This window comes from Micropterus dolomieu, linkage group LG07 (genome assembly GCF_021292245.1).
Source record: "Micropterus dolomieu isolate WLL.071019.BEF.003 ecotype Adirondacks linkage group LG07, ASM2129224v1, whole genome shotgun sequence".
In the NCBI taxonomy this organism is placed as follows: domain Eukaryota; kingdom Metazoa; phylum Chordata; class Actinopteri; order Centrarchiformes; family Centrarchidae; genus Micropterus; species Micropterus dolomieu.
Window position 1 is genome coordinate 25,967,693 of NC_060156.1, and position 72,089 is coordinate 26,039,781.

Sequence of the window (72,089 nt, forward strand, 5' to 3'; positions counted from 1 at the left end):
TGCCATTGTTAATGTATGCGTGTGTGTGTGTGTGTTTGTGTGTGTGTGTGTGTGTTGCTTCTGTAAAATACGTGATAAGATCTGAATGATGATGAAAACACATGCAATGTAGAAACTGCATGTTCATCATGATTTTAGTTAATTAGCACAAACACACACACACACAGCTACAATATTGCACATTCTGTGCTCATTACTTATTTTCACAGTAGTAAATATTTGAATGATACCTGTTTACCTTTGTTTTGAATGAATAGCTTGAGACCAGAGGTGGAAGGACTCTGACGTTCTGCAAATCTACAGAATGATCATTTGGATGTATTAAGATAAACAGACAGAGAGAATAAGTGACAGACTTCCATTGAACCAGGACATGCGGCTCAATAGGCTACTGATGCGGTTAATGCCTAATGAGAATTCACCACCACTGACTGCAAATGCTGAAACGAATAGTTACTGACTGACAGCATACTGCTGCCCGTCATGTTCATAAAGACATGAAATTATAAGGACAGGTATGAGACGTCTATGAGGCTTTGCAATCTGGAACATCAAGTCCTGAGTTTTTCCTACTGTGTCAAGTCAAAATGTCTGCTGGGTATCCTGTTAAACTAAATGACAGAGGTTTGTAACAGTGGCATTAATGATATTTTTTGCCACATTTTAAGTCAACTGGAAATCTCATACAGTACAGTGACACATGCATCCCCTTGCCCTCGGGTGTTTTGTTTTATTTTAATCAATTTATTGAATACGTTATTGTAATGTCATGTATTGGTTTAATACAGTAAATGAGTTTATCTGGATAATCCTTTTCTTGTTTTGTGTAATTTATTTATTGGTTTTTAAGTACAGAAAAGGGTGGGACAGAATGAAGAAAAGGTTTTTGGGGAGGGGGACAGACAGTGAAACTATAAAAAAAAAACATTTATAAATAAACAATGTAGCATAGATCAATTGATTTTCTGTTTACCAAAATAGCTACTACTTTGAAAAAAGTCTTAAAGGTGCATGATTTGATGTTTTTGGCCTCTTAGGAACAGCATGAACAAGCTGTTAACACAACATTGATAAACCGTCACTTTTTAAGTCGATTTGGCAAACTTGTTAGCAAACAATTGTTTTTAAACATCCAGCAGATATGGAACAACATTAGAATGTATTTGAAGTCGTGTTTTTGTCCATTTGACCAATCTAAGTCTCCTTTTGTTTTTCTCTCCACCAACTACTGAGGAAAATATCTAGATCTTTAGCTGCTAAATGTTCACCAGCTACTTGTTAACTTTGTCTGTCATGGGGTGAAGGTAGTGTGCAGAGCTGTTTCTCTAAAAACAGTTGTTGCTGCTGTGTTGGAATCAACCCTTTATAAGATAAAAATCACAAGCTGAAAGACTCTGAAACGCTCTGTAGAGCTGAGGGACCTGCAGAATCTGCTGATAATTATACAATATTGATTTTAGCGGCTGTAACTCAATAATTACTTATTGACTGCAACCACATGTAGTTGTCATCTGCAGGGTGGGAGTTGGACCTTGTGTTAAGCTTATTTTTCATTTAGTTCCCAATATAAAGAAGGAACTTTTACAGCATTGCTATTCTATCAAAAAAAAAGGGAACTGACTTGACTTTGACTGAGGTTTGCTCATTAGCAACAGTCTCGGCTCACCAGGTCTGCTTTGCTATTCTCAACGCTGCCTCATTCCAGCAGTTGTTCCATCTTCTCTGTCAGGAAGCATCAGTGCTGGGCAAGGCGGAGGCCGGCACCAAGGGATGGCCCCAGGCTGCGCTGTCCAACACATACCGGCCTCTACTCACCCAGCGCTTCAGACCTCCAACCCACCCACCATCACAGCCTGAGGGAGACCGAGCTGAGCCCGGGGGAGAGAGGAAGGCTGATCTTTATGGCCACTTGATGTTACGTCCCATCAGCTCCTCTGATGGACTCTGAAACTGCCACATGTTTTATCTCCTACAAATGAAGCAGGCACACCAAAGCTGATGAGCAACAAGATGCATTGTTTGTTTCATCAAAATCAGACTGGTGGAACAGCCATTATGAACTTTTAATGGTGGGTTTTTGGTGGATTTCTTTTTTACACTTTAACTAAATCATCCTCATTAGGGCAGAACAGGAACTCCATGCTTCATTTGATGAACACATTAGCTGTTGTGTCTCTTTCAGGTTCTTTTATATGAAAATGTTTGGGAAACCATGATGTCGGAGAAAATTGCCACTTTTGATTTAAAATATGAATATATGCAGTTTAGCTTCCTCCATAATACAGCCAAATGTAAAATCTGGTAAAGACCACAGACACAGTTGAGTGACTATTTCCCCAGGTGACTATTTAAACTAATATTATCTCCATCACTGCTTGGACATTGCTCTGGTGGAACAATCCTCTCTCTCAGTTTATATCCAAGACTTTGGTTTAAAGTGTTTAAGTAAATCCTTTGATGGATGAAATCATTACATTTGCCCTCATGTATATTTCATGTCCCAGTCCAGATTAGTTATTCCAGGGTTTAGAGAAATGCTGAGTGCGATTTATTTTTAATCACAGCAGCTGTTTGCCATCTTGTATTGAAGATCTCGCCTGACAAAGACCCAGATTGAATGAGACAAATCTGACCCCGTGCAACCCATGCCATTTTTAATTCACACAACGTTTTACAGATGAAACAGCCATGTTTCAGTTTTCAGCAGACTCAGTTTGTGCTTCATTCCAAATTAATTCACTCACCCATGTCCAATCAAACTAACCCAACTGCGGTTTTCAGTCGTACTTGCTCCATGTCCCAAAGCAACATCTGAAAGTATTCTGATCAACTTGAAATGTCACAAACCATACTCGCAGAGGATCCGATGAAAGGCTTAGTCCTGACAAGCCGTTGTTAATCTCACTGTAACATTTGGCTAATTGAATGTCTGCTGTTGTTTACTGCTTTTTTCCATGTTGCCCCTCGAGTGACTACCACCACTGCCTTCTGTTTCTTTAGTGCATTAACGTTGACGTACAGTGTTGCCATGCCACGAGCCCACCAGCTGCCCCGCTGTTCTGCGGCTACATGGCGACGCTCCCATGGGAGATTGCTATTTAAAAAGTCATGTTTCTCCCCTTTACTTTTCTCACATCTGCACCTCCTTGTGTGTCTCTATGTGAACTCTGATATTGATTAAAACCATGGTGACATTATGTTTAATGGGGAAAATGTGCAGAAATCAGAAAGGAAATTCTTGTCTGTGGTCTGTCATGTGTGTATACTTGCCTTGGTTATGCTTAGATATCATGTAATATGTATGTTCCTGAACCACACAGATGATCTGAGAGTATATCCACACGTTTCTCCTTAACACAGCAGGAGGCCACAGGTGTATGAGCCCACGCCGCAGAGATCCTCGGCTCTGATGCTGCATTGTCCGTAATAATAGTTAGCCGCAACAGCTGTGCCCCTTCTACCCCCCTTCACCTCTAATGTGTTGTGATGTTCTCTAATCATCCCTCTATATATCCTAATACCCTGCAGTGGTGCCCTCACAGCTGTCTGAGGTTCCCTGGGTATTGAGACACCTGTCAATCTTCCTGTCCCTCACACACACACAAACACACACAAACAAACCGAAGCATAGGCCAGAACAAATGACCATTTGAAACATATAACTTTCACGTGTTTGACATCAAGTTGATACCAGTTGAGAATATCATCCCAAGAAAAACATTAGCATCAGTCAAATGCTGACATGTTTATGATCAAGTAACAAAGACCTCCAGCAGGTCTAGGAATAGTTTCTGTTCATCAGGAGCAAAGAAGGAAATAATGTTGTCAGAGAGCCACAAAGCAGGGGAAGAAACAAAAACATCCGACATTGCAGTTAGCTTCATATTTCCTACCGACAGTCAGTCAGTGTTCTCCAACACAAACCATGGATGTATGAAGGAAAACTGGATTACACGTTCAAAGATGACACCCCATTCATTGCAATGAAAGTTCCTAACTATTGCTGACCGCACAGTAGAGTATAATTAGGCTGATTTTGGGTCTGATTCGCCTGTTACAACAATCGCGGGGATGTTCCCGAGCCGAGGCTGGTAGGGACCGATTATTGACCATGCTGATTCCCTCTTCTCAACCATGAGTTCATCCACAGTTTTATCCTCCTTATTTGTTTTTCTGTGCAAAACATAGCACACGCAAGTGCAGCTAGCTAACAACGACAGTCTATCTCCATGTTTGTTTATGTCTGAAGTCACGTTTGACTTCATGATTTTCTGTGAGATCCCAAGTCTCCGGGATCTGCGACTCAGAAGTGTGTGGTCCTACGTCTTGTACTGAATCGTCTGGTGTGTGTGTGTTCTTAAGATTAAAATATAAAAAGAAAAGATTTGAAATCCCCTAGTGTGCACCAAGCATTAGTGCATTCATAGACAAGCTCTCTGTCAGCCGTAGAGCATGTGCACTATAGTCCTGCTCCATCTGAGTTGAAAGCTGCACGTCGAAGACTTCACCGGCCAAGCCGGCTGGCTTCTTGTTTTGTCTCTCTGCACACATGGACGGCATGAAATAATTTAATCAGACAGTTCTTTACTATCCTTTTTAAATTTCATTAGACAATATATACAGCTGCTCCTTTTTTTCAGTGATTATGTACAGGAAAATGTTTTTTGTGCCAGCGTGCATCACGTTATGCTGCCGGAAGTTGCATTACAGAATGTAATCGTCATGCATTCCAGAACTGAAGAAGTCTCTTAGATGAGGGACGAAATGTCTTCTAGTATCTTCAACCAAGTCCATTTGCCCTTGACTTTAACCTTCTTTGGATAACTATGACCTGGATGACTGAGAATCTTCACAGACAATCGTCATGCTAAAATAGCCTCACAGCCCAGCACCGTTCTTGGTTCCTTGACTTTAACCAAGTAATTGTTATTTTAATCATTGCGTCAAAGAAACCCTATCCTTAATCTTATTTTAACCCAATCCATGATGTTTTTTCCTGACTCCCCTAATCAAGTCATTTTTGTGCAATAATTTAATCAAACTTTAAACCTGCAATAGCTGATTTTCAAATACAGCACTGGCATATTATCACTTTTTAAATGGACATGGCGGGCTTGTTAGGAAACAGTTGCCTATTTACACACATGGAGCATCGTTATCATTAATCTGGAGTCTTGTTTCAGGCCACCTTGTGAATGTAAATCCAATATTCACCCTGCTTTTACAGCTGTGAGGAAAATATCTGCCTCTTTGACTGCTAAAAGCTCCGAAGAGCTGAGGGGAACTGCAGAGTCGGGTGATGTTTCTCTATGTGGTCATCACTACAAGTGACCACTTTTACCTAACACATAGGCTACTGTCATCTTCTGATTCATTGTTGCTATAAAAATATTATGTGTCAGAACAGAAAACGCTTACATGTGTTGTTCTGGGCAGTGACAAATTACTTTGTTGTTTAATTTGGATGACTTGTTGAACCAGTTATTGCAACAATCACTATGGTTTTACTTCATCAGGATTTATCCCAGTCAGTCCCAAAAATAGTAAATTATTTCAGTAAACTATTTCACAAATAGAAATAAGGTATGGTTTAAATTCTGCTGCATTTTTTGTGATCTACATGAATCACAATGGTCAATGTTATCAAATTTACCTTCAAATAATTTTATTTTTTTTTTTAAAGTGAGGTCAAATTAGCGGCTGGTTTCCCCAGAAACTTCCCAGAAGCCATCACCCCAGACGGATGCTCAGTTTGCATCAGCCAAGCGCACACAGACTGCATCTAGCATCTCCGAGAACCACAGACCTCTGGGTGGTCTTGCCGCGTCTAACCAAGTAGACCTGACTCCCATCCAACTTCTGACGGACCCGCTGTTTAACACTGGGAGGCTGATATGTATTTAACTGCAGCGACACCCTGCAGGCTCTTCGGGATCTTTACGACACTGCATGTGTGTGTGTGAGAGTTTGGGCCTGCTACCCCCTGCTCCGCTCCGTCACAAATGCTGTCTGCTAATGACTACCAGCTCTTTAGGACCCGAGGCAGGAGGGGTTAAAGCCCACCAATTGAGCGAATAATGAGTTGAATTAGGAGATTTAGGGATGAGGTGGAAGGAGAAGGGGACGGGTGGTACTGAATGAAAACCAGAGGTGCTTACCGCAAGGCTGCAGAGCAGAGAGGCTGTGTGGTATAATGCAATGGGGGTGGGGGCGGGGGTGAAAACCTTGCTGATTCAAATCACTTCGTTCAGTTCAGTTTAAAAGATTCATAGTCACTGACTTTGTAGTTCGCTTTTTTACCACTAAGCTAAGCGGTTGCAGTAAAACATCCATGACAACAGTAAGCAGCTAAAAATAAGCAATAGACCCACATTGCCAGTAGACAGGTTTGCCTTTTCTGTGTTGCGTTCAACATCACGACTGTGCTGGAAAACAGCAGAAAGCAGCATGTGGGTTAGTGACAATGGTACAGTGATGGCTGTGTGTAGCCCATGAACTGTGTAAAAATAAGGTGTCGCCACAGTGTTTCTGGTTAACAGCAAAGTCGTCACAGCATGGATATAATGGTGCATTCCATTTACCTCGGAAGTCAGAGCTGGGAATGACATCACACCCGAGTTGACGACGTTCCAGCTACAATGGCCAGCCGTTGTTTACAACTAGCGGTTAATAAAAAAAACGCACTGTGCAGTATTTACGCATGCTAAACACTGTGGCAACATGTCCACAGACAGCAGTTGGACAGCACTTTATGTACAAAAATTTCACACAGAAGTGCTAATAAACAGTATAAACTACAGCTTTCACTAACTGTTGATACTCAGAGCAGCCATCTTGGACACACAAAGTCGGGGTAGTGCGGTTCTCCCAGAAGTCAGAAATCTGACTTAAGGTTGAAATTTCTGACTTAGAACTCGGAAATTCCGACTTCCCATGTTGAATGGAATGCACCATAAAGTCACAACTCATTTACTTTTAGCCTAGCATGCTAATACAACATAAACATATGGATGAAACGTTTATAGATATTCATAGGTAGAAACAGATGAAAAAGTTGCGCTGAAAAAGGGGCGAAAATTTGTGTGTTATGTTTATATCATTGCAAATCAGAGCTGAAGCCAATTAATACCCGCTACTGCTGCAGCGTTTGACCCAGGGGCTGGGAATGAATGCCGATTATACCCTTTCACACTGAAGGCAAAACCCAGATATAACTGGGTGAGAAGCAGTCCAAAGAAAAAGAAGCAGCGACAAGCCCGCAAATATTATTACAGGAACAAATTTCATCACTGTGAGGAAATAACTTCTTAATCAGAACATTGAGTTCTGTTTGCTGGCAAAAGATTACTTGGGTGAGAATAGTATTTCCATTTAGATTAAGTTGTTGCCCCTTTAAAAGTCTTATTTTACATAATATTTGTTGGTGGGTTTTAGACTGATGAGTTTGGACCATTAAAAGGAAAATGTGCGTCTCAGTGTTTATCAGTTTTGTGGAGGCCAGGCGACAGTTTGATGAGGTTTATTTTTTTAATTTCCCTGAACATCTGCAGAGGCCTCCTTTAGTAACGCAATTTTCAGTACAGTTTGCTTGCAGAAGGATTGGCAGATTTGAATAACATTTCCATTCAGAGTGAGTTGTTGGCCACTTATTAGCTTTATCTTGCATAATATTCTCCTTTACTTAGTTTGAGGCTGATTAGTTTAGGGCTGTTTAACTGAAATCCCAGCAGATTGACTGTTGTGAGTTGGCCAGGCAATGCCTTGTCAATTTTTTTTTTTATTTCCTGGAACATCAATAGCACCAGTCTTAATAGCGCATTTAAAAGTGTTCCTTTACTGTATAAACACAGGAAGCTGCATTGTCATCCATAATTTCCAGTAAATTCCACCCAAAACTGCCTCTTGGGTCGTATTTTTTTCCATTCCTGGTTTTCTTTGATTGCATACATGTACAAATGAAGCAATATTTGGTTCCTGTGGCCACGTAGTTGACTCGGCCCAGTCTGTATCCCCCCGCCCCCCACCCCCCTTCCCTTACCCCCCTTCCCTCAAGCCAAGCCCTATTTAAGTTTATACACAATGCACAACATTGTTCAAAAGACAAGGCATTCTGAAATAGTCTGCAAGCCTTTGAACATCATGAAACAAGTCATTCCAACGTTGACTTGGACAGCTAAACATAAACTCTCAGAGAAGAGTGATTCATGCTGACAGGAAGAAGTAGATGATGGAGGTTTCTATTTGCTGGATAATGGAAATATCAGCTGTACCAATGAAATTAGTGGCGAAGAGAATAGCTGCATCATCTGAAGAAGCTCCAGTAAAAAAAAATTCATTTTTTCCTATCTTCTTCTTTCTTTTTGTAGCTTGGTCATCTCAGTTCTAGCCTCATTAGCCTCCAGCAGGGAGACGGGCAGACAGTTATTTTGGGGGAAGGCATGAAGAGACATCAGGTATAATTATCCCACCGTGGCTGAGTCACAGCGTGAGCTGATTGTCTTCAGTCAGAGAAGACAAGCTGAGTGGAAAACGCTTCTGCAGGTAGACCATGACCCTCCAGCTCATCACCAACACTTAGGCTCTATTGTTTACTGAATGAGTCCAGCAGGCTCACACACACACACACACACACACACACACACACACACACACACACACACACACACACACACACACACACACACACACTCAAATGGTTGACCCAGCCCCTAGTGGCAGGTTAAACACCAAGATTGTTCTGCCCTGCTACACCTCATCAGAGTTGAAACTATTTAGAGAGGTAATTGAAGTCGGTGTGTGTGTGTGTGTGTTTGCTGCTTGAGTAGCTGATTGTTCTGAGGTGGCCTGTCAGATGAGCTATTTTATTTTACTTGTTTACTTAAGTTGATTTTAGGGATGCCACATGGTTCCTGATTGATGAGTCTGTCTTGTTTAAAATTTAAGACACATCCCATCTTGATGCAGTTGTGTCTTGGTAGTTTCTTAAAGTCACCAATTAAAAGAAAAAACTTTTTCACTGGACAGTTAGAACCGATAAGACACAGACACCTCTGGAGCCAAAGATGTAAAGTGGTCTGATGAGTAAGAGGGGATTCAGGCCGGAGGGAGCTGCAATAGTGGGGGTCTGTTAAGTTTAAGGCACTGGTGATACATGAAATATATCCAGGAAGTCCAGATTTGAGCAACAGATTAATGTGGTTAAATGTGGTTATCTGATGCCAAAACAATGCACAATGTTTTAAAATCCTCAGACAGGATTTTAGAACACTGGAAAGTTATCACAGCGGGCACTATTTTATCTTTTGTTGTGAACATAGTGAGGTAAACAGTAGACTAACAGTGTTCATGTTATAAAGGAGGTAAAGTTACCATGAGAACCATGTGTGCTTGCATGTATTTGATAGGCCAGCTGCAGCCAGGCTCAACTTTTTTGCTGGATGATCCTGTGTTTTGCCAGAGCCCCCCCTGTCTGTCCCCCCCCCCCCCCACTGCGTCAACAGACTGGCCCCATTAAAATGAATATTGAGGGCTGCATTTATTTTTCATGCAGGACTGTCTGAACACACAGTCACAGGTTTGCTCCTTAATATGAGCTAGACAGGGTCATAACAATATACTGGCTTTGGATTGGATTCCTGAAATGACTGTAATCCTAGAGTTTCTCTAAACTAAGAATTCATGTAATTGAATTAATGATGACAAAATACACTACATGAGACTGTTGTTAGACTAGACACCATGTTCCCCAGGCCATCTCTGAACTGTGTGTCATTAATCAGTGACTAAATAGCAATGAGAAGACAGAGTTGCTACTGGATTTGAAGAACCATTTGAATTTTCTTGTCTTCTAAAACTTCACTCACTCACGGAATGAGTTTGGAACGGAGTTTGTTTAAACTGTTTAGCTTTTTTTTAGCTTAGCTTGTTAATACCGTATCTCCATTGGCCATGTTTTTTAACTTTAACAATGTAATGATCCTACTAACAAGTGTTAGTTGTCTGTGAAGCCAAAGCCTGATATATTTTATTCCTCTGTGCCACACACCTCCATTGTTGTCCAGAAGCTATTTAAATCACATAAATGAGTCACACCTTTTCAATGGGTGACATGTTCCTTCACTATGATGAACGTGGACAGTGTTGTCTATTTTAAATCGATTCCGCACTGTGCTGCGGCTGTAAACACTCACTGACCACCAAATCTGTGGCTGAAAAATAGTCCCCAGAAAATGCAGTATTTCCTCCTGTTTGAGTAAACTTTTCTAAAAACTACAGTGCCCAGCTATTTTATTATTATTTAGACTTAAAAAAGCCGCACTTTATTACCATGAACATCGACACTGTAAGTCAAATGAGTTGATTCCACTCACACGGTCTTGCTCACCACCGCACCAAATCTGCGGCTGAAAGAAGTCCCCCACAGTTTATTCTTCTTTGGGAAACATTTGCCAAATACTACAGTCTCCAGTTGTTTTAGGAAATTATTCTGCCTTTTATTAAAACCAAACCACATATCCGTGACCCATTGTTAAAAATTGGGCTGAGAGCCACAGACAGGGTGGCAGAAGTCGGAAAGTAGAGAGACGCACTAAGGCATTGTTGATTTTGGCCTTTTCATGGGATTTGTTGACAATAACAAAAATATAGAATTTCACCAGCCTCAAAAAGTCTTTGCTCAAAATACACCAGCTATGTGCAACCAATGACATCTATCTGAAGTCTGTATAATTCCACTGCTCATTAAGGCAATTTTCTACTTTTATGTATTACTGTTGAAGAAATTTTAACAACAGTGGGATTTATTCTCGGGACAGGCTCATTGTTTTTGATGTCGGCTGGGTGAAGTGGAACTTTGCAACTTCTAGTTGGTCTAATCTTGTGGGACACGAGAGAGAGACAGAGAGAGGGACACTCTGAGAGCACTGGCTGAATTCCTGTGTGAATTGCTATCACTCCCCGCACTCTTATTAGAAACCCCAGCACCTGTGACTTTCCATTGACTTTTAACTGATAGGGCACAATATATGTCTTTCTGCATGAGCCATAAAAAGTGTATGCTATTGAAATAAAAACAGACAATTTTTGAATTCACAAATTTTTATTCACTGGATGATTTCAATGGAACGGCCATTTAAATCTTACCCTGATTCCTGTCATACAGGAAAGCACAATATTAACATATGGAGTGATCGGAGTCGACGTAATAACTAAAAGGCAGGTCATCTGTTTGGGTGTAGCAGCCGATCAGGATAGTCAAACAAGACGCTATCCATTCTCAGATATTGTTTTGAAACATACCGTATACACAACTGCACCAGACATCAAACAAAACAGTCAGAATTCTTTTTAAATACTCTTGTAATGGAAATTTGCCTGGCACACACTGAAATTAATTGATTTCACTGAGCTGTCCAAAGGAGAAAAAAAAACAAACTGGTACTCCAAACTGGCTCAAACACTTAAAGTCACTCATCAAAATAAAATATAAAAGCATATCAATAACAAATTATCCAATGTTTGGTATTTACAGGCATCAAAAGTGAAGAACTGAGTCAAACCTGCCACCTTTATTTAATGGCTCAAAAAAGTAGATTGTCATCAACTGCAGCAAAATAGCACAGTTTCGCTAATTTTCAACAAGTCTCATCTACTATTTTTGAGAAACATGACAATAAAAAATATGACTTTCAGGACAGGACTTTCTTTTTTTTTTAACCCAACAACACTCAGTAACTGCTTCTTTTTATTTTCTTTCACTCTCTACTCCTTTTCTTCCTCTTATTTTAGGGCAGAGCACTCTTAATGTCTCTTGTTACCCAAACAACCGCCCAGTTCTGACAAACCAATATTTAAAACCATGGAAATAAAAACTAAAAATAACACGCAATGACAGCAATTCTAACCATAATAACAACAATAATAACAATAATGATAATAATAATAATCATGGATAAAGATAGCAATAAATAGGGTCGGTGAAGTTTAAGTGCGGGTAGGTGTGGTGAAACACAAGACTGTGGGCACCAATTAGAGAGATTTAAAGGGGGAGAGAGTGAGATGGAGAGAGGAGAGGAAGAGTGGAAGGGGTGGACTACCGCACATAAAGTGACTGATTGTTTGGTTGCTGAATCTCCGCTCTGTCCTTCCTTTTTTGACATTTTTCTCGCCACACATACATGGGTGGTGCCAGGAAGGGTTCAGAGTCGTGGGTACCGAGTGTCCCTCCACGCCACATCCTCTTGATGTTGTCCACTGTCCTCCTGCCAAACTGTCCACTGTCATTTTTAAACCTCACAGTGTTTGTGAGCCTTGGAAGGAGAGACGGAGGAGGGAGGGACGGAGGGAGGGTGGCAAGAGTACATCACATCCACAAAATGTCAGTGTCTTTGTGAAAAGTTAAGTGCTAGATAGGACTGGTAGTGATTGTGGAGTGTGATGGTGAGGCGAGGGCAGGATGGGGGGTGGTAATTTCCTTTTTCCACAGTGAATTGAAGCAGAGTAGAAGAAGAGCGAATGCCAACTATCCACGCTCTCAGGCAGGCAACAGCATTAGCAACATCAGTGTGTGTCCTGAGGATATATAGGATTGTAGAGGTCTCGGAAGGCCCCGGGATCCAGTCTATAAACGTCACTCAGCGGGGCAAATTCAGCCCAGCATGTAGAGAGTATGTCTTATGTGACTGCACTCAAACTTCAGAGATAAAGAATGAGAGATATTTCTGGCCCAATCCGCGTGTCTTTTCTGCCAAGTGTCTTGATTAGGAGAAAGTTCTGTGATGATTTCGGCTGTTGACAAGTGGAGATTTAGTTTTGTGTTTGTGTCTGTCTGTCGGTTGGAGGCATGAGCAGCAATAGCTTTACCAGTTAATGAAAGATAGCGAGTGAATTATTTAAATGTTTTTGGGAAAAAAAAACTTTCTTTCACAGTTACACAACCACTGCTGTGTCACAGCACTCTGTGAACCTGCTCTCTTTTGCTGAGGTAATATCACTCCACAACTCGATGTCTGTCTTAGACTGTCACTATAAAGAATCTGTCTGGTCGTTTCAGTGATGTACAGTATTTCATCCCAGTTTCTTTGCAGCTGCCCTCCATCAATTCATGAACAGTTCCTCGCTTCATTATCATAGACCATTTCTTTATCTTGTTTTCTCTCCCTCTCTCATTTTCTCGGTCCTCCTCCTCGTCTCTGTTTGTGAGTCTCTACCTCTGGTAGTCAGCCTGCTCTCTAGGACTGGATGAGGAGCTCCCGGGGGCCAAAGAGCCACCAGGCCGGCCATGCCCCTTGTCCTTGCCTTCTTCCTGAGCAGCGTTGGTCCCTGACTGGCTGGAGTTGGAGCTGGAGGAGGCTGGAAGCTGGTTCAGCCCCCCTGTACTCCCTCCATTCCCCTCTGTAGACTGGTAGATGTCCTCAGCTCCGTCCTCACTAGACTCTGGGTCCTCTGAGCCCGAAAGCAGCTCCTCTTCTCTGTATTCGCTGACATCCACACCTCCGCTGGCAGCGGCCCCCTCACCCAGCTCTTTGAGGCGGCCGTGATGTTTTACGTGGTAGCGCTGGTTCTGGAAGAACTTGATGATGGTGTGTTTGGGCAGGTCAAGTTGTGCTGACAAGGTGTGAATGGCCTCCTGGTCTGGGTACAGGCCAACATCCTGGATGAAGCTTTGCAGGATACCCAAGGCCTCCAGGGAAATCTAGAATGCACAGGGAGGATACATAGAGAAAATGAATTAAAAGCAGCTGACCCATATGCCAAAATGATGGTCCTAAAGGAGAAAGTATAATAAAATACTGTACCTTAGTGCGTGATCGTGGCTTCTTGTTGCTCCCAGTATTGCCAACAGTGCCAGGTGGACATCCGCCTGCAGCTCCTGCTCCCACATTCTGTGACCCCTCCTCGTTCACCGGGGCAGATGACTGCTCCTCGCGCATTGGAGACAGGCGGTGCTCCTTCATCGGCGGTGGAGGTGGCCTGTGGAGTGCCTGGCGAGAAAGACAAAAGAGCTGATTAATGGGGCACAGTGACCCCTGATCTAGACTGCTGGCAGGAATACATTTAAAGCAACATACTGAAATTACAACCATATTACCTAATTGATTTCCCAACAAGTACGTCAGCATTTATGTATTCTATTTGATCTGAATCCTGTATAATTTCACCATGCATTTGTGTACTTCTTTAAATTAATCAGAAATTAAATATTATGTTCTAAATATTAAAACCAACAGTAACCATGTATGACGCAACACATCTTATAAAACAACCAGTAACCTGTCCCCCCCCTCCAGCTCACAGTAGCCAGGGCTGCAGGGTGAACAGAGGGTGAGAACAAGTGTTTCACAGCTCACAGGGTGTCACGGTCTATTAACCAGCTCGAAGGCGGGCTTTTAAACTGGTTTGTGTCCAGTATACCTTTGACCTAATGTGTGTAAGATTAGCTCTAGTAAAACGCCAACCACCTGTCTGCCAGAAGTCTCTTATTGACAAAGTTATTACACCCCATCACTATTTAACTAGCCCATTCAAAACCTCAGAGGGTCAGAGTGTAGAGGCTCCCTCTACACTGTGAGAGAGGACAAAGTAATTATCATTTTGGATTAGTACTTGGATTCGATCAGTAACAACTGCTGTGGTTCTAGCTTTGATAGAAGAAAATGCAAACTATGGAGAAAAAGTTGAGTGAATGAAACTGTTTCTGTGAATCTATAAAATCAACACTGTTGCTAGAGTGTGTGTAAAAACCTCTATAAGGCAATGGAAATTAGAAATATAATAAAATAGAGTTAATCAAAATAATTAAACAATAACACCAAATTTAATAGAAAGCTGCGGGATATTCTGCATATTACAAATTTGTGCTAATGGGAACATGTAGAGTTTGAATAGAAAATGCTCAAGAATCAATCCTTAGGGATCTTCACTAATTATTTTTGTTTATTGTTGCTGTCATTACATGTCTGATCAATTATTCTCTTTCTTGTAACAATAGAAACTGGATTTGAGTCAATTAGGAACTCTAGTCTATCTTACTTTGTTTGATCGTTATTCAGCGTATTATATATATACAATATATTTTGGTCTTAAATTGTTAGTTCCTAATTCTGCTAGATAGATGTCTATAGATGCAGCGTTGGGGAAATAATGTTTCTATGCAAATTTGGTGGGAAAAACAAATGATTAAAATACCTAAATCAAATACTATTATCGACCAACTAGGAATTGTTTTATCAAGAGCACTGTCTTTTTCCTTTACTGACTTCAATTTCAATTTCAATTTCAATTTATTGATGGATAGCCCCTTGAGATGCAGCATCTCATTTTCAAGAGGGTCCAAATACACATATACATAATACAACAGGAAAAACAAAAACAAACAAAGAAAAAAAAAAAAAAAAACAAATGCTCAAAACATCATAGCTCAGACATGTTATAGCAAGCTAGTACATCCCATTTACCTCATTACACAATTGGAAACCATAATACATAAGAGATTCAATGCGAAAAGGTATCACATAAGAAAAACAGAGGTTGAATCCACAGGAGGTAAATCCATTAAACAATTACGTGAAGCAAAATACTATTACAAGCAATATTGTTTAGCCCAGCATCAATAACATGTACACACATTGTTAAGATATTGAAATATAGATAACCTAAATCTCCAAAAAGATGAGATGGATCTCAAGGACAGAGGGAGATTGTTCCAATCAGAAGTAGCTTTATAATGAAAAGCTTTACATCCAGCAGCTGAAAAGATTCCTGGTACAGTAAAGACGAGATATTGCATATCTCTAAGTGGATACATAGAACTAGAAGGAACAAAGAGTTCTTTCAGATATGGAGGACAATCGAAGTAGGCACATTTGAAAATAAATAGGAACCAATGGAAGTCTCTCCTTGAATTAAGCTGAAGCCAATTTGGTGATGCATATATTACACAATGATGAGTATTAAACACCTCAGAACAAATCTACACAGAGAGTTAAAGACAACATTAAGTGGCTTAAGAACAGAGTCACTAGTGTTCATGTAGATGACTTCAGCGTAGTCAATAAAGGGCAATATCAACTGAGAAATTAAGGTTTAAAGGTAAGCTCAGAATCAATTCACAGTCCAAGGTACTTAAATTTTTCCAATTTCACCATGGAAGACTCATCTTCGAAATAAAGTTGCAAGTTAAGAGTACAAGGCCGTCTGTGCCTCGTCCTAAACAACATAAAACAGGACTTTTCCATGTTCAACAAAAATTTGTTATTGTGAAGCCATTTTTGAGTCATAATAAAGTCAGCTTGTAACCTGTTCTGGATACAGTGAATATCAGTCAGCAGTGTAAATTACGGTATCATCAGCATAAAGATGAACCTTACAGATGGAGCAAATGTGCGATAAATCATTAATGAAAATCGTCCTAGAGTGGAACCTTGAGGAACCCCCTTATCAACCAATAAATAATCAGACAGTGAACCTTGAAAAGCAACACACTGCGGTCTGTTATGAAGATAAGAATTAAACCATAACATAGCACTTTGATTCAAACCTATTGCATAAATCTTGTCAAGGAGAATGTAATGATCCACCATATCAAAAGCTTTGGAAAGGTCGTTAAAAATAGCACCAGTTAGCTGTCCCTTATGGAAGACGGAGAAAACGTCATTGGTGAACTTCAATAAAGCTGTGGTGGTGGAAAAATTAGGTCTAAAGCCAGATTGATATGGGGATAAGATGTTATTCTGAATAATGAATTTTGATAATTGATTAAAAATAATTTTCTCAAATATTTTGGCAGTGGTGCAGATAATAGAAATAGGGCTATAATTATTCATATTAGAAGCTTAGAAGCTTATAGTAGCAATTGTTGATTTTCATTCTCATTTTATTTTTAGATGTATTTTATACACTGTCACCTGGAAAACAACAATTATAGCTTTCTTATAAATGCTTGCCAGTGAAACAAACTGCCTGGTTATTGATTTGATCTGTTTGATTTATCTCTGAGCAAAGATGGAATGAGTTGTATGCAGTCTGAGTGAAACACAGCCTGAGAAACCAAACTCAGGGCTAAAAATGTTTAGTCTTACCACTGCTGGTGAGGCAGATGACAAATTTACACTGGAACAGGATGTATTTCAGATGAGTGTATCTTGATTTTTATGAACTCAGATTTTCCGATAATCCAGGTTATGACAGTTTGGCACAAAGAGCTCAATGTTCAGCAGCAAAAAACTACACATGAGAATGGCTAGGAAAGTGATAAAGAAAAAAATAGGGATTATAAATAGAGACAATGAGAGAAGGTGTAGATATGTGTTTGTTAATTTGATGGGTGGAGCTCTCAGAGAGGGATCCTCTGGCTGTCAGGACCAGAGGGAGGGGTATTTGACAGCAGTGAGGAGGGCAGAATGAAGTGTTGGGAGGGAAAGTGAGGACTTTGGTTGTTTGTCAGAAGGTAGTGGCTGTTGTGAGAGCGTTGCGGTCGTGTCCCGCCCGCTTGCTTTAAGAGCAGGGAGGGGCCTCCCCACTGGAATGCCCAGCTATAAATCTGTGGCACATTAAAATTAAAGGACCCACATAAAGATAATAGTCATTCACTTTTCTCTCCCTCTCTTCAATAATAACAGGGTATTACTTAAATAATATTGAGGGCAGGCCAGACCATGAAATTGCTCCAATTTCATTGGCAGGGGCTTTATTTTCAGGGAGGGGGGTGGGGTGACCAATTTACAGGAATTCAGTAGGTTTTTTCCTTTTTCTTTCACGCAAAGTGACAGTGTTTGATATTAAGAAAAGACTGTAAGAATGCTGGAAAACCAATAACAGAGAGAGTGAGACCAGACCAGAGAAAAAGATATTTACCCCTGCCTTAATGAGGACCACACAGCCACAAACATCCCCCATACAAGTTTACTGAGACACTTAATAACTAAATTGAGGGTAAATCATGGAGGGAATTGCGAAACCTACTGCTTCCGACCTGCACCAACAACCCTAACCACCCCAAACCCCCCCACTATTCACAGACCTTCACTATTTCTATGCTTATTTGGGCTGACAGCAAGAACTCCTGGATCAATCGCCGCACACACACACACACGCATGCATGCACCAATGGCGGGGCCTGGTCTTCCTCATGCACTAATGATGATGTTAGAGAGCAGAGCCAAACGCACAGTTAGCTCCTCCAGCGAAGACTCCTCGTTTCTCTCATCCTTCAAGTAGTCATACTATTTCTTCTGTGCTTCTTTCATACCTTACGTTTTTCTCCCTTTGCTGCTGCTTTTTTGCTTCCCTTCTTCTATTCTACTACACTTTCTCTTTCCACCGCCTCCCTCTCCCCCTCAAGTCTAATGCATCAGGACACTAATGAAGTGGGCCTCTGCCAAGCCAACATGAGTCCACATCCAAATCAGCCCTGAACTGGTAGATGTCAGGAGCCCCCACCCCCACCTCCCAATGTCCTCCAACTCCATCCCACTCCTTCTCACTGCTGTTCTCCCCACATTTCACACCTTTAGTCCCAGCTAAGTAAGGCTCCTTTCACTTCCTGTGTCTATTTGGCTTGTGCTGTTCGACCTCTACCGTCTGTCTGTCAGTAGTCAGTAGATATTGTCTGTTGCAGTCTTGGGTATTTCTTCAAAAGATGCATTAGGTGAGAAATTCCTCTAAATCAGATTTTAAGGAAATAAGTAATTCACAAGTCTGAATTCGTGCACATAAAGCTGCAGTAAATGGGTGCAAAAATAATGGTGCAAAAATGTGGAACCTGGTGCATAATTAGCTATTCATTTTTTGTGCTTATTTTCCATTTTGCAAAATGACTAGTGGTAATCAGTCTTCTTACAGAAGGCAACGCGACCTTTGGGTGTGTGGGAGCATAAAATCCTGGTGATAATCATTAAACAGACCTGCTCCTTTCAGTATGTATGATTTAAAACTGAAAAGTAATATGTCATGGAGAGTAGACTTACACCCCAGGGACAATTATTTAGAAATGTAGCCAAAGGGTGACTCGCAGCCCCTGCCATTCGTCTAAACTAAATGAGAAAAAAGGGTTGTTTGTCAGTCCAAAATGACCCATATGTCCATTTCCTGATCCGGCACCCCTATCAGCACGACATTGTTTTTCACTTCATTCCGAAATAGCTGACTATCACAAAATTATTCTTATGGCTGTTTTCTGATCTGCCACCTCCATGGTTAAGGTTTGGTTTAGGGATAATAACTGCTTCGGTAAAGCTAGGGAAATATGGTGGTTTGGTTTAAACAACCACTTGTTTAAGGGAAAGATCGTGGTCCCGGCTAAAATAAGACCTACAGTGTTAGTTAAGGTTCGGGAAATATCTTGGTCACGGCTAAAAGAAGACCTGCATTGTTAGTTAAGGTTAGGGAAAGATCATGATCACAGCTAAAGAAGACCTACAGCGTTAGTTAAGGTTCGGAAAAGATTGTGGTCAAGGCTAATAAAGAGGTTAGTTTCCTACTTTTACCTTTTTAACCCAACTACATTTACTACATGTACTTGTAGGACTCTAGGACTAGTGCAGCATTGTTTAAATAGTGATAGTGGCTTTTACCTAAGTACCTGGACTATTTTTCCAGATATTTCACATAAAATTCTTCTTGTCAAAGAAATATTCATTGAACAGCACAAGTCGGACTTCATGTAGGGCTGTCCCCGACTAAGGATTTACATAGTCTAATCAGAATTGTCATGTCTTGCCTATAGTCGGCTGATAGTCGAATCATGTAGACTGCGAGCCGGCGGGGTGGGTTTGGGTTACAAAGGGTAGCTCCGCTTTAATCTTGAGAAGCTGCAGAGTTGCAGTCTGTTAATTAGTCAGTGTAACTTACACTGTACATTTCCAGCTAAACTGAGGCTTATTGTTGACCATTTTCTCTCTGCTCGCCTGCTCACCGTCTTGTGCAGAGTTTTGCGTGCATGCTGCACAGACGACAACTGCATGCACTTGCAGCTTTTTTCTTTTTTCTTTACAGCATTATGTGTTGAAATGTATATTATAAATGGCAGTATATTAACTTATTGGGAGAAAATTGGTAGTTCTATGTAAAATCAGACGTTGAGCACCCCCATATTGCCAAAATGGCATGATCCTTGTTTACGAAGCTTCGACTGTGAGACTGACAGTCAAATCAGACTCATACACGAAGCATCCAATCTTCAACTATTCGGGGTCAGCCCTACATTTATGCAATTCATTTTCTGAACAAGTCAAAACTTAGTAGCTACTGTCAATAGACGTTTACAGTCTATTTGGCCCTTTTCACCCTATTCCCTCCCTTGCTGCTTTTTACTCCACCCATCTCTGACCGTTACACTTTGGAACAGACTACATGTCACTTCAGAGCAACACAATACAGTCCTGCTCTCCCAAAACCACAAGCGCTGGAGCCCAGCGGCTAGAGCAGCTCTTCTCATGGCATGATTCAATATTCCTGAAAAACGTATTTTTTTTCCTTCCCTCTGTCTCACTCTTTCCCTCTCTCTCTCTCTCTCTCTCTCTCTGTCTCTCTCTCTCTCTCTGTGTGTGTGTGTGTGTCTGTCTCTCTCTCTCTCTCTCTCTCTGTATCTGTGTGTGTGTGTGTGTGTCTCTCACTCTCTCCTGGCAACGTTGTGAGTGCACTGCAGTAAAATAAAAAGTTTTCTTTTAAACGTAAATCAAGGCAAATTACGGCACACAACTATGAAAGAATTATAGAACATGAAATATTCATCTTCTTCTTAATGAGCTCTGGTCCTCCAGGGCCCCTAACTCTCTCTGTCTATGTTTTGGTGTGGGTGGAGGGGGGCAGTGTGGGACCACCAGAGACACCATTAACACAGAGATAAATATGTAATGAAGGGGGAAAAAAATCACTTTTCCGTTAGTTTTGTGCATGACTTCACCTTTCCTGTTAATCAGTGTGTTTTTTTTAAATTTTCTTTTTCTCTCTCTCCATCTGTCTGTCTGTCTGTCTCCTTCACTCTTACATTTTAATAAGTGTCTTGTTGCGATTCATAAGGACTGGAGTACATGAGTCACTGCACTTTTTTTGGTGAAATAATTTGATGAAAAACTGTATCCACGTAATGTTATTGAGGCTAGCTGGGAGTGCAGCAGGGAGTATGTGTGTGTGTGGTCATATATGTGTGTGTATGTGTGTGTGTGTGTGCCTGCACTTGCATTGTTGCATATTTTCTTTCATTCAAACTGTGTGTGTGGTATTCATTCCATTTATCTGCAATTAAACAATTAACTTAATTGTGGTTTGCCAAAAAGCCCAAACTCCACCCTGCAACAGTGAATAAGAGGCCACCGGGATGCACTGGAGAGAGAGGGGGAGAGAGAAAGGCAGCTACTTCCTCTGTGAATAAGTGAAGAATACACACTAATTTTGAAGCTTTGTCTATCTTTCCCTAAATGTCAAAAATAATATATATCTTGGGAGAAACCACAGAAAATTTTCACAATGACAAAGAGGAATGATTTTAATAATTAATTAATAGAATATAATTAATAGAATTTATTTGGTATGACCTTCAACACAAAAAAATATCTATTTATAATTAATGATACTATTAATCCTTTTAATGTTATGTTTGTATCCAGCAAAGATAGGGACTCGAGTTTGAGACTTGGACTCAGTGTCAAACACAGTGACTTCAGACACGACATGAGACTCGTCCTCAAAAGACTTCAGACTTGACTCGGACTCGAGGTGCGGGACTTGTGAGCAATGTTTATTTTTAGGAAACGTCTGATGAGCTTGCTGTTATTCCCCTCCATGCGTTACCCATAACCTGCCTGCATAACACGTACTAAGGATCAGCTGCGCGCGCGGCCACATGTGAGAGGACAACAAACACCGGCAGCTGTTGTGCCATTCATAATAAACTTTGGCTTTAAAACTTCATACAACAAGGCCTAAACAAAGAAGAGCTAAACGCAAAATAGGTTAGTAACCTGTGGTGGGTAAACATGTCTAGCTCAGCATTGCCATCTAACGTTAGCTTGCTGCTTGTTGTAGCTACGACCTACCGGAGGTTAACTCGTTGTGTCGTTCGTTATGAAAAGATGAATGAGCGTTTAGCGTTTGCTTTCCAAACTTGTGGTGGTCGATTAACATAATCATTTACGTCCTGCTGGCTGCCATCACGTTAACTATTAACGGTGACTGCAAACAGGCTACAAGTTTATTGTTGATCATGTAACGTTACAGTTTTATTTAGTTAGGCCATAACATTGCACTGGTTTGAGAGTCTGGGGGTGTGTTGACTTACAGTAGTTTATAACCTGTGATTAGTTGTAGAGGCATTGTCCATTAGGCTACATGGTTGTGCTCTGTAAGTGAAAAACAGGCAATAGGTTTATCGTTGATCATGTAACATTACCGTTTTATTTAGTTAACGTTACACTGGTTTGAGAGTCTGGGGAATGTGTGACTTACAGTAGTTTATAAGCTGTCATTGATGTCATTGCACATTACATGGTTGCGCTCTGTGAAAAACAGGTTACAGGTTTATTGTTGATCATGTAATGTTACAGTTTTATTTAGTTAACGTTACACTGGGTTTGAAAGCCTGTGGTTAATGTTGACTTACAGTAGTTAGTAAGTTGTCGTTAATTGTATTGCAAATTACAAGGTTGTGCTCTGTAAATGAAAAACAGGTTACAGTTACAGAATTCCTTATAGCTATGCAGTGTTAAAAGCAGCCTGGATTGAACGCAGCAGGTGATACAGCATTCGTAATAACCACGAGAGACTTGGACTCTAGCTCAGAGACTTGTGAGCATCTCTGGTATCCAGATCTATCTTTGATTTCAGACTAAAATCTGTAATTGTGACCGTATGTACTTTATACTGTACATTATGTTTGATTTTACTTTCCTCACTCAGTTGCATTAGCACTAGCATGATGGAAGATGAGCTTGAGGTGAAGTTTGTAGTGCTTTGGACTTGGGGAGACATTTTTCTTTAGTAGTCAGTGATCAGTTTTTAAGGAGATTATCTCCAGAGTAGGGCTGGACAATAAAACAATAACAATAATTATTGCGATATAATTTTATTCAACAACAATCCAACAAATGTTCAATAAATATTCAATAAATGTTTTATTTACTAAAATCATACACAAATTTACTCATGCATGTTTGTTGACAAAGATTTTATCATAATTGTTTTGAATGTTTTACATCAGATTTGTGAAGTGATCCACTGTTTATCATCAAGTGTTGACCATAAAGAAGAGTTTAAACCACCAAAATTAGCCTTTAAACTCAAAAGAAATAACGATTTGATACTTATTGTGATAATTATATGAAACTTTTTATCGTGATAACATTTTTGGCTATATCGTCCAGCCCAACTCCAGAGTCAACAAATCCAAACCAAAAGACCAAAACCAAGTGTGCACTAGTCTGTCACAGTCATTTTCTGACTTCCTACCCTGTCGATGTTAAGCTCATTGGTTCCTACTGAAAGCGTAAATGTTTGAAAATGAGTCACAAACATAAAGTTACATTTTTTTAGGTAAATTAAAGGTTAAATCATTTGATTTCCTAAAACAGGTGGACACTGTGGTTTTTTGCAAATGTTACTCACCGTTTTCAGCAGTGGATTAATACACATTTGGTGCTCTTGTATTGAGTGTCCATGTTTATCATAATAAAGTCCCAGTGGTTTTAGTTCACAATAAATGTGCATTAAATCTTTACAAAGTGATCTAGATATGAAATTGACTCTGGATGTTCAGTGGAAATGTGAAACCAGACACTTTTGTCCAATGTGACTTGTATTTTTGGGAGCAATTGGGAGATTCAGTGTCTTACTCAGGAACAATGTGACACAAGGACCCTGGAATTAAACCTCTAAAGTCAGAATAAATGGGCAACCTGCACAATAAAAGGCAATCAACAAATGTTAAATCTAACAGGCCTTTTTCAATGCAGACATTTTGACTTAGGAAAAGCTGAGGTCTTACTAATAACACATTGTTTATACATTTAAAGTAAAATTGCTGGGATTTTTAAAAAGATTTTTTGCCAAGAGTTCGTTGTTTTTTTCTTCGTCTCCAGGCTACAGAGAACCATGTGATCTTTTAAAGAGCACTTCACTGATTTTACACATAAAGATCAGTTTACTCATCGCGGGAAGCACCACTTGGCTGATGTAAACATTTGTATGATTTCTCTAATGGAAACTTACCAAACTCTGAGAAAGTAATACCTGATTATGTCATTAGGATTATCTTGCCCTGGGCTTGAAGATTTCAGACTGGAGTTTAAAAGACATGGGCGTTTACCAGGCAGTGAGGGTCTAATGAAGAGACACTATCGAGTTGCATTATGGGAAGTGCAGCGTTGACGCATATAAGGGAGTACAGGCATTGTAAAAGTCAAAAACCTCAGTTTCTGCCGCGCCAATTTTGCCCACTCTTGTTTAAATCTGCCCCAGATCTATTTATGGAGTTTTTCATGGTGTTGACACAGTGCGATTTGTTGCTGTTTTGGCAATAAGGACCTTTCATATGTGATGCCAGTAAAGCACCTTCGGACTGAAGTGAGACGAGAGAGGAGGAGGGGTGCGGCGGTTGTTACTTCTTGTTCTAGTCCACCACTCCTGGGGTCTCAGCCACGGTGAGCGGTCATACATACACACAAGTAAACACCCCTAGACTTGCACCAGAAATCAATTTAGCAAAAACAATCAAGAAATTATTTATAAGGGCAGACTCTGCCAAATTAGCTATGGGACGCACTTAACTGCTAAAGCCGAGCTGCGGAGCGAGCCCCAGGACCGTGTCAGTCATGAAGAAATGTGATGCTGCTGAGGTTACTGACACGCACACACCGACACACACAAACAACACCTGCAGACTTAATAGGCACACTGAGAGAGATCTCCCAGAGCCCCCAACATACAGAAATGGATCACGCTACTGTAAATACAGTCCAGTCCAAACAGACACACACACAAATACACACACATATCACTGGTGTGTGGCTTAACTGCACAGCTATGCCTCAGTGCCACATTCATTTTTCATGTGTATTCTGTGGTTGGTTGTTACAGTTTTAGAGACCCTCTCATTGTCCACAACACAAAAGAGTGCTCACATTACCAACTGTCAGTGTGAGATGGTGTATGTGCATGTGTGGCAGATGGGACACATGTGTGGTCTGTGGTGGCAGGCTGGCTGGAGCCTGAGGTTGGTTCGGGCTTCATCTGGGACGGAGGAGGGGTCTGAAGACATCATCACGAACACACACGTATTTATACACACATATACACACCTCATTTCTCCATTAATAAATCACCAGTGTTTCACCACAGTTCATCTCCCTGTGTCTCTCGAGGTGGGTGAGGGGTGGCGGTAGGGTTAACAACAAGGGCGTTATGAGGGTAAACTTTATTTTTAGTCTTTGCTGAGAGTGTGAGAGGAGCAGAGGAATGTGTTAATGGTGCCACCACAGCTTCCTCCCCGTCTTCCCATCAGCCTTTAATACAGAGCTCTGAATGGGAAGAGTTGGTGGGGGAGTAGGAAGTGGGTGGAGCCACAAGACAACCCAGGATTTGTGTCAAGATGCTCAATGGGAAGTTTCAACATTAGCTTTTTTTTTTATTTATGGCAGATGGTATACTATATGTGGTATGTAATTTGCTCTGGACTCGCAGCACATTAGATTCATAAGAATAGTTAAAGAAACTGCAACTTGCAAATGATGAGAAGATCAATATCACTCTCAGATCTGTCTAAATTAAGCTTGAGCCAGCAGGCAGTTAGCTTATCTTAAGATAAAGACTGAAAAGAGCAGTATGTAGCTGCAGTACCGGAGGCTGCATTTTCAGGACCACACTCCTTGGACCAGAAAAGCATTTGTAGGACCCCTTGACACTGCCAGTTAGCTACAGTAGCTAGCTTGCTCAAGTTAATTGCTATTCTGGAGCTTTCTATCATACCATATGATATTCATCAGCTGATAGAGATTGCCAGTTGTTATGGAATTGTTCTCCATGTTAGCTTAAGAGTTAATCTGCGGATGAATATCATGGGATGTCATATGAATAAAATATAAAACCTCTGTTCTGAATGCTTGATTGATTCTTGTCTTGTTTGATACGACTGGTAGGCTAAAACTAAATTGCCCTACGGGGATAAAAAAAGTTGTTTGAATTGAATTGATTCGTACTGGAGTACAGAGCCAACAAAACTCTGTATGTAGACATTGTGAAAATATTTTTTAATGTCTGCTACTTAAAATCAAAAGCAGATAGGTTATTATCTATACAGCGAGTAATAAGAGTAATAAAGAGACTAAGAGAGAGACAGACAGGCAGATAGACAGTGTTCGGTGTGTGTGTCCGAGTGGGAGGGTTACAGTAATGAAAGAAGTCAACATGTCAGTGTGTTTCCCGCATCGATCTCCCCCAGCCCTCATTCAGCCTCAGCCTCCTTCCTCAAAAACTAATGGGGTATTTCCTCCAGTGCCACACCACCCAGCAACACTGTTTACTCTTCGTTCCACTGGGGCACGAATGGACACATAAACACATGCGCACACACAACTAGATCAAACAGCACGGGACATACTTACACCAAATGAATATAATAAGGAATTAATAACGATGGGTGTGGTCTGGGTGGAGAAACACAGTTTCATCCTTTTTTGACATGACACAGTATGTTCAAAAATAACAGGCAGAGGTGGAAAGTAACTAACTAAGATTTACTCAAGTACTGTACTTAAGAACTTTACTTTACCTTATTTTCTGCTATTTTATACTTCTACTCCACTACATCTCAGAGGGAAATAGTGCACTTTTTACTCCACTGCATTTATTTGATAATGTTAGTCACTTTGTACATTCAGATTAATAATACAAAATGTAATGAACGAATAAATTGTGATGTATTATTATGGATAAATATAATTAATTTTAAATCAAGAAATTCACCATGTACAGCAACAACAGTCAGGCTGGTTGCAGGATTTAGCAATGAAAACAAGCCACCAAACAGTAAAGTCAGAAATATGTGGAGCTATTGGTGAAATTCACAAGCTACCAAGCAGTATATGTTTTAGGTTGTCCTTTTAATAACTGGCCAGGAACAACATATGTAAATTAGCCTGTTGAGCTAACTCTGGCTCATTTACAGTTACTTTGCTGTTAATTAATGAGCACTGTCCCTGTCAAATAAACAAATACAAGAAATGAAATGAAAAAAAACTCCATCTTCACCAGTTGCAGCATTAAATTAATGTACACATTCAGGTGTCAGTAATTATACTTTAGTAATATAACATACATGAGAAAATTGGCCATTTTGCTCAATAAATACTTTGACTTTAAATGACTTTGACTTATATTTTGGTGCTAATAATTTTGTACTATTACTAACTTTTGTAGTCTGTACATGTACTTTATGCTTTTTTTTGTGGATGGTGAATACTGCTCATTATAGAGGAGTTGTTGACCTAACATCTGTCCTGTGTGTTAAAATTGTGTTAAAAAAAGAGTGGATATGTTTAAGGGAATAGGTCAACATTTAGGTGAAATAAAATGATTCACTTTCTCTGGGAGATTTAGATGGGAAGATTGATACCACTCTCATGTCGGTCTGTTCAGTATAAGGCAGTACAGACAACAGATGGTTAGCATAGCTTAGCACAAAGACTGGAAACAGGGGGAAAATGCTAGCCTTTCTCTGTCCAGACGTAAAAAAAATTATCTAAAAATCACTACTTAACAAGTTATATCTTGTTTGTTTAATATGTACAAAACTAGAAGTGTAAAACAAACAAGTTGTAGTTTTACTGGGAGTTATGTGTCACTGGGACCAGTTGCCAGGAATCCTACAGTCTATAGAAAGATCCAAGAGCCAAGAAATAGTCTGGCACATAACCCCTCTGTAAAAAAAGGGAATTGTCATTGTTAAACTCTGGGATTTTTACGGATTTTAAAAAACAAAATATCTAACTGTTTCTTCAAGATAGTTGCAGATTTGATGACATACCACCACTAAAGGTGATCAGGAGAAGAAAACAAGATGACAACAACATATTATCCAATCTGCATACGACAATGTTAATGGAAAAATCTGATTGTTTTACACTGATCCAAAATGAAAACAGTGGTCAAACAGATCTGGTAAAAGGGATATGTGTACATGGTGGTGAAGCAAGACGAGGTGTTTACAGTCAGTTTCAAAAGATGTAAATATTGTGAGATGAGGTGACGTGTGCGGGGAAATCTGTTTTCAATGCATACACCAGAGATGGATTTTAATGCCAGGTGTTAATATAATCCATCCATTCGAACATGGAGATATGGAGTGCATGCTAACACCAGTTGTTAACACTCATCCCAATGTCTGGTTTCTTACCTGTGTGTCCTGCGGCAGGTGGAGGACGGTGTGCAGCCTCTCGTTGTGATGGTGTCTTGACTCCTCCTCGTATGCCAGGTCTCTGTCGGCCTGCTGCAGGGTCAGAAACCTCCGGATGGTGCACAGGTTCTCCCACAGAGTGCGGTTCTCTGGGCTGGGGTTCTCCTTCCACCGAAGCAGCTCACACAGCCAACCCTGGAGAAGAGACATGGAGAAAGAAGGTGGGGGTTAAAGAAAGAGGTGGAGTTGGGCAGTTAAAGGAATACTTACATATTTTGTATGCTTATTTGCTTTTGTGCTGAGAGTTAGATGAGAAGGGTGTTACAACTCTCATGTCTGTACAGTAGATATAAGGCTACAGCCAGCAGCCAGTTAGCTTCGTTTAGCATAAAGAAAACGGGGCCTGAAAACAGCTAGCCAAATGTAAAAACATCCACCTGCCAGCACCTCTAAAGGTCACCAATTAAGTTGTTATATGTCTAAAAACAATAAATTGTGGATTTATGTGGGGTTATGTGCAGGATAAATCTTTGGCCCCATGCAGTGACATCATGTAGTCTTTACATTAACGTGTGTTTCACCCTGTTTCCAGTTCATATGCTAAGCTAAGCTAACCTACTGCTGGATGTAGCTTCATATTTACTGCACAGCGGTATTGATCTTCTGTTTTAACACTTGGCCAGAAATGTTTCCCCGAATTTCCCCAAATGTCAGACTATTCCAATAAGCCTGTGTTATGAATATATTTTTAAGGCGGGGGCTTCTTTCCCCTAAGTATATCGTCGTGTGCCATCCTTGTTTGTTCCGTTTTATAGGCCAATCTCCAGTTGTGGAGTCAGCACCTTTCACTTAAGTTGCAACGCCACTTGGTGAAGGAGAAGGATAATAATGAACATGACAGGAAGGACAGAATGCAAACACAGCCAAAGAAAAATGTAAGTGCAGGCAGATAAATACGTGAGAACAGAAATAAATTTCGCAAAAAGTTGTAAAAGTTGTAAATGTGCAGGGTAAATGTGGGAAAGGAAGATGGGGGGAAGGAGAGATGGAGAAGATTCAATTATATCTGCTAGACTGGTTCAGTTTGTGACACCAGCTGTTATGTTCAACCAGCCACCTCGGGCAGCATGCACCACTAATAGCCTGATCATCTCTCTCTTCCTCTCTCTCCGTCCTTGTGGCCAGCTGCAGCAGATGGGTGCACTGAGGCGTGACCCTCAGCCACCCCCAGACCCACCAACCTGGGGGACCTCTCACTAACCGCACACACACACACACACACACACACACACACACGCACACACAGGCATCCACTGTACACAGAAAGCATACACCTCTACATACTACCTTTCTCACACTTACATATAGCCGCATAAATGTCCACAATGAATTAACTGAAACTTTATATACATATATATATATATAAATGAAAGGATGTAGTGTTTTCATTGCTTCTGTTCAACAAGAGAGTTTTGCTCTCTTTTAAAATATATTTAAGATTAAGGTTTTCTCCCAAATGTAGTCCATCCTGTCACAGCCACACTCTCATTTAGCCTGAGGAGGGAAACAAGCTTGTGTCTCCTCTCCTCAAGTTTAGACAGAATGTGGGCGATTGGCATGTGCTTCAGGAAATATTAAAGTGTTTATATCCTTGTTTATGTATCTACAAGCAGCAGAGGAGAGAAGCTGCATGGTTGGCAAGGCTGGGTGCAAGCCATGTCATTGTCCTTATGATCCTCCTCCTTCACTTGGTGCCATTGCTAAAACATTGAGAGTTGGTGACGTTTCTAGAGCTCCACAGCTGGATAAGGATTTATTATTGTTTGAGTACAGTTGATGGCCTGCTAGCCAAGTTAGCTTCAGGAACTGTGTGCAAGTACATTTGCCTCACCAACTGTGGTCTGACTCACTAGCGTTCCTTACTGGGACACTAATGAACTTTATTAACGGTAATAATTAAACCAACAAACAAAGTAACATTTTTAATGCGCTTGAAGTGAAATGACAATTTAAAAAGTCCACAAATAAATGGAGAACTTTGTGTAAAATATTTTAACCATCACAACTTGAACTTGTGCCGCTCTGAAAAAACTAAACAATACAGAACTGTTCATCATGAGCCAAGTGACAAGTGATACAGGTTGACGACTGCAAAGCTGCAAAGTATGACCTTTTTCCCAGTGATTCCCTCACCTGGCTCTTGTTGGCAGCCACCTTTGCGAACAGAGCTTGGGACACCTTGGCTCTCTTCATCTCCTGCTGAATTTCGTCATAAATGCCTGACGTTATGTTGACCAGCGACTCCAGCTTCAGCGGGAGGTCAGGTGCCGGGCAGGACTGCTTTGGCTGTGACAGAGGATTAACACATGATGTAATGCAGAGTAAGTACAAATTAAAGAGACTTTGAAGGCTTAATGTTTCGCGAGGGGAAGCTATGAGATAAGTTTGGATGACAGGAATTATCATGAAGGCAAACCATCTGGGACTCATATATATTGTTAAACTACTAAGAGATTTATCCACAAAAGCAAATGTTGCGTATACATATGAGGAAAGGTTATCAGCTGATGATCAGGCCAAGCTGCTCTGAGAACAGACATGCTGTGTTCCCTGTATGAGCATCAGCTGCACATCTGCGGTGCACGTCTCCACATGAATTATGTTTACAGATCAAAGTCATTAAGTCCTTCTCTTTTGTCTTTCTTTGTTGTTTCTGTTTGAATGAACATGTATTGGCTCTCAGAAAGCTTGTATACACAGTGTTTGAAGTTGTCCACAAGACATGTACAGACCAGCTAGCTTACATTCCCTCAGTGTAAACGATGCTGAGATAATTTTACATAGACATAATAAGAATAGCACACAAATTCAGCCAGAGCCATGAATGGCCATTTGCCCTGACATTACAGAGAAGTTCTTATCACTGATGTTGTTAAATTGTTATGTGAAGATATAAAGAAATGTTCAAATACTGTATAATGTCCTTTATGTTTACAATGTGCTGACATGATAGCTTTGAAGCAGTTTTTCCGTTATAAATGGAATTTGTTTAAGATAAAAACTCAAATCCCAGCATTTGTTTTTAAGACACAGTACATGACGTGCTGCAAAATACTTTGTGAGGGCAAGTTGTAGATTGTAGATAACTCACCGAGTTAGAGATCTTAGTCTTGTTCTTCCAGATGGAGGCCCAGGTATCAGGGGTTATCTGGTCATCCAGGCTCCTCTCCCACACTTTCTATGCACACACACACACACACACACAAGACACATGGCATGTTGCGATCAAATGTTTTTATCGCTATGATTACACATGCAGTCATCACGGAAAGCTCTTTTTGTTGTTCCTACAAAAAATCCTGTTGTAGAAACATCTATTGCTCAGTGTGAGAACACACTGTAAGCACATCTGACTACACGGTAGACTAACCTGTGAGAGGCGTGGAGCACCGGGGCTGGAGGAGTTGGAGGCAGGAAGACCAACCGAAGGGTTCATGGTGCGCTCTCTCTCCTCCTGGTAGATTCGGTCTCTCTCGCTCTCAGGCAGGTTGAGGAAGTTCTGCATCGCTTTCAGATTCACGAGCAGAGACTGCGAGGCTGTGCGGGGGTCCTCCTCCTTCCGCAGGATCTCTGACAGCAAGCCCTGCACAATGAAGACACACATTTGCACTGTTAAATTTGCCAGAAGGTTACAAAGTCTCCCTAATTACCAACTTCAAACCACTAATATACAAACTAATATGCAAGTGGATTAACCCAAAGCATGTTTTCTTCTAAATGTGAGATACTTGGGTATTTGCCGTTGCTTGACTTGGGAAATAGATATTTTATCTTTATTGTGATTGTTAAAACGCGGTGCAAACCATTTTTTACATAAAGGGATTGTATTCCATTGTCTTCTTATTTACACTTTCTCACATAATATGTGGATTACTTTCTCCATTGATCGAATCAAATTGTTTTGTTTGTAAAAAGCAAACCTGAAAAGAGTAAGAAATGCCATCACAATTACCCAGAGCCCAAAAATGACACCTTCATATTGTTTGCTGTGTCCAACCAATAACCCAAACTTCAAAATTATGACAATAATTAAAGGGAAATGCAGGAAATCCTCACATTTGAGAAGCTGGAACCATTAAATGTTTGCCTGAAAAGTGGTTTAGATGATTATATCTAAATATATAAGATAAGATAATAGTTGCCAATTAATTGTCTGTCAGTCGACTAATTGTTTCAGCTAACCTGAATATACTTCTGGGTAGTTTATTTCATAGCAAAGCATCTCATCTTAAAATCTCTTTTAGGTTAAGAAAATGTAATGTGTGAAGTAACTGGTCCTGGTTAAATGCTGTCAAATAATTGTAGTGGAGTAAAAAGTACAATATATCCCTCTTAAATGTAGTAATAGTACAACTATAAAATGACATGAAAACCAAATCCTTAAGTAAAGTACAAGTACCACAAGTTTGTACTTGAGTAAATTAATTTACTTATGTTGCACCACTGCTTTGACCTGCTTATTTTAAAATAATTAATGCTATTGTTTGGTAAAAGTTGGTAAAAACTGAAAACGACGAACCTGAGATTATTTGACATTATTAGTAGCTGTGTTGGACACTCTCACAAAATCATCACACAGAGACACACACATGCAAAAATCACTAAAACACACCTGGCCTCTACACCAGTAGGTCTATGAGCCGCCTCCCATTACATTGATCTAATGGGGCGTGTAGTAACCAGTTTAGCACAGCCTGAATGCATCAGGTGTTTGTGCTGCTGCGAGGGCGGAGAAGGAGACTCAATGACCCAGCAAGCTACCCTGCCATGCTTCCACTAATCCCACAGAAAATAACACGAGACGGGTGACCACAAAATTAGCCAAATGCTGTGTGAAATATTACAGTCTATCAGTGGCGTCTATTTCCATTTATTTCTATCAAATGTGACGATTATCCCCTCTCACCTGATACTGTATGTTGAACAAGAACTATGAACCGTTTAGTCTGAGAAAATGTAGCTCTATAAGCAGTAGGGATCGGATAGCTTGGTCTCGGTTGATATAATGGCAACCACAGGATGCAATATATTCATTTTCTGATTTTCTCCATCTTCATCTGAAGCTATCCTCTCCTGTCCTTGACGCATCACCTTGCTCTTCCTCTTCCTCTGACCATTTTACCACCACACTTTCCCAACTGTCTCCTAACCTTCTTGACCACAGTCTGTCCTGTTTTCCTACCTGTGTGCGGTTGAAAGCCACACGGGCGAACACGGCCTGGGAGACACTAGCTCTCTTCAGCTCGTCTCTGACCTGCTGGTAGATTTCAGAGGAGACCTCAGCGGCCGAGGGGTTGCTCCCGGGATGGTCGCCGCCAACTTTGGATGAACCCCGAGGGATGGGCGGGTGGTTGAGGAACTGCTGGTTGAGGGCCTGGGGGTGCTGATGGGCTAGCAGGCGGCTAACGGCTAGTTGCTGATTGATGAGGTGAGCCATGGCGAGCTGTTGACGCACCAGCTGTGGGGAGAGTTGTGGGGAGAGCAGCCCACCTGGCCCCAGCAAGGGTTGCAGGGCTCCAGGCGGGGGTGGTGGTGGCGGAGGAGGCACCTGGCCCGTACGGAGAGGAGGGCTGTGGTGGAGGGGGCCATGGGGTGAAGGCTGTTGTTGGGGAGGGGGGGGAGGTGGTTGGGAGGGCGCCTGTGGATCTCCGGATGCCACCTTGAGGAGGGGACTGCCGGCCCCCAGGTGACTGAGCTGGGCCAGGCCGGTCAAGTGAGGAGGAGGTCTCTGACCCAGCACACAGAAGTCTGCCATGTTGTCTCTCTCTACTGGAGAGGAGACGAGACAGTCAGCGTGGTCAAACAAACACCTTCACATTAGCACAGCGCCAGAAAGAGTGAACCGTTTCTTACTTTTGATTTCAGTAGCATCTCGTCCAGACCACATCTTCTCCAGATAGTCTACTGCTCAACAATACAAATAAAGAAAACAGTCAGAAGTGAAGGTCTAGACGTTGCTGATACGTGCTGCATGACCAAAACAACAACAATCTCACCTCAAGGTCCATATAATGAACAGAATGAACTTTGAATCCTAACTTTTAAGACAATATGAACAAGAAGTCCCTGAGGTGAGCAGAAAAATGGAAAATTGAACATCTGCTGATGGAGTGACCTTGAGTTGAGACTGATTTTGGCAACTGCTTTTTTCCAAAGTAAAGAATGAACTTTGACACACAAAACCAAAACAGATTTATATAAAACGGTCAAAAAGGAAATGGAAAACCCCTCTGCTTGCCCTGTTGAGGGAGTTTACATGCTAGGATGACAGCTTACATCTATCCCCCGGAGCTTCTACTTATGACTGACATGTGTAGCAACCTATCAGAGAGCTCTATGTGTGTATTGACATCTGAGACAGAGTGTGTCCTACTTCTAGGTGAAGAACAGATCTGATGGTGAAATTACCAAGTTAAACCAGACACTCCTCCCTCTGTCAGTACCAGGCTTTGCTATCACCTCATTTTCTCTCTTCCAATATCCCCCTTTCCGCTCAGGCTTAGTGTTTAATGTGATGATTATAGTTTAGCTTCCTACGAGTGGTTCAGGCTCAAGTGGTCGATGCGATGATCTTGACAAGTTTGGTGGGAAGAAAGTCGTTACAGATGATTTGTTACAGGAGACAAGTCACAGGAGCATATTGCTGAATATCTCAACTGATCAGAGTCATTGTAAAACTGTCTACTCCAGACGACATTGACATTGGTCAACCTTTTAAACAAAACCATGTTTACTCCCTTCATTCTTTACTACCCTTCATCACAGGCTGCATGTCTGAAGCTGGATTTATACTTGATGCAAGGGGTCATAGATGAGTGCAGCATATGTGAACTATACAAATCTAGAATTATATTACCCTAGTTAAATGTGTTTACGTTCTTTTATTTACTTTTACGATTCAGAGCGACGTCAGGCTGCGTACACACCTCCTTCTCTCTTCACTGAATAGGAGACTGCTGTCATGCAATCGCAGTGTTTACTTTCATTTGCAGTAGAGATGTCTTTTACAGCGAAGCAGAACAATACTGAACCATCCTTAACTTCCTAATGTTGTTTTCACTATCAACTTTGCCACTGGCATCAGAAGCTTGAGGGAGAAAACACAAGCAGTTAAAGCTGACCAATCCCAGGTTGTGTTATCTCACTTAGATGGTCTGCATTGTCCACCTGTAGACTTAATCATTGGCATGTTTTTATTTATATGGCTATTCTTATTAGTGCTGTTAGTCTGCATTCATCTTAACTACAGTTCTATGAGCATCCAGGATAAAAGTACGGGAATATATTGTCCTCGCTCCTGGGACTTATTCCTACTATCTGTCCATAAAGTCCGTACTGAATTGGGAAAAGGGGTGTTTATGTATGCTGTTCCCTCTTCTTGGAATCATCATCATTTGACTGAATCTTCGGGAGCTGGTCTCACTGGATGCATTTAAAGTAATTTTAAATGATTTGGAGGCAATCACATCTGGCTGTAGATGTTTGAACTGATTGTTCCACTTGATCCCTTGATGGCTTGTGTTGAACATTGATGCATATTTTTGAAATGTTATGATCATCTAATTTATTATTGACTTCCATTGTAAATTATTTTTATTGTAATTATTATTTCTACAACTTTTTTACTTCTCAATGAGGTACACATTATCTATGGTGTTGTGTAGCTATGCAATAACTCTTAACGTACAATTATAAATCTGTCTTAAGAGTTAGTATTTTCTCTTAGATTGTTTTATTTGTATACTCTTCAGAAGGTAAAACTGGTAAAAAAGGTAAAATATTTCCCAAGAACAAACTAAGAGCCCCAAAGTCCCCAAAAGATCTTTATCATTTCCTACCCCAGTAATCATCTTGCAAGCCCTTGTTGGTTCAACTGTAAGAACATTGAAGGAAGTTGGGCCACTGTCTCACCTTTGATTTTCTTATACTTCTTGTACCAACGACCAAACTCTTGGCATTTGGCGGTGGAGACATTGGCATAGTAGGAACTATTCACTATGGAGGAAATCATACTCTGTGAGAGAAAGAGAGGGGAAAGATAATTAATAAGCAACATAATATGAAATGCTTATCCTCAGGCAACAACCACATGGCATGCTCACATAAACACACACACACACACACACACACACACACACACAATAGAAACAGACAAACATTAATCATGATTGGAAGCCACCCATGGTAACTCAAGCCAGTACAGTGCAGAGAGGGAATCTCCAGCCACACACACACATATGCTTGCAATTGATGCTGTGCTCAACACCCCCACCAGAGCTCCATTTAAACACAGTATGCATGCACACACACCCACACACATACACACAACTCTCACACACAGCAGTCATTATGAGACCAGGATAGAGCGCTAAACATGCCTCTGGGGAGTTTAACATGATTGTGGAGACAGTGCTTCGTTTTGTGGGGTGGAGTTTGATTCAAATGTGGCAATAATCAATACAATGTATGATTAATCCTAAACCTCAAATTGAAACTGACTTTAGTCATTAGGTAGGGCATGTGAAGGTCTAGTCAGTGAAAGAGACTGACACTTGATGGTTTAAAAAGCGGATGTTAAGATTATTGAATTGATGAGCAGTTCTCTGATGAGGACCATTTGATTCTCATGTGAAGGTGAGGATGAGGAACACGAGGTACGACATGTTTTTGTTGCTGTGTAGTAGTAGCCAGATGTTACCTGTGAGAGAGGGCACTCTTTGGCCAGAGTACTTTGGTTCATTTCCTTCAGCAGCTCTTTGAGAGCGTTCCTGACAGTCGCGTGGTTCCACTGTTCGCAGGGCAGATCCTCCAGCTTTGAAAAACTACAACAAGCCGAAACCACACACACAGGAGTCAGATACATCTTTAGGTTAATACGTTCAAACACAAAAGGACAAACCATAAAAACAATCAAAAAATCATTTTACAGTATTATACGGGATCTTTCTGATAGCCACTGCACCACATTCATTAAACAGTTAAAGGAATAGTTTGACATTTTGGCAAAATACATTTTTCTTTGCAAAGGGTTAGACGAGAAAATCGACACCTCTCTCATATCTGCACAATAAATATGAAGGTACAGCCAGCAACCTGTTAGCTTAGCTTAGTATAAAGACTGGAAACAAGGGAAAACAGCTAGCCTGGTTTTGTCCACAGGTAACAGAAGTTTAAAAACAAAAAATGATGGTTTTTAATACTTTATTACTCCAGTTATAATCTCTTACTATAGTTACATCCCAAGAAATCAAACAACTTTACAATAAATAAACACCTATATCCTATACCCTAAATTAACCTCTGATCCCGTTGACCTTTCAAACGTCCTGTATTAACCTCCACCTCAAACCACTACTTCCTGCATAGACCTATCTTCCCGTAATCTTCCTGTTGTTATTTAATTTTAACCGCAAATAAATCTTTTCGACACTGAGCACAAAGTGTGCCAAAGCTCTGCCATTGCCATGGATACACACATAAACACGCAAACAAACCTGGCTGGTATGTGCCAAGACAATAACAATAATAACCATCTCATCTGGAGTTTATCTGTTTTTATCAGTCCATCAAGATCCTGCTTCACTTATTCGAGGGAACTAGGAATTCCTGGCACACTGACTCTCCCTGACGGAGACAGATAATAGATAAATCCCCACAGTGTTGGTTAACTGAAACTTTAGTGTTTCAATATTGCTGCTTTCAAATTTGATAGATATGGTAAATTCTTGAGCTGCAATCAGCTGCGATGACATCAGTGTCTGATTCATAGTATGTATGGTTTTAAAAGCCTCACTGTGTCCATAAAAAATGGACATGATGTCTTTTAAATGTTGGGGGAGCGAGGTTGGTGGAAAGTCACTGATTTAAAATGTAAACATCTCTACTTTCACTTTCTGAAATGTGAAATTTAATGAAGGAATTTTGTTTCCAAACATGTCTTTAAAACGGTGACCTTTGACTTCTGACCTTTGTAGCTGGATGCGTAGTGTGACCATGTGGTAGACCTCCATTAGCATGTCAGCAACTGTAGCTTCTGGTGCGTCAGTCAGGAAGTGGATGGGCAGCGGGTTCCACCTTCCCACCTTGATGATGCCTGGTCAGACACGTGAAAGATTTCTGTTTTATTCAGGTTTTATTCATTTTGACATTATACAAAAAATACAGAGTACAAATGGGACATAGAGAAAAAAAAAGGAAGAAAGAATTAGTCCAATATTTCTTTAAATTCTTTTAACTAGTACATCATGCCCTCTCTAAGATGTTGCACCCTTAATGTATGTCAGAACATTTATTTAAATTTAAATACATTTTCCAGAGGCAATCTCTGTCATGAGTTTATTCTTCTCTGTACACTGGTCTATGTGGGCACTTAAGTAAAATAAGCCTGGTTGCTACAATAAAACCTGTTTAGTAAGTTTGGTGGCACGAGAGATTTATCTTCTAAGAGACACATTAGTGGGGGATCTGTTACAGGTTGTTTGAGCCACTATTCTGTTTTTTTAGTACAACTTTCCATAAAGGCAACACCAAGGGATAATCCTGCACAAAACATAGAAATGTGCCCACTTCCTTGTCTTGGGTTAGGCCCATTTTAAAAACAATTTGAGGGGTGTAAAATAGTACTTTGAGATCACATTATGACATAAATATTCCCTTTGCCATATTAATCGCAGGCTTTCTCATATTAGTATTAGAAAAAAAACGTAATATATTATAGGAGAATCTGAAAAGTATTAAGTATATATTTCTGTGTTTTATATACTTCACTGCATCTGATACTAAAAAGGTGAGCTTGAACTGATTTATAACAAGTTTTATAATAATAATAATTATTATTATCTTTATTTATAGAGCACTTTTCAAAAACAAGTTATAAAGTGCTTTGACAAGTGCAAAGGCAATAAAACACATTTTATTATTAAAGGACCATACTGGTGGTTTTACGTACATTTTCGAACCCATCTCTAAGATATTAAGTTTTTTTGAATGGAAGACTGACTCTGTACTGCACAGTGTCTGTGGGTGGTCAGAGAGGATGGTGGGTGTACAGAGTGCAGAACTTTGGCACTAAAGAGTTGGGCTCACATCCTGAGTCCTGCTTATGGTCAGGTTAAGGCAACAACAGCATTTTGGTTAGGGTGAGTGAAAGATCCTGGTTAGGAGTTAAGTAAACACTTCCTGACTTATGCTTCATATCACTTTGACTTGTTCAATATTTAATCAAGACCACGATGTTTCCTGAAAATTAACCAGGTGCTGCGAGTACCTGAACCTAACCATAAGAAGTATTGCTTTATTCGCTGCGAGTGAGAATTGTGTTGTGCAGTAGTGATGTGTGGATCAATCCTAAAGTATTGATATTTCTTGCTCTAGGATTGATACTCATATAAAAGGATTGATATCTAAACTCAGTCATTTGGACTGAGTGTGTGTTTTATCATAAGTATCTTACTGTCACCTGGATGGTCTAATTATAGGCTACTCGGTTGATAGGAACTACTTTTCCTTCCGCCTGTCAAAGTCATGCTTGCGCTACGGCTCTGTGATGGAGCTTCTTTGAAGTGAGCCTCTGCAGCCCTTTACATTTCCCGCAATTGAATACTGACTCTGGCTGACCGTAAAAACAGTCTCGCTGTATTTTGGCTGTGAAGGTAATAATATTGCTCTGTGTGATATGTGTGCAAGGACAGTGAAATACTTTGGCAACACCGCAAACTTTGCTAAACATCTGAGATTAAGTCAAAATAATATGATGATGTTATGAAGCGGCAGTTCTGAGCAGGATATTTTCATTATAATTAAAGAATATGACAGTAGTTTGATGTCTTGTCATTATGCAGCTATTATTTTGAATTGGTAAGGCTACAGCCTACTCCTTATTTTTCTCATAAATACAGAAACGGGAGAGGGAGGTCAAATAAAATATGTAAAAAGTATTGGTATTGGTATCGGCAGTACCACCCTGGGTATTACTAGGTGTTGGATCGGATAGGAATTAAGTGGTATCGCACATCACTAGTTGCAAGAGCCGACGTTGGTGGGAAATCCAATTGACCCTTCGCTAAGCCCCGCCCCCCCTTAGTTACTGCTGCTAAGTCCGATAAGTGCTGCCACTGTCTGTTATTGCACTCCACGGAGAAATATTGTCAAATTTGTTGGAAAAAGTGATCTCACAAAGAAGCAGAGAGTTTTGCAGTTGCTTTATACATTTGAAGGCTGTCAAACTGACTCAAATGGACGTGAAAAAAATGAAAGATAGACGCTAAAGCCTACCAATCACACAGTACAAGTGAGCCACCGTATCCCCCGACAATTGAGACAAAGGACAAAGATATGAACGATCAACACTGTTCCTGTAAATCTGGGTAGGCCTCTATTCATTATTACAACAACTACATTATGAGAATAAATCGTACTTCTCTTATCAACCTCTCTGGGTAGCGACAAGTGCCCCAGGAACAGCGTTTGACCATATCTTAGCAAAATACAGCCAATAAAAGCTAGACAATGACTCTTTTTGCATTAGAGTCAATGGAGCGCATCCACGAGTCGGACCTCAGTTAGAGTGAGACCTATACTGCACTGTGATTGGTCAACTTTGTATTCGGGGCGTGGCTTAGCGAAGGGTCAATTACAAATACTGTGGTTGTCAGTGAACGCTTTGCACATACAAATTGATTCTTAATTATGATAATACAATACTTTTAATACATGTTTATACAACAGTCTGCACCACTGTCACGTCAATGCAGCAATAACAAGATATTCTTACTGGATCTCTGCTCTAATTACCAGTTGTTAGCTTTCTTATTCTGCTTTAAAAATGTGACTATTTCTACACATGATAGTAGATAAAGATGCTTCTCATACTAAAGCAAACAGTCAGAGTTACAACCAGCAATCTCATTTTGCCTCAGTTGTATCTCACAGTTCCAGTTTTATGTGCTAAGGTTGTGAGATACATATCCACCTGTGGAACCTTTGCCACCTAAATATATTGGAGGTGAATGGAATTTTGTTTGTGGTGCTCAAAGCATTGAACATTTGCATTTTAAAATCTAACAACATCTTTACTTGACTAAAAGAATGTCCTGAATAACTGTTCCATACTATAATTATCAGTAGTTTTAACTGGGACGACTGACAGCTCATAGTGATAAGAACACGAGCGATGGACACATTATGATTAGCAACTAGTCCTGTAACATATGTCTGAATTAAATTGTTTTTAATATGAATCCCGTGTTTTGTATGTTTTAGAGTCTGCGTCAGAGCAGCAGACACCAAAAGTCCTAAATTAGAGACAGAAAAGAGCTTTTTACGTTTAATCGTGTTTATGAATTAGTGGGTGTTTGTATTTCTGCAGAGTCATCAAATGTCTCTCTTCATTTGAAGAATGAGTTCATTTAAGAAAAATATCCGGACTTTTTCAAAAAAAGAATGCCCACAAACACATATGTGCACTTCACCTACTCGTTCACCCACCACAACACACACACACAAACAGAGATACACATTGAGATTTTTCACGGGGACTGGCTGGAGCTGTGAAAACTAAACAAAGCTAATCGCATTACTATCCTCCAAATGAGATCCAGACGGGTCCTGAGAAGTCTCTCTCTCTCTTTCTGTCCCCTTGTTCCTCACTCTCTCCCTCCCACCATCCCCTCCCCCCATATGGTCCTCCTCTCCTCAGACTTCTCTTCTGCCCAGACCCCTCTGATCTCGTTCTCTCTTTTTGTTCTCTTCCACTGTGTTTATTTGTCATTTATATCTTTGATTCCAGTCAGGCCAAGCTGTGTTCTTAATTATCTGGTCATTCTGGGTGGAGGGGGGAATGGCCTCATTTAATCCACTATGAACTGAAGGGACTGGACCTCTCTGGGCAGGGAAGAATCCCAGAGGAACCGAACACCACCAAGACAACGTTTAAGAACCCAAACCTTTATTAGTTTTAGTTCATCTAGGCCACCTGAAATGTTTTATTTTAATATGAAAGCTTATTTTTCTATCTGTAGAAACTATGCAACATCACATTTATGTCAGAAAAATTTCTTAAACTTTAAATAAAAAAAGAGTAAGAGCTATAAAATAGCACGGTTAATCACACATGCAGCACTTTTTACATAATAATCAAATGTGGATCACTATTTGTGTAGATAGATTGACAGAATACACGCAGATATTTTACATATTAAATTAAAGTGAAACATCTCTTTCACATGTAATATAAATATTAAAAATATTAATATTGCACAGGTGATGATGTTTTCACGTGCTAATGAGTTTTTGTGTTTTTTTTGTGAGGGGAAGTTTAATGAAGTGCATGAGATGGAATAAAATACTGGGATCCTTTTATGACAGAGAGGAAAACACTGAGCCAGTCGTCCTCTCTTTTTTTCAAATTTTTCTCTTTCTCTTACGCACACACACAGACACACACACACACAAAGAAAGTTCCTCCTGGCTATCTTAAGCATGCAGCGTCTGAAAATAAGCCATAACAATTTCACTAATGCCAAGTTGGGTGGAAGCAAACGCGTGAATAAGCAGACAAACACAAACTCACAGAGGACACATGACAGCACACAGACGTGGACATGTACCAGCTCGCATGCAAGCACACACCCACACACACACACTCACTCACACGCTCACAGTTTGATGGTAAATGCATTAATAATTGATCCATCATTTTTGGTCTGCTGTTCAATGGGCTCTGCTTCTTGTCCGCATTTAAAAGTAGAAATCATTGTTCCCATTTCCACATTAAAATTCCACCTCCCAGAGACATGCTTTTATGTGGCTGGCTGGTGGCTTGGCTCATGTCTGAGTGTGCCCATCCGCACAAACGCAAATCCATACACAAACACACACTGATGTCTCCCTCCGACTCTTCTCATCAACACTCACACAGGCCTGCATGCATGGATGCCTGCGTGCACACACACACACACACACACACACACACACAATACCCGTGTACACTGTAATCCCATTGTCCCATGCTAGGATAAGTCTTAATGGTCGCAGCAGCCTGCACATGCATGCATGGCTTCTTACAAACTGGTTCCAGCTTCCACCCCTGGTAGACACTGAGGGAAAACCCATACGCCTGACTCACCGCTATCACCCGTCATTGCACCCTGAGGAAATCCTGTTGATGAAAGTCTGTCATGCTGTCATTTGACAGAGTGCATCTCTCTGCTGAAATGCTTCAGCTCATCTGTACAATAACGTACATGAGGCTGATCTTTCCGCTGAGGGAGCAACAGCTTGAGAAACGGTAGCAAAGAGTTTTAATCTTATTATAAGTTATGGTGCAACTCACTTGATCCAGAATACTTAAACAGATCTGCAACTTAACAATAACAACAAAAAGGCATACTTTATGAAGGCTTTGTCTTTATTAGTGTTTAATAAATTATTTTTTAATGCTTAATTGAGCAATAATAAGAGCAAATTTATTACTGCTATGTTGTGAAAAATCCATTTGGCTAGTTTGTATCCTCAACTATTTAATAGAGGACCCTCTGAACATTTACCTGGCATTTATTAAGTCCAGACTTAATGAATTGTGCAAGTCGAGTAACCTTTTATAAATTACTTCCTAAAATTGATAACTGTATGTTTATTTTAAAAAAGACGTCACTACAACAAATTCTAACACATGCTGTCAGATGATCAAACAGGTTGGAAACAAGCAAACTGATGATATAGTTGAGGGATTTTTACAGTGAATAGTTTGGGTAATAATTTTCCTATTCGTCTTCATTTTCCAAATTCGACTGGCCTGGTTGTTGTTGTTTTACACGTGAAGTTCAGTTGACTCCTCATGGGGAATACTACTCACTCTTAATAGAAAGCTGAAATAAACTGGTTTCAGTAGCAGACAGGGAGGGTCTAACAAAGTACAGTATGCTATTCGGTTGCATTATGGGAAATGTAGGATCCAGTGTCGACCTATATATTAGGGATTAAAAGTCAGGTCATCTCGGCCTCTGCAGCATTGATTTTGACCATCCATTATTACATTTCTGAGGTAGCCCTTTTAAGACCTTTGTAATCATCTGACAGCTTGTTTGCCCCATCTCACGTCTTTTCAGTAAAGTCGTCAGGCTCTCAGATCCCTCGGTGAGAACAATGTTGTTGTTATCAATAGGAATAATGGCAAAAACGAATTGATAAACCAGAATTTACACAGAGATACACAGGAGCCACATCTGGAAACCCAAAAGATGTTGTTTATGATGGACATTAGAAAAATATAATAAATAGAGATCAAAAGTATGCTTTGAATAAATAAAAGTGCCTTATAAGTAAAATGTAACAACGCCCTGTTAGAAACAAGACTAAAGTTCATGAAAGGTCTAAACTCAGATGTCCAGTGAATTGCTGACATGGTCTGCAGCAGTGACCCTTTGTGGCCTGTTAGACGTGGCACTGCAACAATGCTCTCCCTCTACCCACTCTCTCTCTCTCTCACTGACCACTGTTAACCGTTCACTGACTAAAGCCATAAAGTACAGGTCTGCTCCCATCCATTCTATAAAAGCCTTCAGACCCTTATAATTGAAATAAACAATATCTCCCAGTTAATTACTGGGCTAAGCTAATTAAAGAAAGGCCGTGGTCCTTGGCGGGGACTTTAAATACACCGCTGGGACACAAGAATGCAGGACACAATTCAAACAGGGAGAAAATAGCTGGGACTCTGTGTAATTTTGGTTGTGGACCGCAAAGGAAAAATGTATAATTTAAGCCAGAAATTATTCATTTAACATAAACGCTTGTTTTAAAAAACAAAAAGTATTCATTTGAGAGAAGCTGGGGGGAAGTTTGTGTTTTGTCTGTGATACTGCGTGGCTACACGGTATCTACACCGAGCGTATGTGAACCTTGGTGTGCGCGTGTGCAAATCCATCCTTGCATGGGTTAAAAAGAGTTTACAAGAACTGTGTGTGCGTGTGCCTGTGAGAGTGTTTAAGCACACACACATGCACACACTCCGAGCGAACAAGTCGACTCTCGAGTTCTAAGTCGAGTTTTGTTTGTGTGAAGTTGGGATGTCCCGTTTAGTCTCGCCTTTGAAGCCCCTGGTGTGGTGCTTTTAGAGGGGGAGTGCATTGATGTGGACAGGGGACCAATGTGGCTCGTTGTTTTCCATACACACTGAAGAGACAGACAGAGAGACCTCCCCTGGTTCTTGGCAAAAACACTGAGGCTACAAGTGCTACTAATGGCATTCATCTGCAAACTGTAGCAAACATGCGCCTCACTATTTTGTGAGCTATTTTAGGCCATCAGTGTCGAATAATGTCCATCTGCATGTTTATTTTAAATCGTTTGAACAGATTGTCATTCTGACTTCTGAATTTTACAATCAAAAGAAGAATCTAATATTAACATTGAAGGTAATTTTCCTATTAGGGTGTATGTTGTGTTGTTTTGGCCATCATTTCTAAGTAATTGTTGAGATGGGAACTTGCCAGCCCATCACTACAACTGCATTCAGTTGTAAACAAGCAAACTACCTTTTAGCCAGATTATCTGACCCTCTTTATTTGGAGGTAATAATCCCTTATTGAACAGGAGCTACAGAAAGCACAGCCGGTCAAGATTGAACAAGAAGTCAGACCTCTGACTTCTGATGTTTAAATGGACAGTTTGGGTAATAATTTTATGTTTGCCTTTGTTGTGTTTCTCAGGTTTGGCTAACCTGAGGGTTTATTTAAAACCCATCTGATTAGAGGAGAAAAATTATGACCAAAACTACAGAACTAAGACTGAGGTTGTAATCAACTGAAATTATACTTTAATGCCCCAATTCACTTTTAAATTACAACTAAATTCAGACCGTTGTGTTGTTTGACAGCGGGATTGGTTTGATTGAAAACTTTGTTTTTATTTATTTGAGAGAAAGAAGCTGCTGTTTTTCAACTTAGCTAAAGCTTTGACAGATGAGTGTAGGAAAAATCATTTCAGACTTGAAAAGTAAAAGAGAAAATCATTGACCAAAGAAGCAAAGAGATTGAAAAATAGTAACATCATCTTTGTGACAATGCAAAGAGGTTCTTGAACGAATCTGATTTACATCTGATCAGAAGTACTTTATATCATTATTGATCTGTCTTTAATCTTTACGTTTTTGGATGGAGCATCTTAAGGGCATGACGCGAAAATTCACTGATTATTTCACATAAAATTTGGGGTCACACACACCCTGGAAACCTGGAGTTCTGTAATGCAGCTTTGCAAAGTTCCAATATGTGAAATCAAGGCAGCAAATGTTTTTCTTGTCTGCACCAAATCATGGTTGAAATACTTTTGTTTTGTTCAGGGATGAGGCAAAAGTGACCTTTTTAAAGAGCAACTAATCTGATTGCTTCGGACTTCCAGTGGTTTAAGGTCTCATCTTGCTGCAGTGATGTACAGGTGTGCTCCAGGGTGTGTCAGTACACTGTGACATCACTAGCACACCCTCAACCAAAAAATGGCCATATAGCTTGATTATGCAACAGCTATTTACAACCCATATTTACGTTTTTGTTAGACCTCCAGCGTATGACGGTAGCAAAAGAAGAAGTAGTATAAAGAGCGACAAAGGAGGAGGTGCGGTGGATGGACATGTCAAGGAAACTCAGGACTTTCACTCAGAAGACCGAGGTTTGAGTCCTGCATGAAAGAAAGTCAAAATTGGCTTGTAACATTTTGTAGGTGACTTACATAAGATTCATATTTTAACCCAAACCATGATCTTTTCCTAAACCTAACCAAGGAGTTCTGTTGCCTTAACCTAACCAAACTACGACCATTTCACAAAGTTTACCAAGTGTTAAACGTCATGTGACGTACTTAGGGTCCGGCATTTCCGCCACTGGGAAGGTCGTTTTGGGCAAAGGTCAAATGTCAAATGACATAATTTTGGGTCAATTGACAATTGACCTATTTTGTCATTTAGGTATGAGGACATGTTGGACATCACAGTTGAGTGTGGTTAAAGGTGCAAAAGGCTTGAAACCTTTGACCAAAGGAGGCAGCACTGCTTTTCAGCCTGGCATTACGGTTCTCTTCAGCACTGTTGCATCTGCGTTGCCTATAACTCCGACTATCAGAGATCATGGAAATTGAATTTCCTGTTAAACTGGAGTCGGGCTTCATGTTTAAGTTCAGGATATGTTGAGCCAGATTTCTAGTATCTGTTTCTCTTGATCCCTCTGGAAAACACAATACATCTTGTCAATAAACATCTAACGCACTTAAACATACGACTGGTTTGAGATGTGACCGCTGTTCAGCAGGCATGCTGCTCTACTGCTGGATGTGAGTTGGGACTACTAAGGAAAACCAGAGAGGTGGAGGTCAAGAGTCTGTTTCAGGTGAGCTGGAGGCCTCCTGATAAGAGCTGCTGGCCTTGAGGCAGTAAAGAGATAACCTGTGGCACTGTGTTTATGGGATGGGGAAAACACACACACACAAGCAATCTCCTACACATTAGAAACATGCCTGCACACTCATGGGTCTGCATTGCTAATTCGAACGAGACCTGATGGGGATGACACACACGCACACATACACTAATGCTCGAGCGAGATCTCAAACAGATGGGGATCTCCCGCCATTTTCAGAGTATTGCAATAGCCATGTTGCTTACTGTTGTTACCATTTTATATCGATGTGAGGCAACGTCCCCAGATGGCATTTTCTGCATGCTTGAGAAAAGACAGCAGTAAATGATACTGTCCTGTTGCCGATGACTACCATGTGTGCAACAATAAATTAAAGAGTATTTCTTTTCCTCTGCTTCATAAACATTCTCACACATACTGTACACACACACACACACACACACACACACACACACACACACACACACACACACACACACACAAACACAATGTATTTTTGTCTTGCATAGACATTCCTGTCCAGCCCTTTGTTGTGTCTTTAATGAGTTTTACAGGCTCTGTCTGTGTCTTAGTTGTGTTTTTGAAACATTCTTGTGCTTATTACCACTGTAACAGTACAGTGTCTGCTCTAAATAGACAACCTCACATCCACTTTTTTTCTCAGGCCGCTGATTAGAGGGAGAGTCTCCTTTCAAAGATTGTTCTCGTCTTGACCCAATAGCTGCATGCTATTTAATTCTGAGTCAGTAGTGCCATAGTTTACACAGCGAGAGACACTCGGAGGTTGGAAAATCAAGACTATTATTAATGGCCTTGATGAAACCCCTTTCAAACTAACAAAAAGAGGCAACTTGGCCTCAGACATTTAGCTATTTAAATGATAGTATATTAACAGGATTAGAAGAATACTGGTATTTCTCTGCTGAAAAAGTCCAAAGTTGGTAATCTGTACAACTTTTTTTTATTGAGAGAAGCAGCATCATTGTTGCTAAGCACTTTTTTGTGTGTACTGTCAAACAAACAGTTGCACTACTGCGAAGTCCATTGGTGTAGGTTTTCTGTCTGAAGTTTGACCCTGTAGGTGGTTTTATTTGTTTAGTTGTGATGCCTATCTCTACTACCATCGCTTCTCCAGCTCGCTATCAGGTTCTCCTTCCATTTTCCTTCTCTTTAATTTATATTTGCAGAACGAACGCCGCCTTAGGAACCCCAAGGAATGACCTACCAGACAAAAGCTTTCATCTGCTTACATGAGGTGGGTTTATGCAAACCTTTACTGCATTTTATTTTTGACTAAGCTAATGAGCAAACACAAAAACAAATCCAACAGGTAATAAGCCCTGCAAGTCATGAGGACAGATTTAAAGGAAATGTTTGGCATTTTGGGACAATCGTCATTCTTTTAGTAACTTTTTCAACCTGGATTACTTTTTCCCATGTGTTTGTGTCTATGTGACTAATTGGGACAAGATTTTTTCAACCTGGTCCAGTATTGACTTCAGCATGAAACAGGGAGGCAACGTAATCCTTTGGCAATTGTACCCCGTCAAAGTATGTCCACCAAAATGTTTGTTTTTACCACTGACAGGCTCATGTTGTTAACATTATGGAAAGGATCCCTACAGAGATAGACCTTTTTAAGAGTAAGATGCTTTTTGTTTAACCAGAAACAGACACTATATCGCTCTGTTCAAAGCCACCAGACTCCACTGATAAAAACAGTAATTAAATCTTACCTCGCATAACACAGGAGTTGCTGATCTACTGCTACTTCGGTTGGTTACTTTGTTTGTTTTATTGTGTGGCTTTTGTGTTATAAAGGGTTAAAAACACCAAAGTCACACAATAACACAAACTAACCGATTGAGGCAGCGGTACACCAGAGCGGTAAAATTACTATTTTCGTCAAAGGAGCCTGGTTGCTTTGATGAGAGGCCAGGTTGAAAAATACAGAAGTTTCCCTTTAAATGAAAAGATTGATACCACTTTTATGTTCGGTCAATATAAAGCTATAGGCAGGAGACAGATAGCTTAGCTTAGCATAAAGATGCCCCTTGTTTCCAATCTTTATGCTAAGCTAAGCTAACTGGCTGCACTAACTCTCAACTAGAAAGCAAATAAGCTCTTTCCTACAATGACCATTCTCAGCTTTTCCTTTAAGGATGCAAAATCCTGAGGTCAGTTGTTGCAACAACATGCACCTCTTCAGATCTTGAGTCAAGCACGGGCCGTGGCTCGCTACAGTTTAGGGACACAGCACCTACTGTATTTTCAAAACCTCTATCATACTTATGAGTTCTGTCCATGGCTACTCTCAAACCTTTGCACATGTGGTTGTGGTAGTGTTTATCAGTTGGTGGTGACAGCGTAGTGGTAGCATTAGCATAATGAGCATTTATTTGTTTGAAAAGATTGTTCTAGTAAATAAATGATTTAGCACTTTACACATGATTAACTTTAATTTTTAATTATAATTTTAGGCACCAAAGGCCTTGGCTTGCAAAATAGCTAAGGTCTGTAATCACACCATATATTTAAAAACTTGACAAATGCATATGAAGGTAAAGGTGCTAAGGTGTTTGCAGTGTCTCTCTGACTGACCGTGGGCTTGTGCTGCTGAGCTGTGGGAGTAGCCGAGGGCGAGCAGAGCCGTCTCCACCAGCTGAGAGAAGAGAATATCCTTCCTGACCAGGACAAACTCTGCATGCTCCTCTCTTCCCTCACATCTGTCTGCCTGAATCCCTCCATCCGACTGCTCCACCACACAGAAGACTGGAATCATTAGACCTGTCGAGGACGAGAAGTAAAAAAGGAGAAAACAACAAGATTCTTTAAATGTCTGGTTTTTATTGTCTGTGATCACAAAATCTCTCGTAGACAGCAAACATGTGGGTTGCATTTGTTGTGGGTCAAGCTTGTAATCCCTTCATCCTTTTCGTTTTACATTATTGAACATTGCAACACCTGAAATTCTCAATACGCTTACAATAAAGCAAGGATGTAAAACTGTACAGTGCTGCTCACTGTACGCAGGACATTTCCAGGCATTTAATCTAACGGCCTATTAGATAGGCAGCCGTAATAATGGCTCCCCTAACAGATATGCAAAGATTATGCAAATACACAAAAGACCTACATGGACAACACATGCAGCTTTCATGAGAGCATTGATAACAGATAAAAACTATTCAACAACTAACAAAACAGTAAATGAGGGATTTAAATGTTAAATAATATTGTCAGTGCCGTTAATAAGCCTTAATACAGAAGTTTACGATCAAAAGACAACTTGAATTACTGTGAGTCGTCCTCAAACATGCAAATTCAGGAAAGGTGAAAACCAAACCAGATTCTCCAGAAAAGTTGGCATGAAGAGGAGCTCGCCCCGCTCACACACACTCACAACGATGCAAAAACTGTGACACTTTCAAAGTGTCCTTTGAACCACTTCACAGCAACACAAGTGTTGAACAATTATATAAATTATTATCAGAAACACAATTCAAGTAAATCCAAAGAAAATTTGAACTACTGGGTCAAGAAATGCGGCTCATTGCTGTGCTTCAAACAGGCTGGGACACTAAACTAAATGATTAGATCTAGGCAAATTAAACTAATGAAAGGAAACAGTTGACGGTTGGTAGGATCCAGGATGTAGACACCAAAACCTTCTACCTACTAGGTTTTGGGACCGTCACTATTCCTTGTCGGGATCATTCATCTGGTGAGGATAGTCTATTTAACCACCATGTTGTTATTTATTGTGCCATAATACTCATTCCTGATTGAGTTGACCTATGGATACGGTATAACGTGACACCATCTGAAATTTGCACCTTATAATCCTCATCTTAAATCATCGACACTGTAGCCAGCGTTTTAGTATTTCAAAAATTGATTTCACGTCATGCTGTCATAGAAAGTGACAACGTACAGAAATGTCTTTAGATTTCAAATGCTCACACGGTTACCAGTTAACACACAAGCTAAACTAACCTTAGCCACGGATTAACAAACATGGACACATCCTCTTATTTCTGGCCATGATATATTACTATATGTTTTATGATGCACTCTAAGGCTCTAATAATGCCACTCCTCCTCCTCAGCATTCTTCACTTCTAGCTTGTTTATTACAATATTATATCAGGACACCCTGACTTGCATTGTTTCTTATTTATTTATTAGGATCTTTATCAGCTCTACATTATTGAAGATTTCAATTGAGGCAAGCACTTGTTCCTCTTCAGTATTTTCAGTATCCAAACCCAGCATCCGTGTCCTTCTGGCTGCCTGCTCTGTTATCAATCCTTCCTCTCTAATATCAGCCTTTTTCCTAAAAGGCTTTTGGTTTTGGGCCACCTGTCAACTGGCAATTAATTAAAGCTCTCTGAAGAAATGATGGAGAGAGAGCATTAGGCAGCGTCCCAGCACTAATAATACAGGGGCACGGCAATGTGTTTTACCGCATGGATACCACACAATACTGAACACACACACACACACACACACACACACATATGCCTCCCTTTTCCCAGCATGCACACAAACGCCCTTCCATACAAACACAACGAGGTGCGTGCAGCATTAACCAACCCCCCCCCATCCTTATCCAGATCCATCCCACCCGTTGTTTTAATCAGTCAATTCCTATATTTCTATTTCCTCCTCATTAATCACTCTGCTCCCAGTCCTCCAGGCTCTCATGGAGTGAATTACACACTGGAGCACTGTGCCAATTCAAGTAAGTGAATTTCCCCCAACAGGGAAATATAACTGTCAACACAGAGCAGCTCCCTCCGACCAGCACTCCTCTCTCTCTCCAATTCTCCCTCACCCCCTCTCTCTCTCTCTCTCTGTCTCCTCTCACTGGCTCTCTCTCGCTCCATCCTCTGTCTCCACCTCAGTCTGTCTTCTCTTATATCCAGTGTCCTGTGATTTGCCCACTGACTGTATGATCTGGTTTGGATGATGTGATGTTGCCTCAAACCTCTAATCCCTCTAATATGTATGGGGATGAGTGAACGGGGATATTAAAATAAGATGTGTGTGTGTATGTGTAGTGGAGTGTGTGTGGAGTGTAAGTGTGTGTGTGTTTTGGCATCATTTCTTGGGTGTGAGTGTCACAGCGTGGAAGTTTGTAAGTCTGTGAATGTGAACATGTGTGCTTGTGTTTGCATGCTTCTCTACTTGTGTATGTGCGTGTGTGTGTGTGTATATATATATATGTGTGTGGCCCCCTCCTCGTGGCAGCAGTGTGGTTTGGAGGAGACACGTCGAGTTTCCTGTCTTCAAAGACAACCCGTCATTATTACAGGCCAACCATCCGTTCAGCACAGGAAACCCCTTCCTCCTTCCTCTCTGTCCCTCCCTTGTTCCCTCGTCATTTTTCTCACAGATAAATGTTTCCTTCTTCTTTCTCCATTTACTCCTTTTCTCACTTCAACACATTTATTCTTCTTTTTGTCTTACTGTGGACAAATCTGAGCTCCATGCTGATTTGTTAACCTCTTTAACTCTTCCAAAACCACAGACTGGCTCATCTTTACAAACTCAGACTATGCAGCCAAACACTGTTAGTAACAGTAACGGTTATTCCAACAAAGATCCCAGAGTTTTGATGAAACATTCAGAGATGAGTTTAAGGGAAGATTTGTATAAAAATGACGCACAAAATATCTAGGATATTTCCATTTGATGTGACTGGAATTCCAGTCAATGTAAACTGTAAAAATGTAAAAAGGGAATAAATAACATCACCTAAAATGTGGGTTGGAACAAAAGAATATATGTATACTTATGTGTAGAATTTTTTTTTCTAAAAAAGAAATTAATGTTAAATTAAAATCAAGCGTTTAAGAGATATTTCTGCAAACACATGGCAGCACAAGCAGACACACAGCTGTTAAGACTGTTAAGTGCGTACACACATGCACACATAAACAAGAAACAACTTTCACAATGAAGGCAGGGATCGATAACCCAGAGTGAGTTGTATAAATCTTGTTTATATGGAGCAATCGCCTTTATTTGGTAAGCCTGTATTATACAGTTCCCCCCAGAGTTATAGATTAACAGTGCAGAAACAGCTCGGGTTCTCCCAGCTCTGCTGCCACACTACAACACAGCGCACTGAGCCAAACTCAACTCATGGCCAGGATGTGGCTCACTGCAGAGCCAAGAGCTGTCTTTGGGTTTTGTACATAAGAGCTCACAAACCTCAGACACCTGGTTGAAAAGGCAAGAACTGTTTTGAAATGTCGTCATCCAGCTTTCTCTATTTCAGCAAAATGCAATTTTTCACGAATCCAATGCTGTATGCAATTTGGAAAATAATAATTTCCCTTTGGTTTATTCCTTAGGTGTAAGATATAACTTTTTCTTTTGGCCATAAACCGCATTTTAAGAGTAGGCATCAGTCATACAAATTTAGTGCACATTTTAAACAAATTTCCAGAAAATCTGCAAAAGATGCAAGTTAATGTTCTATTCTAACCACTACTCTTATGTGCATATTAAGACTTTGGTGCATTGAAAAACAATTGGTGACACTTATTCTGCAATCAGAAGCCCTTAAACCACTGCAGAAGAAAAGGAGACAACAAGAAGACATGAGCGCTAGTTAAACCTCATGTGTGGAAAACAATGTAGAAAATGTGATTATATTTGTTTTTAATGTGAGGAAGATTACGGCCTCCTCATCACTTCACTCACATCTGATGTCTGTGTGGAGCATAAGCTTCAGCGGACATCATCACTGATTTGCTATGTCTGTTTTCAACTTTTCAACCTCAGCCTTTTTTGCGTTATTGTTACTTCCACTTCCATTTATTTTATGTGCAAACTGAAAATGTGCATACAAACAGCTGGATATAGACCCACATATAGTTAGATTGTCACTTTAAAATGGATACAATAAATAAACAACAAGAAAGGTATTCTCCTCTGACAGTTCACATATTGGCATCTTGATCAACATGTTGCTTACCTCCGAGAGGTCTTAGTGGGGCTCCGTTGTGGCGTATGCGCGGCCCAGTGGGGCTCCCATTGAGCTCCAACCGGCCCTTCTTCCCTGGCGGTGGGAGGCCGCTGAGGTCCGGGCTGCCTCCCCTCCGCTCAGGACTGTCCTGGGTGATGGGACTCTCCCCTCCTCGCTCCATCCTCCTCCAGACCCCCAGAGGAGCTCCAGCCAGAGAGAACGAGTCTGGCAAAACATAAGGAAATAAAATGGTGACAAGAATACAGGTTGGCATCATGTCTGAGTTTTTTGAGGGGCAGTAAGTGTACGGTATGAATAGAATTAAGGTTGGTGATATTTTATATATTTAAATTTATATTTTATATAGTTTGTACTGTCAACAAATGAAAAGAACAAAACAAGAAATTAGTCAATAACACCTTCTGTCGCAACTTGAGCATCAAATGTGTATTAATACGCAGCTGAAAATAGTCCCCAGCAAATTTCCTCATGTGTGAGTAACGTTTGCTAAAAACTACAGTGTCCAGCTGTTAAAGGACATAACGTCCTTTAAAATTTATGACCTACTTTTACAGATTTATGTCTTCAGTAGGAACCGGTGGGCTTGTAGCCGAGTGCCACAGACAGGGAAGTGAAGTCAGAAAGTATTGAGAGGGACTAACACCTTGTTGGTTTTGGTATTTTCATGCAATTTGTTGGCTATAAGAAAAAACATCCTTTATCCTACAAGGAATGGCTGGATTTAATTTAACAATTAAAATGTAGACAGTTGAGGAGATAGAGACAGTCCATCAGTGTTTGTTGGGACTGTAAAAGGTAGTGACAATGTAGGATCACTTGTGTGTTTGTGTTTAATATGTATGAGTACATATACACCATAACATGCATGTCCCCTGATAAGGGAGTGTCAGCCAAACTTCTAATCGAGGGTAATGGCATTAGAAACGCTGCCAGGCCAGACAGGGGACACATGCCAATGTATCAAAGAGCAGCCTCTCACTCAGGCCAAATGGACTGCTTTTATTTACATACGAGCCCCTGGACAATATCCGCGAGCATGTGTGACCCTCAATGAAGAAGAAAGAGATTAGAAACTCTCTGTGGAAACATGGTGAAGAGAGAGAAGAGAGCAAGCATGTGAGGTTTTTAGATTAGAGGATGGAAATCAAGTTAGTGACAGATTCAGGAGTGGAAAAACACAGAGTCTCTGTACTGAGTGACACTGGCCAGAAATTCACCAGAACAAATGAGGGAGAATCCGTTGGTTATTGTTTGAGCGTGATATATTCCACAGTGCTTGATTAGAGCCTCCCCCTCTCAGTTTTTAATATTTCTCCGGCTTTTACTGCTCCAGCCATCGTAACTTTGAACAAAAGACAATGTTTTGTGTGGTAGTGTCTCTCTGTCCTTCTCCTCCTCCTCCCTCTCCTCCTCTTTCTTTCCCGCTCGCCTTTTCTTTACCTTCTCCACCGACTCTCATTCTTACACAACAACAACACAGCTGAAAAACACCATACACCACAAACAAACTCTCAATCTGAGAAGTATTAAGAGCTTGGGCAAAATTTCAAAATGTATAATAAATTAAAAACATTAGCTTTGGCATGATTAAAAAGTGTGGGAGGCGAAGAGGCCAAAAAATGTAAGTGGCAGAGTTTAATGAACGTGGCTGAAAAAAAGGAAAACAAGTTCAAAGAGTTACACAGAGTGGAAAGCAATGGGTTTAAATGTGAGTAAAGTGGTAGCTATAATTCACAATGTGAGGCTTGCTGAGAAAAAGAGAGGCTTTGCAAATAAATCTAACCGCTAACAATGTTGTAACTACAATAAAGAACAACTGAATATAATAGAACATTGAAAGAAATTCACTTGCTACTGTCGCCTGCCGTTTACAGCCTTTGCTGCTCTTCAGTGTGTTGACAAGTGTAACTTTACCTGCAAGACAAAGGGACAGACTAGTGAGGCTGATACTACAACTATTTAATTTAGCATTTTTCACCTCTTATTTAAAAATGTATTTCTCTCGGACAGGTTCTCACTTGTTGTAGCTTCCCCCGCAATACTGATTATTCCTATCAAGACCTGGCCTTGCTGACATCTCACCATCTAACCTGGGGCACACACATCTACACACACACTATAACAGATACTCAGAAGATATCTCATCATCATCTCATCTCTGAACACGTCCTGCTTCCATTACATTTCATTTGGTATTTGACCCAAGCGATAAAGAATTTTATCGTGTTGTGCATTTTTCCGTCAACCCTCGCTCACTTGGTTCCATGACGGAGATAAGATGTGCCACCTCAACAGCAGCAAGTATTACCATGTCAAATTATTACTAGGTCATGTGCGGTCACATGAAATACATATATACATATTTTAAAGTGTATACATGTTTATTAACATATTTGTTAACTCGTACTTTTGGCACCCATACATGGAGGCTGGTATATAAACAGATAAGTTTATATATATATATATATGTATATAAATGACATGTGGTACAGCGCAGTTGTAATAATATAAAATATTCTTTGACAAACACTTAAATATCTGCATTAACTACATTAGTGAGTTAGAATTAATTTATTAAATGTTTTATACCGATGGAATGCTAAATCTACATTTTAAACATTTTAAATCTACTTTTTTTGAGAAAGCAGGTCTTTTATTGTCCTAAATTAATATTTTATTTCAGTCTTCCTTTTGAAATAGCCGATAGTTACATAAATTGTTATAATGGTTCAAAATGGTGCACTTGGCCATGTGCAGGGCAACAATTCCATCTTTATCAGAGTTATTAATGTGTAGGCTACATATTATTAATGTTTAGGCTACGGACTTCCATTAGGATGTTATGGTTTAAATTCGTGTACAGTATTATATTTTGACATGTTGTGTGGAGGCTTCAGTGGGCTAAATGTACATTTACTCTAGTAGCCTACTAGCCTATATGTATGCTACTTTATACTACTCAACCACAATCAAGAGGAAATATTGTAATTTTTATTTCACTACATTTACTTGTCAACTTTAGCCAAATAATAAAAACATTTGTTTTTTACGGCATTAATCAAAATTACCTTACTAACAGTAGGACTAGGCTATATAAAGTAGCTAAAACTAGCTAACTGTGTAAAAGTAGTTAAAACTAGCTCACTGTATGCAAAGTTGTAAAGTAATAAACTAGCTCTATGTAAAGCAGTTAAATTGAGCTAACTGAATGTAACCTAAAGTACTTCAAACTAGCTCACTGTAAAGGAGTTAAAATAGCTCACTAAAGGAGTTCAATCAAGCTAAATTAGTGTAACTTAAAGTAGTTAAACAGCTCACTGTACATTAAGCAGTTAAAACTTTAAAATGCTGCTTTAACATTGATGCACCAGTTTTAACAATCTAATAATTAGAGCTGAAATGGTAAGTTGATTAAAAGTACTTAGCAACTATTTTGATGATCAAGTATTTGTCTAAATCCTCTTTGATGCAAAAACATCAAATAGCCTATTTATTAGTTCCAATTAGTTTCTTCTTAACTGTGAAGACTTTCTGTGTTTACCTCCTATAGGATTGTAAACTGAACATATTTGCATTTTTAGACTGTTGGTCGGTTATGACATTTGAAGATTATAGCTTTATGATGAGTATTTTTCACACACATTTTATAGATCAAACAACTAGAAAGTAATAACTACAGAAGGAGTATTTACTGATAATGATTTTGTGGGACATACGCAGGAATTTGCATATGTCCTCTTCGGACCTCTAATGGAGTATTTTTACACGGTTGTATTGATATTTTTACTTAAGTAAGTAAAGGAGTGAAGAAGAGTGTTCCAAAGTACAGCAAACTCTTTCCACCTGGTTTCAGTGTAACACCAGAAAACAGTGATGACTGACATGTAAATAATAACTTGGGTGTGGACATGCGTGTCTCACGATATACTCAGAAACATCCCCCGGTCACAGACTGATAAATGCTAATCTATTTATGCCATTATTATGGGTATGTTGAGCAACAACCTTTTGTTCTAAAGACCGTCTTTAAACAAATGTGGGCACGACTTGATAACTCTATGACGTATACAGTACATCAAATGTTAATACTAAAACACTAAAATCATAGATTTAGCAACACTGATATCAGCCTTCAAATGATTGTTATCTTCTGCATCTTAAATCCATCTGCATTGCATTGTTTGATAAGGTGTGTGATAGTTAAAGCTGTTAATAAAGAAGCGATAAGAGGAGCTGTTACATATCTGCTATGGAGAACAAATATAATGTCTTTTTGATAAGGAGAGAGCCATGAACCATTTCTCACTTTATTGCTTCTCAGGGCACTACCTCCCAAAGAAACTGTACAATTAATTATAAAGAATTTTCTTTTAAAACCGGTACATTTAAAAAAACAAATCTGTTTAAAAATAAGCTACTATATTCTGTGTCACTCATTGTCATTTTAATGGAAATGTAATCAACTTTCTGCTATGACACAGATGTCAGATGTTTGTCCCGCATTGTGTTTGATTCTGGGACAACCTCCTGTTTTGATGATAAGCCACTATCAAATTCCACATTATTACACATTCTAGACATAACAAATACATTCTGAGGGCCAAAGACAAGATTGCAGAGCAAAAATGTAGACACACCCAAAGAAATAGAAGAGTAAGACACAACAGCAAACACACCTATAAACAAGATGTCCAGCTCAAAGACGTAAACACACACAAACAGAGGCTAACATGTAATTCAAAGCCAGTCTAAACTCTACAAATCAGACTTCTGACAAACACTGATTGGTAGTCCCATCCATTTGAAAGACATATGGGATAATGACCGCTGTAACAAAGTGTAAAGTGGGAGCTGCAGAGCTCCATGAAAGCTTTTTAAATCCTTGTGTCATTGAATCTTACTTTTGCTCTCCGTCACTCTCTTTCTTGTGCTTTTATTTTAGTCTAACCTGGGTTAAGGTTTGGAATAACACTTTTATGTTGCATCCAGCTGTTTTAATGTTAAGCCTGTGATGAAGCAAGATGTGCACAAAATGTAAAAATTGAAGGGTAACAACCGGTAGGGTAAAAAAAAAATGCTCCACAGTCAATGTATATTTCTAATGAAGAAGAATCCTGTTTTATGTTGCCTCCTGCCTCCCAACAAGCTCACACACACACACGCGCGCGCTACTTCACTGTCATCCCATTGTGATAACTACACGAAACAGAGCATTAAACGCAGCAGCTCGAGACTCACTCACACACTTAAACGCTCTGAGATTGAGAGCAAGAGAGAAGTATAACAGGGATAATTGTGGGTGAAAAGTTAACGCAATCAGCCGAACAGCAGGATAAGATGTTCACTCTGAGCATGTATGAAACCAATGGATCTCAAAAGTGTTAGTTAAGAAATACAACTAACCTCTAACACAGCAGAGTTGAGGAGAGTAAGCCTCTGAGTCTGTCCTGCATGCTCTAACTGCCTCTCCAGTATCTCTTTTACCGTTACCACACGTGTCTGCTAATGAAGGGTTGTGCCTTTAACATGCAAACATGACAGATAGAGAGAGAGAGTGACCTATGAGGGCATTATTAGCACTGATAGCAGGGAGAATGAGAGAGGCGTTACCTATATAAGAAAATATCCCGATACAGCTGTTCTTCCTGTTTGAGATCCACTTTTATAGCAGGGTAATCAAGCTATTGGTTAATACTTGGCTCTGCAGCACAGATAAAAGAAAGCATGGGTGGGGTGGGGGTGATATTAAAAGCCCTGCTGTATGCATGTATGCACAGTGAGGGACAGACACAATGAAGCTGGGTTGTGTTAAAATGCCCGCTGTTGCACTTCCATCACAATTAACGTGCAACAAAAAAAACTCAGGGGGAAGCACAACGGTCCTCCTTCTCCGATTTTCTTTTTTAAAGTCTGGAAACAAAATGGGGAAGAACACAAAGCTTTTGTTTTTATGTGGCTGTTTATGAGAAATGATTGCTGTTATAGGGAAAGCAACATTATTGTGGAATTTGCCGTTTATGGGCATCAGATGTGTCACAGAGAGAGTGGTGTGATGTGGGGGAGAGTTGGTGAGAGGAAGACATGACCTTCATGGCAAACACACTCAAACGCAACTTTTTGTTGTAGCTCTGGAGAGGGTCCACAGGCTCAAACACACACAAACACACACTCAGAGAGGAAAATAACCACGGTGAGAGGGCGGCGAAGGCCTTCTGGCAAACATGTTTGGCTCTCTCGTAAACATCTCATTTGATAATACGGGATGAAGAGTTAACAGCGAGCATTTATAGCCTCGCCCTTCCAGCTAGAGGATGCACACGCATGCATAAACACACTCACACACACAGACAGACACTAAGCCGCACAAACCACAGCCAGTGCGCTACACAGACTCTCTGCTTTAACACTTCCAGGGACCACACACTGACTCAGAATACAGCCACACACAGCAAGGACAAATAAGAGTGTGAAGAGCAAACACACGTGCATGTGTACAGTACACACAACAGCCTTATGACATGTAGTTCAGTGCAGTGATACAACTTCTGTGATGCTTGTAACTGCTCATAAGGTGTTATATTGTCCACCCCTGTACAAATACACATGCACACATGAGTGGCATGTCAGACATTTAGAGGGCCGATGCAGCTCAAACAAAAATGGTCACATGTTAACAATGTCCACACACACACACACACATATACACACCCCGATGCCAAACCCGTCCACCACAGCTCCCACAAGGCCTCACCAGAGTGGGAGTAACTGTGGGGAGTTCAGGTCTCAGCTTTCACGTGCCCGAGGTTTCTCACTTACATTAAAATACAGGAATTTACCATCAACAATCAGCCCGTGATCTGACGATGAAATGTGCACTAGAGAGACCCTATAGTGATCTGAGAGTGACGCCCACAGCCGGAGAGAGGAGCATCATTAGTGCCCACAGAGCTTCTCCACTATCTAATCTGCAGTTTAATAGCACAGACACACCCATATTACATGTGAACAGATGGGTTCAGGCATACAGGGTAAGAACGGAGAGGGAGACTTACTTATAGGCTATTGAAGTTGGGTGGGGGGTTAAAAGTTAGATTATTAATTTCCTGCTCTAAATTAATTGTTCCAGCCTGTTATTCTTGATTGTCAGAAAGTAACAATAAATGGGAAATAATTTTTATTTCAGCTACTGGAGAAACTAGAGGCTCAAAAAAGGCTTTTTTTTGTATGCATGCAGTTGCAGACCATAAATAATTTGCTCATCAGCATCAGTGTCTTCCATCTTCTCCTCAACACTTGGCTGCAGAATGAAAAAAGCCTCAAAGATTTGCGTGCACACACATATTAAACCTCAGTGACAGCCAAAGAAAATATGACTTTCCTATTGTTTCTGATACTTTTTATACATGAACCCTCCTCCCCTTTTCACATCCCGACAGAGTCTGCGCGGCCCGTCAACTTTTTTTTTTAACATCTGAGCAAACTTTAAACTGACAGACAGGCCACAAACATGGAGCGGCTGCAGAAAATTTCCCATCACACCGACTGAAACGAATTCGTTTTTCCTCGCGGTTGGCTCAAAAAAATGCCTGTATTTATTTTTTTTAACTCATGTAATTTTTTTTTAATAATGTTTTTTAAAGATGCTCTAGCCTAATGGACGAAAAGAAAATGGCTGCGTGCAATGTAATCACGGTGCTGTCATTGTTTTTAAATTCATTATCAGGCCTATTTTAATTAAATTAATACTATTAATACGTGTAAAAAATGCTTTTCTGCTCTAAATATTAATCTGAAACCAGATTATCCTAATTCTCAATCCACACTTTGCCTGCACAGGTGAGAAATCTTCCCACCAAAACAAGGAAAAGTGAAGTTTGACGTTTCCGTGAAGCTGGCCTTTCACACGTGTTTCATTTACTAGGAGAAAAATACTGCAAACATAAACGCTGTTTGGATTCCTGGTGGTTTGGAAAAGAAGAGTCAGCCTGCTGTTTCTTTTAAAGGTCAGAGAGGACGGAAGGCTCCAGTCTGAGGCTGAACGTAGACTGCTGTCAGTGTGGGAAGGCCCTGCTTTCATGCAGAGAGAAAGATGCATTTAAAAATCAGAAGCGTCACCTTGTTCATGAAACCTTTTGTCTGACCTGTGACTTTTATCCAAATTGCGCAATTAATAAAAAAAATGCATTTGAGGGTTTGGGTTTGAATTCTTGTGTGTTTAGTGCGGAACATACTATTGCTCTTGACACGGCGGTCTGCAGACGGACTGTTTCTCATAAACACATTTGGCTTCAGTTTCTTCAAAGCGAAGGCCTTTTAAAACGTCTGCACAATGACCGATCAGACCCAAGCTGTGATCTCTGCGTATTTCTGAATGTCTTTCAGCCACTCTGAAGACGTCTTTGCTCTGAGGTTGCCGGGTGTTTACTGTCCCGTGTGTTGCAGAGGTTAAAAGGCGCTTGTAGCTGCAGAAAACTTCGACACCTCTCTGCTCCCTCGGTATGTTTTATTCATCACGGTGTCCTCCTTTACAGGTGAATTTGCAGTTTGAGTAAAACAGATGCTTTTTTTAAGCTCTGCGCGTGTTAAACAGTAACATCAGCAACACCTCTCACAGTAATCGGGCCATTAATTATTGTTTTTAAAGTTAAAATGTCACAAGATGTTTTCTTATCCGTGTTTGAATCTACACACACACACACACACACACACACACACACACACTCACTCTCTCTCTCTCTCTCTCTCTCACACACACACACACACAGGCCTACACACATATAACTTGAAGTGATAAAGTTTTGGAATAAATTATTGTAAACGTGTGCGTTAAATCAGAGCACTGCCTGCCGAGGCTCCAAAATAGCCTTTTAAAAAGGAGCAAAATCTAACTTTAAATATTTAATAGCCTACAGATTGTTAGAGTTATCTAATAACTTTGTATGTGATTTTATTAACTTCGCTTGTTTTATACTCAAAATACTTTAAATACAACTAGCCTAATATTTCGTAAAGAATAACAGTAAAGGACATGTATTTTACATCAAGACACACCAAAGTGCCAAGAAGCTGAAATAAATATGCCTCAATTTGTAAAAACGCTAGCAATTAGGCCAAATTAAGTATTATTATTAAAAAAACGACGAGCTAATTTAGAAAATAATAATTATTGGTATAATAATATTAAAATAGATGGTTAGATATTATTAAACGAATATGCTACAATAAACTAATAATAACAATGATGATCATTTATAGTTAGTTGCAATAACTAAAGGGACAGTGACGTTGATCCAAAGTAAAAGTTTGCTATTATTATTGGATCCATTTTGTAATAATTGATCCTTTATATTTACTGCATATTATATTTTACAGGCAGTTTGGTGCACAGACGAGCATGCAGTCTTCAGCACAGAACTTCAGTGTGTGTGTGAGTGTGTGTGTGTGTATGTGTGTGTGTGAGAGAGAGAGACTACTCACTGTTTACGGCGTGTCTGTAGCGCTGCTGGCCGCTGAGGAGGCTCTGTCCATTGATCAGGAGTATTGAATCCAGGGCTGGGCTGTGGTTCGGCTCCTGGATACACGGGGGTTCACGTTGGTATTGTTCTGAATCTGGACTCGACGTCGGAGCCGGACCGGAGATCCACAAAGACAAAAAAAAGTTAGTTAGCCTTCTGGTGGCGTTGTTTGAGGTGTGGGAGGGATGTTGGGTGGGATGACAGCGCAAAGCAGCGGAGTGAGTGGAGATGTGGATGGACGCAGGACGTGGACTGAAGATGCTCGTCTGTGGGGAAGTAGTGGCGGAGAGGGAGACTTGGTGTAAGGTTAGTGGTCTGTCCCGAAGCCACGGACTATGTAGTGGGTCCCGAGCGCCCAAACAAACTTGATATTTTAGATGCAGTCCCCACTTTCCCCCCTTCCTTCCTTCCTTTGTAGGTCTGTCCGCCTTTTAGCTCAAAACGCGTCTCTGTGACAAAGGTCTGCCCTCCTCTGAACTCATGGCTTCATCCTCGGAAGAGAGAAAAAAAAGCGCAAATAAAACGCGACACAGCTCGTGAACAAAACACTCGTGAACGGAAACAAAACAACCCGGGAGGCAAAGACAAAACACGTACCGGACCTAAAAGCAAACACCCGGTGAGTCTGAGTTTCAGTAATAGCGGGATTTATCGGCGCAAAGGACCGGTTTCTGATCAGAGTGTGTCACTTTCAATCTTTCCTGTGCCAACGGGCGCACTGACTGATAGAGGGAGGAGAGAAGGGAGGAGAGACAAAGAGAGAGGGAAGGGAGGGAGTAGAGGGGGCGTCAAACAAAACTAATCTGACCCATGAAAGCATTTTGTGGGCCGGATCTATACATAACATGATACAGAAGTGTTCACCAAAACGCATCCAGACCAGGAGGAGAGAGTGGGGGGGGGGGGGGGGGGGGGGGGGGGGGGGGGGGGCTACCTCGACCATAGACTACACTCTCCTATCAGATGTTTAAATGTCTGTTTTGACTTTAAGTTACCTCCCTTCCACATTAACAGTTGCGTAATACTTTTCTAAATCATATCTCACTTACATCTCCTTCCCGGGGCTTCCTATCAGAGACCTTGACATTAAAGAAAGAGAGAAGCGCTCCGTTGTAGCTTCTCTGCGACTGTAATATTTCTGCTTCACGCAGCAGTAACTTATCGTGCTGCTATCAGCGCTGCAGGTTCCCTCTAATACTTTCACACATGTCAGTAACATCCCGCTGATAATCCGTCCGAGCTGAAGTCCATGCACTGATACATGTTAATAAGTAGCCTAATAATAAGTAAAAGCCTCTCTCTCTCGTTAGCAGATGCACGGGGTCAATACAGCAGCAGTGTGCAGTGTTGTGGGACCCCTGTTATTGATAAACCTGTGCAAACTCTTCCTGCTTCGTGTCAGACAGCAACGGAGCTGTGCGCGTGTGCCGTGAGCGCGCACAGCTGACCAGACCATGAACTGACCAGGTCATAGTTTGTGTGTTGCTTAAAACGCAGCTCTTTGCACCAGAGCGCGCGCGTTGTCTGTGGCGCGCGGTCCTCCCTGTGTCCTGCATTTTACTGAACATCCAGTGTGAAGCTGCTGGTTAAAGAGTTCAAACTGAAAATACAGAGAAATCCTCTTTCTCTATTTATAAAACGTGCTCGTGTTCCGGCTGAGTGTCAGGTGTGTGGAGCTAATGCAGACACCTTATTTCCCAAATCAGCAATACTGACAATTAATTAATTAAATTACATGGAATATATTATATGTCACCTACATACCTAGGCCTATATAGCTGGTGTGTCTATATAGGCCACCAACAAATTGAATGTTTTCTGAATGCAAAACAACATTTTATTCTACAAATATCAGTTTCATAAAGCCATGCAGGAAAGTTAAAATGTGTGTTTTTTAAAGTGTAGAAAATGCAGGTGTGAATGAGATAAGATATGTGATAAGTGGTGATTTACATCATTACTTATTTAAACCACACAAGTGAATGTAAATGTATTTTGGGAGAAATAAGACCAGAAACTATCATAATTAACTCTTTCGTAAATACTTGATGTTGTTCAAATCATTCCAAAGTATTTTTGTGCAGCTCAATTCCTGTTTCTGAGTTCCATCTTTTCTCAGTTGAGCTTCCGAGGCTCAGATTTGTATGTACCACTGTATATATGGCCTCACGGTAAACTGCAACAAGGGAGCCTTTCATACACACTTTAACAAGAGCATGCGTAACCGAATTGAGCAACACAAGTGAAGCCACAGGTTTGCAACATCTGCAACACTGACTGTGCGTAAAATGCGTCCAAGCCTGTTGGCAGCAGTGTTTTCATGGACCGATGTGTTGAGAGGAACTGCGGCGGGCAGCAGTGAGAAGGAGTACCCTTTCCTCCTGGCCTCTGGTTGTTAAAACCGTGAATAGTGTGGCGGGGTCCACTAAAAAGAGCGCGCGAGAGCAGTCGTGCGCGTAGCTTTCCAGGAAAGAGGCTCAAGCTGCGATTCACAGCTGCACAGGCCTTCTTTTTGGGGGTTTGTCCTCTTGGTCAACAGCAGGTAGCGTTGTGAATATTCTGTGAGAATTAAATGACTGAAAATCACCGTAAAACAAACTTTTACAGATACACGAGCTGCCTGAAGTCACCACGACAGAAAGCTCTTTAGTTTTAATTAGAACCGGATCTGCTTTGGAGAGAGAAACGAGTCTTTATGAAGTCTAACTCTTTACCACTTTACATTTACAGTCACATTTAAGGCATTAGTCTCGCGCACTACATCAGGAGCATCATCACCATCAGCACACAGTCACTATAAAACACTCACCTTTTTTTAATGAAGCCTGGCTATCAGCGTCAGGACACCTGGCAGCTCTTCTGCTCCACAGATGCGAGTGAGAATTAACTGGAAACAGACGGTGGCTGAGAGCCAGTCCGCTCCTCGCTGCTCATTCGTCAATATTATTAAATATGATAATGACGGTGATGATGATGTCGATGCGCACTGGTGAGACTGTGCAACAGGAATAAATACAGGCCTAATGACGATGAGATGGCGAACTGTGTGTGCATGTGTGTGTGTGTGTGTGTGTGTGTGTGTGTGTGTGTGATAGAGAGAAATAGGCCTATGTGAAAGTAACTTATTAAACTGTTTCTGAAAGCTAAAATATCAACATTAACAATGGCTTTGATTTTATTTTGCAGATTGTGGCGAGGCTTCTTGCTGAATTCTTGCAGTTATTTTAATTTCATCGTAAAGGGCTCATTAGAGGTTGGAAATAAGAGCGTTAAAATCCATTTAAAGCTTTACTTCTCACCATACAGGCTGTTAAACCCAAAGTGTCTGCGGTTTTTGGATAAGGCGATATTAAGCTCCACACTGTTCCATTTCGGTCGCTCTTTAGCATATGACATGCAGCATTTGTAGTATTTTTATATGTATAATGGGCAGTTATCTTTAAATTAATTTGATGGTTGGAAACTTGATACACCTCTTGTCACTCCTGCCGGATTCACATAAATATTTTGTTTGGTTGTTGCTTCACAAGGTGCTTTAAATTTGGAGTATCATGCATGTAGTTCATTTTAAATTAATTTCTGCTGAAAATTTTGGATTCAATATTTAATCACTGCAGTTAAAATGATTGAATCAAGTTTAAACCTTTGCATGCACAAAATCCAACAACAAAAATACCAGGGAGTGACAAAAGTAAATTACAGACTCAAAGTCATGATTTTCTTTCTCTACAATTTATCTCATATCAGGGGAAAAGACATAATGGTCCCTTATTTTGTCAACTTATATTCAGGGTTTACGAACAGCAGTGAAGCGGGGACCATGAACATCACGGGACTGTATTTATTCAAAGAAATGTTCTGTTAACTAACTGCATCGTGTGCATCTCATCTCATCACTCGGCTGCAGCAGGCGCAATGAATTATTGAAGCCCGGCAGGGAATCGTTTGCCTGCAGAGCTCCTCCGCTGCATCACTTACCAACTCCTTCTCTTTATCTATTTTCCATTTCTTGGGGAACTGGGAATCTAGGAACGAGCCCAAACAAGCGTAAAAAAGACTCCACAATGTCGTGAAGTACAATGAAATATTGATCTCGGAATAACCCCGATGGAAAAAAAATTCAGAGGACCTGTGTGAATAATTGAGAAGCTTGTGTAGAACATGATAGTGATTGGAGAGTAATGTGGGGCAGCTACAATTATTGACAACTCATTTATCGCACAGGTAAGTGTGTGTGTGTGTGTGTCTGTGTCTGTGGGTGTGTGTGTGTGTGTGTGTGTGTGTGTGTGTCGTGACCTACCTACCTACCATCCAGCCTTTAAAAACTACCAAAAAAAAAGCAGCATAAAGAAAAGAATAACACGCTTTTATTTATTTCACATCCAAGGAGCAGATCCATTTATATAAAGTGACCCTGTGATTTTAAGCAGAGCACAAAACTCATTTAAAATTCAAGAAGTCAGCAGAATAATTTAGAGAAGAATGCATCTGGCTTGGATCAAGCAAAAATGAAACATTAACAAATAACCATAGTTAGTCCTATGGCCTTGAATTTACATTATGGAAGCCTACAGGCATCACACACACTTACATCAACTACATTTACTTTAAGCTTAAACTTGATCTACTTTTATCTCAATGGTTAAATCTCAGTCTTCATTTTAAAGGAACAGAATGACACAAATGTGCTTTTCTGAAGTGTTTTGCTGTTCATCTTTGATGCTCACAACTTTTACCCCGCTTTTTATTTGCCACTGCAGGTTATATGTGTCTGTCTTTGTCAGCTGGAAGCGGTGATTTTTTCAGACGTCTGCTTGTCACCTTTGTTAAGTGAGTGTGGGGACAGAGAAAACCATAAGCATCATTTGTGCAAACAGCGCAGCTGTGTGGTGAAGAGGAAAAGACAGAAACAACAGAGAAAACTGGAAGAAAAAACACACCACCAGGCCACCAAACGCTATTCATTTAAAGCCACATTAAATGACATTTCTACATCTAAGGCTCTGCAGATTGAGAAATACTTTTATCTTCTCTATTGGTATAATATTCACAAATAGGTTTACTCTCATTAACCAGATGTAAGACTTGAGATGTAGAGAGTGCATCGAGGTTGCAGCCTGTTAACCTGCTGAAAACGTTATTATTACACATTAATACAAATATCAGGACATCTTTAAAATATTTCTACCGGTTTGTTCTTCGTAAGAAAGCAGAAACATTTGAAGAGAACTGTTATAATGTTGTACTAATATGCTGACAAATGCTCTCAGAACTGCCCTGACTGACTGATAGTAAGCTGAGAGTAGATCAGACATTTCTTAATTATAATTCTTAATAAATTCAAATGTCCTTCTGTTTCAGATGCGAACGCGAACGCAAAAAATGGATTTTCTTCCCTTCTCACATCGCCATTTCTCTCCACAGAGCGCAGAATCACATGCATGGCTGGTCTGTTGGGACTGGTGGCGGGAGAAATCCCCTCAGATGATGGGTGAGACAAGTCGTGTCAAAAACAAACAAATAAATAAACAAATAAAAGAGGCCTTCAAGAGCAAGATATTAAGTCAAGTCACTCATGGACAAAAAACTTGAACTGGAGAGTAGACCTGGGGATTCAGGTTCAGGCGTGAAGCAGAAGCAGATCAATAACAAATAGAATAAAAAATGAAACATTGTGATAATATAGTATTGTTGAATTAATAACAATCATTAAACACAGTAAATCCGATTGAAATAGCTCCATATTTAGGCTACTACTATTACCAATAATAATAATAAAGATTCGAAATTAACCTGCAGATTAACAAAGAACATTTGTTAATTGTACCCACATTATTATTATTATTATTATTATTATTATTATTATTATTATTATTATTATTTATGTTGTTCTGTTATGACTGAGGCAAATGTTTTTATTTTATTTGGTGCAGTTTCCCGCGGAATGAACGGGCCGTGGTCAGGATCACCTCTAATTGAAAACGAAAGTAACGAACACCTAACGAACAATAGACTTCTGACAAAAACCAGACAATTAAACAAAAAACCTGAGCGAGGATAAACTCAGAGCTTTTACAGAACACATATTTCAAATTTTTTTTGTTGTTGTTGTTGATTGGAGCGAATCAAGGAAGAATAAGATGTAAAGTTTTTAGGCTGTGAACTTGTTTTTCTTGCTGTATTTCGTTTCTATCCGTTAATACGCAGATTTAAGGGGCCAAATATATGATATATTATTTCGCCTCTGCAGAGCTCTAATATCCCCCAGTTGGATTAAAGAGTTACTGATGGGCCAAATCGGCCCAAATGGCTTGTTTTTAAAGGATGTATCTCGTTTCCGTCGAGGATTAATTTGTCTTTTAAGGCACTTTCAACCCTTTTCCAAATTGCTTCCATACAGAGGTCACGACTCACGGCTCCATTAGTGCTCCTTCACACCGTTTTTACTGCGCAAACTCTGAGAAGCTGAAGAGACTGGAAACTTAAACCAATTTGCAATTTATAATTTATTACGTTTATTACTAATAATTACCTCTATAAATAATAATAATAATAATAATAATAATAATAATAATAATAATAATAATAATAATAATATTTAGTAGTGGCCTTAGAATCGTTGTTTTAATGTATAATGTTTTAATAGGCAATAATCATTATAGACTATTCAAAGTAGATATTGAGAAAATCAGTATTCTGATTCTTCTAATTGAAATGTTTCAGTACATATTTAAGATTGTAGAATCCATCAAGTCATCAAAGTTTCATGTGTGCAAATGTTGACCTGATATTTTAAAAATATTTACATTTTTATTAATAAGATACTAATAAAAAGTCTAATAGTTGTAACTAATGGCTTTTTCAAATATTAAGCATGTATTGATGGATTTACAAACATTTCAGAACTGCATTTTCTGTAGACAGGATGAACACTGGCCAAAACAAAAGATTATAAAACAGTGCCTTATTAGAAAGTGGTAACATTGCTGTTAAACAAGGATTAACTGGATATTAGTTACTTAAAAAGGTTGATTCAAGGTGTTTTTCTTTTCCTTTTTAGATGCACAAACGTAAAGAACATCAAACCAAAAGCACTTAATAGACTCGTCAGTAACAGACTGACCTTAAGAGTCTGAAACAAACTGCAGGAGTTTTATTTTTGGAGACAGAAGTAGTCACAAGGTTCTTATGCCTATCTCAGCTTCTCAATGTCTGGGGCCTTTGAGCTCCGATATGCAACGCAGAGGATTGTTTTCCTTTTGGTAAAAGCCGTGGCCCTCGCTGGCGGCCCCCAGAGCCCCTTTTCCTCCCAATAAGTTCTTACCTGAAACCCAAATCCGTCCCGCTTAACGAGGAGGGAGCGACTTGGACAGAGAAAGGCAGTTGTGAGCGTCAGCACTCTGCACTATGTCATTGGGCGCAAGTATTTGACAGTTGGAATTATCTGTAAATACTTCATTAAACTGTGTATGAGTTTCCCTCTTGTGCCTCATGGTCCACTTCTGGTAAGATTTACAAATGATAACATAAACACTTATGGGGGAAAAAAGAAAAAGAAATTCAATTCTCATTTGAAAAGAATTGCAGAGGGGAGGGAAAAGGGGGGGGGGGGATTTGATTGGGGCCCATGAGCAACAAAACAGTGGAGGTCTCTGTAATGAGGTTTGGAAAGTGTGTTCAGTGTTTTAGGGGCCAGGGTTTACTTGACCTGCCAGAGGGATTGT

The 72,089-nt window shown here is 40.2% G+C and overlaps 1 protein-coding gene across 1 annotated transcript; it reads right to left on the reverse strand.

Annotated features, from left to right (window-relative positions):
* Positions 1–11,833: 11,833 nt before the first annotated feature.
* Positions 11,834–55,010, reverse strand: satb2 (SATB homeobox 2). Its single transcript, XM_046054576.1, has 13 exons — positions 54,839–55,010; positions 50,452–50,637; positions 38,408–38,534; positions 37,140–37,263; positions 36,353–36,455; positions 34,295–34,345; positions 34,101–34,210; positions 33,624–34,040; positions 31,812–32,024; positions 30,575–30,727; positions 28,382–28,576; positions 13,797–14,003; positions 11,834–13,693 (listed from the first exon to the last, which is right to left on the reverse strand). Exons 1-13 carry the CDS (start codon positions 55,008–55,010, stop codon positions 13,205–13,207), a joined length of 2,547 nt encoding a protein of 848 aa, XP_045910532.1. The 3' UTR covers positions 11,834–13,204.
* Positions 55,011–72,089: the final 17,079 nt, after the last annotated feature.

Excerpts from the sequence above, each read along its gene's own strand:
- satb2 (XM_046054576.1), bottom strand. The coding sequence starts at position 55,010 with ATGGAGCGAGGAGGGGAGAGTCCCATCACCCAGGACAGTCCTGAGCGG. Across the intron at positions 38,535-50,451 it reads CTCAGCAGCACAAGCCCACG|GCATCATCAAGGTGGGAAGG; the intron begins GTCAGTCAGAGA and ends GTGTCTGACCAG. Across the intron at positions 28,577-30,574 it reads TGGCTGCCAACAAGAGCCAG|GGTTGGCTGTGTGAGCTGCT; the intron begins GTGAGGGAATCA and ends TCTCTTCTCCAG.